The 72,089-nt window shown below is 40.8% G+C and overlaps 1 protein-coding gene across 1 annotated transcript; it reads left to right on the top strand.

The window, feature by feature from the left end:
* The first annotated feature begins 15,413 nt into the window (after positions 1–15,413).
* On the top strand, positions 15,414–62,545 carry HECA (hdc homolog, cell cycle regulator). The gene is made up of 4 exons (XM_072719794.1): positions 15,414–15,963; positions 48,667–49,707; positions 55,515–55,669; positions 58,910–62,545. Exons 1-4 carry the CDS (start codon positions 15,693–15,695, stop codon positions 59,072–59,074), a joined length of 1,632 nt encoding a protein of 543 aa, XP_072575895.1. The 5' UTR covers positions 15,414–15,692; the 3' UTR covers positions 59,075–62,545.
* Positions 62,546–72,089: the final 9,544 nt, after the last annotated feature.

The raw sequence follows: 72,089 nt of genomic DNA, 5'->3' as shown, positions 1-72,089 counted from the left end.
AGATCCTTAAACTGAAAGATCCTTCACAGGATGGCAGATGGATTTGAAACACCCAGCTTTTATTTCTGTCACACACAAAAATGTTGTCAGGCTTAGTATCTAAAGCACTGCTGGGTGAAGATTTTAAATATCCTTTTGTAATCTCTACAACCAATCACATGTGCTCAGAGACAGAGAAGTCGATGCAAATGTTTCTGAATGCTCTCTGACTGGTGGTTCTCAAGAAGGATTGCCCCTGGTTTCGCATCTGTGCCAGTCTTTCTCAGTTTTGTGCATTTTTATTTGTGGAGATTTAACATTATCCTTCGTTATTTGGTGTTAGTCTCAATCTTTGTGCTATGGAAGAGACTCCTTCTGCCACTCACCTGTATGGTCCACAGATGCTGCTCTGTACCTGTGGATGAGGAAGCTAGTCACAGTAAAAAGAAGTCAGAAATGCTACTTCCCTTTCTACTTGGCTGAACACTGAAGAAAAATACTATCTTCATAAAACCAACCATAGAAGCATTTTCCATTCTTCCTGCCTTTCCCTCCCTTCAAGACAAATCTTGTCCCCTCTTTTTATTGAATGGATTAGAAACCTAAGACTTTTTCTTTGATGTCAAAAATTTTACTTTTTTATGTTCAAAACTTCTTTTTCTGTTTACTCTTTCTCTTATTCAGTAGAAATATGACCTTCGACCATACCATTTTTAAAAAATGCAATTTAACATTGAACTGGAACTAATCCCCAAAGAATTCCTTTTGTTGTGTGGTCTTGGTTTTCTTGGAGGAGCCTAGTTTAAACTTTGATATAACTCTTAACCCTCATTGATTCTTTGTGTACCCACCCTTCAGGTAGGCAGACTCTAATTTCTTTCTTTCTTTTTCTTTTTGGTATACTCTAATTTCTTAATTTATTATTCATTGTATTTCATAATAAGGGTGAGACAAGATATGTACACTACAAAGAAAATGAGACTCTTGCAATTAAAATGTGTTTTGCTTTTTGTTTTTTTTTAAAGATTTTATTTTAAAGTAATCTCTTCACCTAATGTGGGGCTCAAGCTCACAACCCTGAGAACTAGGGTCGCATTCTCCACCAACTGAGCCAGCCAGGTACCAGGTGTGTTTTGATTTTTTAATGTGAATTTTGCTGTGATGAGAAAGCCCTTGTACAACAATATTACACCCATAATAAAAATTGGAGTTCTAAGAAAGTTGGGTGTTTGCAACAAAATCTGTGTATTTCCTTTGTAAGGAAATTGAATAGAAACTCTAAGGATCTCTCCTTGATGGTGATGTCTGCTCCAACCTTGAATAATGAAATTGCGCCTGTGCCCTCTCTGTTCTTCCATAGCACATTATGCATATTTCTATTACTATAACTATCATGCTATAATGAAATTTTCTGCTTAAGTGAACTCCTATAAAATTGCTTTTTCTGAACTGGACTTTGATGATAAGCCATCAGCCCATACTTTGATGTGCTATGAAATAGCTCCACTCCATTTGGTATAAAGATATTATTGAGGATGTTCTTCAGTATATTACATAGCATTGCATTTGCAGGACTCCTGGGTTTTTTGGGGCCTTATATCAGGACTAGTTCTGTTATTCCTGAGCAACTAGTCTGCTGTTATTTGGTGGACTTGTAGATTGTGTAACTGATCATGTTTCTCCTTTTACAGAGAATGCTAAAAAGCTTGGAATCAAATTCCTAGTGATCCTTAGCAAATACATGTAGGCCTTCATTGTATTTATTTTGTGCATTAGCCTACCTCTATTGTATGATCCCATCATTGAGTTCCCTTCGACTCATCTATCTCACTTGTTTCTAATAGACTATATTTTCTTGTGTTGCACATTGCTTTGTTCTCTAAGTCCTTTTGAAGAAAAGCATGAGAATAAAGACATATCTGCATCTTTCTCTCACTAGGCTGTGAGCTCCTTAAGAGTGGACTATGATCCTTTTTCCATCACTTTGCATTTGGATCTGGCTCAGTACTTCATTATATGCTCAGTAAATATTTTTGAAAATAAACCAAATGAAGTTGCCATTATAAAATACAAAAGAATCATCTGGTAATTTGAGCAATGATGGTTTTCTTTTTCATGGTAAAACAAAGGTAAAGAACTATGAATCAAACTGTCACCTACAGAGGAAAAGGTGGAAAATGTTCCTTATGTTGAGTTAAGTTTACTTCTCAGGATATTAGTTGGGGAAACAGTCATCTAGAATGCTTGGCAGGAAATGTCTGGCTCTTCTTTTATCTCAGATTGGAACCTAAAAATGGCTTAGGAAACCAATGAATTCAGAATTTTTAGCCTAATCCAGAGTTGGTATAAAAGACATCTAGGAGCGCCTGGGTAGCTCAGCAGTTGAGCGTCTGCCTTTTGCTTAGGTCATGATCCCAGGGTTCCAGATGAGTCCCACATAGGGCTCCCTGCAGGGAGCCTGCTTCTCTGTGTTTCTCATGAATATGTAAATAAATCTTAAAAAAAAAAAAGACATCTAGATCACTGGATAATGTCTTTAATGGCAAAATGCTCAATTTTACCTAGAACTTTCAAGTCTTGATGAATAGTAAATTAATTTTGTTTTTTTAAAAGCAAACAAACCAAAATAATAAGGTATTGGGTTCTCTTTTACCTTTATGGGCTTCCTTAGAATAGAAGATGCTCACAACTTATTTGTGAATTGAAATTCATGGTATCCGTCTAAATGGAACAAAGTAATGATAAGGTTGACTTTCTTTAAAATCAAAGATTTTTGTCTTCATGTCCTATGGATGCTCCTTCAAAATGTCTGCCATGTACATTCTTTCTTCTTGGTTCTCATGTTAAACTGTCTAATCCCAAACTTCCAAGATCTCATTCCAGTAATGATACAATAGATTTTCAGCTGGCTTCCCTGTCACTACTTTTTCTTTCTTTCTTTTTTTAAAAGGTATTTTTTAAAAAAGATTTTATTTATTCATTTGAGAGTGAGAGAGTGAGAGAGCACAAGCAGGGAAGCAGGAGAGGAAGAAGGAGGCTCCCTGCTGAGCAGGTAGCTGGATGCTAGGCTCAATCCCAGGACTAGGATCCTGACCTGAGCTGAAGGCAGCCGCTTAACTTACAGAGCCACCCAGGTGCTCCTGTCACTACTTTTTCTATCAAATCAATTCTGAATATTACAGTTAGACTGTTCTTCCAAAAATACTGTTTTTACCAGTGTGGGAGCTTTTATCATTTTTTAAAAGATTTTATTTATTCGAGAGAGAGCATATGGGGCGATGGGGGAAGGGGCAGAGGTTGAAGCCCACTCCCTCTGAGCAGGAAACCCTGGGGCAGAGACTCCATCCTGGGACCCTGAGATCATGACCTGATGGCCGAAGGCAGCCACTTAAGCAACTGAGCTACCCAGGCGCCCCTCATCTGTAAATTTAGTAACTTACAATAGCTTCTGTCCATACAAATCATCAATTTCTTGGGCAAAGCATGGAATCTCATCCTGGCTTCCAGCTGTGCTCGCCAGAGTGCGCTCTGTGGCAATCTTAGCATCCTGCCTGGGTCTCTGGTTTTGACTGCCCCTTTAAGGTACCCATATTTGCATGCAACAGGAAGTAGGGTGTGGTTTGTTCTTGGATGAGACAAAAGTTGTGTGCTGAAAGCAGCTTATCCTTGACCTAGAACCAGCACAGCGTCTACAAAAAAATCTTGTTTACAGTTAAAATGTGGAACATTAAATAGCATTTATAGTTAGAAGGAAGAAAGTAAACAGCAACCGTGAATACAAACTTTAAATGCTCCTGCTCATATAATATTAGCTACGATTTATTGAGAGCTTGCTATGTGCTGGGCACTACACATTGTCTATCGTAACTCTGAAATAGATAACATTATTATCCTATTTCACAGATATGTTGCTCAAGTTCAGATAACTAGTAAGCCAAGAGTGAAACCAATAAGTTTGGCTGCATGAATAGTCTCCTAATCACAAAGGTATAATAACTCTTAATAGAACCTAAATCCAGTGCCCACCCTAAAAACCTAAGAAATGGCTGCTCTAGGAAATAACAAAGAATGCTTTGGTCTTATATGCAAGAAAAATTGTCTATCTGGAAGAAAAAGATTTTTTCTGAATAAAAATATGCTCTAGTGTGGGTCTAAACCTGGCATGGGTGGTCCTCTTGCTATGCTTGGTTTCCTTTGCCTAGCTCTTTCACCTACTGTTCGGATGTTTCATTTCACAAAGAAAACCCACAGTTTAGTGAGGGCAATGTTTTATTCCACATTGGACCATTCACCTCAGTCACCACAAATTTGAGTGTTGTGGGACTACTTTGGAGTAGAGTCCATGCTGTGATGCTCTACGGCAGCCTCTTGGCTAAACACAGTTTGAAAATTTTCATGATGCAAAAATTGGTGCAAGCCAGAAGGACTGCAGAATCAATGTGTCAGCATTTAAAGGAGAAGCTTCCAATAGAAATGTGACCTTAATATACAGTAGAGAGCCCTAACTAGGTGGTCAACTGAACACAGGAAATGCCCATGCCTGAAATGCAGACAGGAAAAAAACCATTGTACACAGGATGTTGCTTCAGTTTTCTATTGCAGGGTGAACAAGTCCCCCTGGTTCACAGAGCTGACTATGCACACCTCTTTCCAGCCTTGAGGTCAGTGGCTCATTTTGGTAGCCTAAAATTGGCCATGGTAGGAGTATTCAGACCACAGGGTCCCTCCTCCGCTCCCCTTGGTGGTTTAACAATAGCACGGTTGAAACTACCCCAATAGTTGCTTAAAACAGCAACTATGTATTATTTCTCACAATTCTGTGGATTGACTGGGCTCATCTGGGCAATCTGCTCCACATGGTGAAGCTATGGTGACTCATACTGGCTGCATTCGCTAGAATAGGATTTCTCAATCTTCTCATTACATTTGGGGCTAGATAATTATTTGTTGTGGAGGCTATCCTGTGCATTGTAGGATTTTAGCCACATCTTTGGCTTCTACCTATTAGATGCTAATAGTGACAACCAAAAATGTCCCTGGGGGCAAAATAGCCTAGGCTGAGAACCACTGAGTTAGGTAGGGGGTTGGCTGAGGCTGAAATACCAAAGATGGCTCCCGGGAATGGTAAAATTCAATGAGATCCCTTATGTCAAGGGGTTTTAAAATGGAGTTAGGAGGCTGTTAAAGGCATAGGCCTTATGCATGTCCTCACTGGTGGAAGCATGGACTTTTGAACTGGGCCAAACCACAAATATTCCAAGGACTCAGTCAGAACACCTGCAACTTGCTACAGTAAGAGATTTTGCTTAGTGATAGCCTTAGTAACCAATTATATTCAGTTAAGATTAGCTTTCTGCTGCCAACACCAATCAAAAATTCTTTGTAAATGATGTATCCAAGCATTCCTTTTTTTGCTTTAAAAACTCCTGACTTTTGCTCCTGACTGGGACACTTTCTGGTTTGCTACCCAAGTCTGTGGACCCGAAATCATAATTCTTTGATCCCAAATAAATGCTTTGACTTAATTTTTGCCTCCTGACAATTTTATCTTGGTACTTCTCATCTGCCAGGTGTCTAGGATCCTTTGTTAACAAGATATTTATTCACAATACTTGTTACAGATTATAAGGTGGACTTGTCCAGGGGGACCACTACAATGGAGTTTGTAGTAAGGGAAGGAAATTAGGCTTAACTTTGAATACAACAAGGAAAAATGGGAATTTAAAGCGAAGGAACAGAGTTGGGGGGTCAGTACATGGAAAATCACCAAGAGGAAACATCAGGATTAGGGAGACCCTGGCTAACTGACTTGACAGAATTCTTGCTGAAGGTGGGCCAGGGTGATAAGATATTGAGGGTGATCAGGTAGCAAGAGTAGGGTATTTTCAATAGACTGGCTCAGCAGGATTTTTGCTAACACTGGAATGAGCAGACCAAGGACAAAGCCCAGGGTTAGGATCTCTTCAAAAAGAGGACCCAGAGGAGCCTGACACAAGTTTGGGTCAAGGAGAGAATCTTTGTCACTTCCTCTGTATGGCCTGTCATCATCCCACAGCCTAGTTCAAGGTCCTTTAACAGCATGATGGCTGGCTTTAAGAGAATAAGAGTAAAAGCTAAAAGAATGGGAACCAAAGCAACATGACTTCCTGTATTTCTAGTTGATCAAAGCAATTCAAACGTCCAGAGCAGATTCAAGGGGAGAGAAAATAGACTCCACGTGTTGGAGAGAGGAGTAACCAACTTGTGGCCATCTTTAATCTGTGCAGTACTATATTTGCATTCAAGGATTCAGTATGAATATTCTGCAGAAAGAAGGGAAATTTTGAGAGACAATTCTATTGAACATCAATCAAAATTAACTCCAAAAACAGACATAAAGATAAAAACCCTTATTGCTAGCACAAAGATAAAAACCACATGAACTGCATCATATTTAAAGAGTACAAAGCATGTATTTCTAGATTCGATAGTATTTGTTACATCAAAAATTCTGAACAAAAGTTGGAAGTTGCATCTCTGGTTATAATATTGATAATTATGTCTTTCCATTAAAAAAAAAAGTAGTCCTTACTAGGTTGTTGACATAAATTTTTGTTCCTTGATGGAACAATGATAATATTGATGTTCTGAAAATGGAAGCAGTATTGTGAATGTTCAACTATTTTACATTAAGACTTAATGCATTTATATTATTATAAGTGTTGGAGATTGTAGAGTTTTAAAGATATTTCCCAAGATATTTTCTAAAGAACTGTTTGTTTACAAGAAGGATTTATTGTCTATCTTTTCAACTTGAATTTTCGCTAGTGCATCAACTCACCTGAATGCTAAAGATAGAAGTAAGTACTTTTTGCTCTAAGGCACTATTTCTCAAAAAAACAGTATTTAGCAGAACTTTAGTTTCACAAACTGTTAATGGGCATTGCATGTAAAAGGGTCTATAGGTTGTATAAACTTGGGAAATTCTAAGTTGACAGTAGATTGGTTTCTTTATTGCTGGAGTTTTTAGGGTCTTTACTATAGTCATGTATATTATGACTAATAAAATATACAGTGCTTCCTAGACTTATTTAACCACAGAAATAGAGGCATTGTCTCACATAATTGGTATTCTTCAGGGCACTCTTGGTAGAACTTGTTCTAAGTGGAAATAAAGGAGGAGGAGGAATCCTGAAAGAATTCTTTTTTTTTTTTTTTTAAAGATTTTATTTTATTTTATTTTTTATTTTTTTTAAATTTTTATTTATTTATGATAGGCACACAGTGAGAGAGAGAGAGAGAGGCAGAGACACAGGCAGAGGGAGAAGCAGGCTCCATGCACCGGGAGCCCGACGTGGGATTTGATCCCGGGTCTCCAGGATCGCGCCCCGGGCCAAAGGCAGGCGCCAAACCGCTGCGCCACCCAGGGATCCCCCCTGAAAGAATTCTATTCAAGCTTGATCAAAATTAACTCAACATACAGGCAGACTGTAGCCTTAGAACTTAAAAAAATAGGTGTCCTTGAAGCAGGCCCTCTGTCATGTAATGTACTATACTGTTGGTTTCATTCCATACATCCATAGTGTTTTGAATACAGAAGACTGAAATAGTTAAAATAAAGATTATTTTGTAAAAATTATTTTAGATTCATGAAATTGACTCAACCAAGATCATCAAAGATTAATTACTTGAAATGGTAATTTAGAAAGCAAGAACCAAAATAAGTTAATGCCTTTTATCTCTTGTCTTTTTCTTTTTTTTTTAAGATTTTATTAGGGATCCCTGGGTGGCGCAGTGGTTTAGCGCCTGTCTTTGGCCCAGGGCGCGATCCTGGAGACCCGGGATCGAATCCCACATCCGGCTCCCGGTGCATGGAGCCTGCTTCTCCCTCTGCCTGTGTCTCTGCCCCTCTCTCTCTCTCTGTGTGACTATCATAAATAAATAAAAAAAAATTTAAAAAAAATTAAAAAAAATAAAGATTTTATTATTTATTTGAGAGAGAGAGAGAGAGAGATAGTGAGACAGAGCATGAGCATGGGGTAGAGAGAGAAGCTGGCTTTCCACTGAACAGGGAGCCTGATGCAGGACTCCATCCCAGGATCCTGGGATCATGACCAAAGCTGAAGGCAGACCCTTAACCAAAGGCATACACGTAACCAACTGAGCCACCCAGGTGCTTCCTTTCTTGTCTTATCAGCAAACAAAAATTGTATATCTTTACAATGTCCAAAGACCAATGTTTTGACATATGTATATATTGTGAAATGATTATCACAGTCCACCCTTGTCCTATAAATTAAATCTGAAGCCTTTAGGAATTAGAATTTGGATTGCAAACAATATATTAACCTACTTGTGGTAGGCAGCTTCTAGATTGTTTTTAATGATCCCTGTCCTTAGTATTTATGCCCTTGAAAAATCCACTCTCTTAGAGCATGGGCTGAACCTGGTGACTTGCTTCTTGCTTCTGATATTAGGTTACAAAAAGACTGGCTTCTATCTTGTTTATCCTTCTCATACTCTCTCACTTGCTCACTTGGATGAAGCCCGCTGCTGTACACAGAGGCTCATATGATAAGGAACCGAGGGAGGCCTCCAGGCAGCTACCCTGAGGAATTGAATCCTGCCAAGAACCTCAGGAGTGAGTCTGGAAATGGATTCTCCCCAAGTTGAGTTTTGACATGACTGCAGTCTTATGAGAGATCCTGAGCCTGAGGACCTAGCTAAGCTATGCCTAGATTCCTGATATACAGAAATTGTGAATAATACATATGTGTTGTTCTGAGTTGCTAGATTGTAGGGTACTTCGTTAGGTGGCAATAGATAATTAGTGCAGAATTAAAAGAGGTCCTTAGAAAGGGCCAATATTGTATTATCCAAGTCAAACCTTGCAGACAGCCAAAAGAAAGACTAAAAGCACTGTGGTTGAACTGTGCTTTAGAATGGCAGCATAGAAAAATACTGATTTAATTGGGAAAAAACATAGAGGATCCTGAAGATGAAATCTAAGGATATAAATCTGAATTTTCAGTGCTACTTCCAGAGGAGATATCAGAAATGCAAGGTGTAGAAATTGATTGCTGCCTGGCCAATGTGATTGCTGAAGAAGATATCGTTATGACAGGGTTCCTTGCTGTAAAAGCTAGCCTTAAACAAAGACACCCATTTTGGTTTAAATACTTTAGCAACTGGGGAAGGATGTTATGTCTACCAACAGCATAGTAATGTGGCTTTAGAAAGCTCCTACCCTTTTATTTTTTTGAGGTTTGGATTATTTCTTTTAGGTGTTTTTCTATTTGTTCTTTAATTCCATAGCTATGTGTTAAATACTTATTATATGCTAGGTGCTGATTTAGGCACTAAAAATTCTTTTTTTTTTAAGGTTTTATTTTTAAGTAATCCCCACACCCAATGCAAGGCTTGGACTCACAACCATGAGATCAAGAGTCTCATGCTCCACCAGCTGAACCAGCCAGGGGGCCCTGCACGGAGGATTCAATGGAGAAATCCTCTCACTCTTGAAACTTCCATTCTAGTGGGGAAAGACAGACAGTAATAAAACAAATAAACATAAAAATAAAATATACCGTATAGTAATAAGAATTAAAAATATGTGCTATAGTAATTAAGTACTATCAGGAAAAAGAAAGCAAGACAGGGAAAAAAGGAGGGGGAGTTGTAGCTTCTGTACCAGTTATCAAGGTCTAGACAATAATCAGCTGTGTCCATTGCTGCATTGTGTGCATCGTGATCTGTTTTCCAATGCTACCCAACAAACTCCAGAGTTGCTATGGCTTCCTCTCGTCCCCCTGTAGGCTCTATACTCATTCTTGCTTTCATGTCCTTTTATCATTAATTAATTTATTTTTAATGTTTATTTATTTAATTTTTAGTAATCTCTATACCCCAACATGAGGCTCAAACTCACAACCCCCTGAGATCAAGAGTCACATGCTCTTCCAACTGAACCAATCAGGTGCCTTTGCTTTTATGCCTTTTTATTTTTTAATTTTTTAAAATATTTTATCTATTTATTCACGAGAGACAGGCAGAGGCAGAGACATAGGCAGAGGAAGAAGCAGGCTTCTCTATGCTGGACTCTGATGTGATGCGGGACTCCGATATCATGCCCCGAGCCAAAGGCAGACGCTCAACCACTGAACCACCCAGGTGTCCCACTTTCATGTCCTTTTAAAAGACTGATCTTCATGGCTTCTCCACGAAGGCTTCTTTGACAATTTAGCCTCCATTAACCTTTCTGTCTTCTGGGGACCTGAGGGGACCACCCCCCTCCAGAATAAAAAGTTCCAAAACAAAACACGACTTACCCATCTTTTTTGTTTTCTTTGTTATTAGTTGATTTTTATTTGTTTCCTTTGTTGTTTTGTTGTGCACCCTTCCCCTTTCCCAATAGAATTTCAGGTTTCTGAGTTTGGTATATTTTTACACCAAAACTCAATGTATGAGTATGTATGGAGCATGCAAGCAAAACTTCTTGATGGTACCTTCATTGGAAGAAATATAAAAGATAAAAAATATGAGATGCCTGGGTGGCTCAGCGGTTGAGCGTTTGCCTTCAGCTCAGGGTGTGATCCTGGGGTCCCGGGATTGAGTCCTGCATCGGGCTCCCTGCATGGAGCCTGTCTCTTTCTCTGCCTATGTCTCTGCCTCTCTTTCTCTGTGTCTCTCATTAATATATAAATAAAATCTTAAAAAAAAAAGATAAAAGATATGATGCTTGTCTTTGCAGAATTTAATACATATTTGGAGAGAGAAAATGCTCACCCTGAAGTGAGAAGCCCATGGAAAGACAGCCCCATATCAATCAAGTATTTCATGGTATGGTATGGCAAGTAGCTTCCAGATATTTTTGGCTTGCGACCACAATGAGAACATATATATATATATATATATATATATATATATATATATATATACACACACACACACACACAGCTTTATATATAAAGCTTAATACAGATATATATATATATCTATACAGCTTAATACATACATATATATATATATACACACACACAGCTTTATATATAAAGCTTAATACAGATATATATATATATCTATCTATACAGCTTAATACATACATATGTATATATATATACATACATATGTATATATATATACATATATATATATATAAAGCTTTCAATTCTTCAGTCTCAGTTATGTAGAGGTGAGAGACAGCTGGTGTGAATATTTGTCTGTAGGGTACATACATACATATTCTAATCTCATATGGCATGACAGCAATGCGCTTATTCAAGAAAATAGTTATCTCAATTTTCATATATATACATATATATGTGTGTGTGTAAACTAAATTTTACAAAAATAATATATTTTTACAAAAAAATAATTTCTTTTTTTTTTTTTTAAAGATTTTATTTATTCATGATAGTCACACAGAGAGACAGAGAGAGAGGCAGAGACACAGGCAGAGGGAGAAGCAGGCTCCATACAGGGAGCCTGACGTGGGAGTCGATCCCGGGTCTCCAGGATCAGGCCCCGGGCCAAAGGCAGGCGCCAAACCGCTGCGCCACCCAGGGATCCCCCCAAAAATAATTTCTATACGGAATGAATTCTGATATTTTCTCCTCTGTGTCAGTTTTCAAAAAAATGCTGGTGGAAACCCTCTCAACTGATCTCACAATCTGCTAAGAGAATATGATCCACAGTACGGAAAACATTGGAATAGTCAGGTGGTGAGCACACAGAGGTATAAAGTAAAAGAATATTGAATGATATGAACCCAGAGATATCTATCCTGGAAAAGATAATTTATATATCTTTTGAAAGGAGTGTCCTATTTAGATTATTGGGGTCCACGACAGCATCGATACTGAGACAACAATATGAGCAAAGAAGGCACAGAGATTAGAGTAAGCATTAGGTTCAGGGGTCGCTGAGAACAGAATTCTGATCTTTTATATGATTGCTTTTGTAGATTACGGAAACAATATAAAAGTCAAACTAAGGGCCTGAAAACAGATTTTGAAGATAAATATTTGAGAAAAATATTAATAACGATAATTGGGAATAGTTTAATAGGACAGCAGACCTATGGCATTTAAAAATTCATATCATTATTTGCATTACTGTTTCCTTTTGTCAGAATTCTTTATAATCACAATTATTACTATTCCTCAAAGTAAACCTCTGGGCATAGAAGACGCTATTTCTAGAAGAAGAAACTGGTGTATAGAGATAATAGGCATTGCTCAAGTTATATTTACTTGAAGTGACTTCAGCAGATCAAGCTATTTCTAGCTCAAAGGACTTAGTTGACCCCCGGAGTTTAGAAGACCAGGTACAAATGTCAAGCAAAAACACAAACAGAACAAGAACATTCAACCAATGACCACTTATTCTGATCAGCCTTGAAGATTAGGTTGTCCCTTTTCAAGGGTATAAATTGTTTACCTATGATGATCTGGATTGTTGTTGTGTTTGCTGCCCAGTTTGGCAAAGACCTGATAGGGAGTGCATGATGAAGTTTGGGGGAAGGAAACCTAGAGTACCGAAATACTTTTTCTGAAATTTATTTCAGAGCGCATGGGTTGATCAGGGAAATTAAAGAAAGAGAAGCCAAATGTGGATGTACAGAGCATAGTGGCTTCCATGGTTTCCTAGAGCTCTTCATATTTCCTTCTGGAAGCATCTGAGGGGGGTGGCTTTGTGTTACCATCCACCTTTTGTACTTTAGACAAGTTTTCTTTCTCCCTTTCTCTCTCTGTCAGATGTGTGAAAAGGGAAAGAAAAAAGGGTTAGCATTCTAGGGAAATTCCACATGTTGTATGGAAGTAGGAAATGGAGATTCTTAACCTTATCTAAATTTTGTTTCTAATATCTTGATTTTAGTACTTTTTTTCAGAAATAAAATTTTAACCATTGCCTCTGCATCAAATTTGCTTAAGGCTAAAAATAGATGAGCAAGGTTAAGCATGGAAGCAGTGGCCCAGCTTCTCTTTCCTCCTTTTGATTGTTTTATTTTGAATGAGAAGGAGGTGGCTTACACAATGAACAAGAACAGCAACCGGCTGGATGACTGTGTGCTTTGAGCCAATTATGATATTTTTGTGGGAAAGCTTCCAATTCTTCAGTCTCAGTTATGTAGAGGTGGGAGGCAGCTGGTGTGAATATCTGTCTGCAGGGTACATACATACTCTGATCCAATATGGCATGACAGCAATGTGCTTATTCAAGAAAACAGTTATCTCAATTTTCTTGTATCCTAACACAAGACTTTATTTTCACCATTCAAAAAAGAAAGAAAGAAAGAAAAAGAAAGAAAGAAAGAAAGAAAGAAAGAAAGAAAGAAAGAAAGAAAGAAAGAAAAAGAAAGGTCAAAGCCAAGGTCACCAAAATATTGTGAGATCTCTCAGCGGCCTCTAGTGAAGGATCCCAGTAACAAAATTAAGGTAAGTCTGAATGGGCCACATTAACTCATTATCTTCAGCTCCTCCATTCTCCACCTGAAGTTTTCACTTAATCAACCACTGGCAAAATTCCCTCCAGTTTTCAGAATATTTTGACTTCACAGGCCCAGGTGGTGACCAAATCCTGCTGCAAATACCTTCAAAGCAATTGTCCATTCATTTATTCATGCACTGGTCGTGCATTTATTAAATACTTACTGTGTACCACGCACCGTGCTAGACACCAAGGATGACGAAGACAGACACAGCTTCTGCCATCACAGGGCTGGCAGTCCGGTAGGGGCCCAGACAAAAGAGAAGTAAACAGGCATTTTCAATACCTTGTGTGCAAGCTGTGTTGGTGGGGAAGTTACAGGGAGCACCTGGCGGCAAATCTAACGTTGGGCTGTCGTTGGGAGATGTCCTAGAGAATTGATGATTTAGTGAGACTTCAAGGTTCAGAAAGATGTAGCCAGAAGAAAAGTGCATTAGACATTCTCCATTCAACAGATTTTTATTGACCCCTTTACTGTGGATCAGGCTTTCTGCTAGACTTTGCAGATTAGGTAGAAAGACAGTCTCACTCCCTGCTCCTCTAAGTGCTTAGAGGAAGTCAGAGTGGGGGAAAAATAGATGTGATAATATGGGCACAAAATATCTAATGTAACCATCAATGTATACTAGGGAATGAAAAGGTTCATCATTTTCCTGCGGGAAAGTCCAACTGTCGATTGCTCCTGAGTATCCAGTGCTCCTCCCAGTAGCTCTGAGCTCTGCTGTGGACTCTGCTCCCAGTCAGAACCCCTCCATAAGTTGAGCATGGGGAGGGTTCTCTTCCCTGGACTTCCCTGCCTGTCTCTCTATGCTTTACCACAGAGCCCCTGAGCCTTTACTGAAGAGCTGGGTTAATTAAAGAAGATTGCACTATAGGAGGGGAAAACTATAAATCGTTAGCTAAAATAGTTTTCCTTCATAGTTCATGGGGAAAAAGAATCTCATTTATATACTCAGTAAATACAAGCTAGCTGTTGTTCCCAGAGGTGCCCACGACTGATAAAATCTATTACCTCTGGAGCTTTCATGGGAGTGAGAAGGAGACAGATAGGAATAAGTAAACATGTACATTGACAACTTAATGAGGGATGGATGAGAGAAATAAACAGTGATACCTGTGATAGCTCCTCCGGGAAGGTGTTTCTGCCACAACATTCTGAAGGAGGGGTGTGTTTGATCTGGGACCTGAGGTTTGGGAAGAAGCTGGTCTGTGAAAAGGCAGAATAAAGCTGCAGTAACGGGAGCCCATGGGAAACCCTGCCCAGGGGCTGTCTCCTGCCCTCGCGCCACCACCTGTCTTCACAGGTGTCATCGCAACGCAGCCATCTCTCCTTCAGGACGCTCCAGCCCTACCCGCGGCGGCTGTGGGTCCCCTGTCCCCCCCCCCTCCCCCACCAGGCAAGGCCTGCTTCTTGGTCACAGGCAACGTTCAGCTTTAGCCCTGGCTGGTGGGTCCTTTCACCCCAGTGCTGTGCCGGCTTCGCATTCATGACCCTGTTCATTCCCCTAGTCTGGGAACTGTCTTATTTCTGTACTCACTGAGCCCAAGATTGTTCTTGAAGGGCAAAGTGTTTTGATGGATTATGAGTCCGAAATCCTTTGTTCTCACTTCTGTTCCAGTCAGCCGCCTGTTTTTCCGGATCATATTGTTCTAAGCCTCGATTACACGAAGGTCAGGAGGTCACCCAGTAACTACTCGCGATGCCACCGGGTTGGCTCAGGCGCCACTTGACGAAGCCGCTTCGCAGAGGCCCAGGAGCTGCGCAGACCCCCGTGAGGGCGTCAGGATGACGTCACTCGAAAGCGGCCGGCTCAGCGCGGGCGTGACGTCACGCGGCCGGTCCGCTCCGCTCCGCCGTGAGGTCACCGGGTGGGCGCGGCCAGGCCGAATCCCCAGTGTCGTCACGGGCGGGGGCGGGGCCAGAGCGTGTCAGCGAAGCCGAATCAAAACAAGCCGGAGACCCGCCTTTTCCCTCCGGCTCGGGAGCTCCCAGCTCGCGTCCCGAGCCCGCGGCGCTCGCGCGGCTGCGAGCCTCTGGCGGCCGCGCGCCGGCTCCGGGAAGCCGGGGAGGGCGCGGCGGCCGGGATGGCGCGGCGGGGGCCGCGCGGCTAGACGGGCGCCCGAGGAGCGGCCGGCCCGCGCCCTCCATTCTCTCCCTCCCGGGGCCGGCTCCGCGCGGGCCGGGAGCGGCCGTGCGGGGCGGGGGAGCCGCCTTCCCTGACGCCGGGCACCTGGACGCTCGCGAGATGCCCAACCCCAAAAACAGCAAAGGCGGCCGCAAAAACAAGCGCGCCAACAGCAGCGGGGACGAGCAGGAAAATGGAGCCGGGGCCCTGGCAGCGGCGGGCGCGGCGGGCGCGGCGGCCGGGGGGGGCCTGGCGGCGGCGGCCGGCTGCGGGGCGGCGGCGGCGGGCGCGCCGGGCACCGGGGGCGCGGCGGGCACCGGAGGCGCGGGGACTGGCGCCGCCAACGCCGCCAACGCCGCGGGGGCTGCAGCGGCGGGCGACGCCAGGAACGGTAAGACGGGGCTGGCGGGGTGAGCGCCGACTTCCTCCCCGACGGGGCCGGCGGGGCCGGCGGGGCGCGGGGGGGGGCGCGGGCGGGCGCGGGCGGGCGCGGACAATGCGAGAGCCAGGAAGTGCTCACCCCGCCTCTCCGCCCCGCGGCGGCTGCCCCTGCCCCTGCCCCTGCCCCTGCCCGGGGTGCGCGCCGGGGGGTGGGGAGCGCCCGGGACTCGGGGGGCGCCCCTCGGGCCGAGTGCGTGCGCCCCGGGCCGCGGGGGCAGGGGAGCAGGGAAGGAGAGAGCCGCCCAAGTTGCGAAGATGATCCGGTCGGCAACTCCGACACCCGCCCGTCCTGCCCTGCGGCCCCTGCCCCCGTCCCCCCTCCCGCCCCCGAGCGAGGAGCTACGGCGGGTCCCCGCGGATCCCCGCGGATCCCGGCCGGCTGCGGCGACCCCGCAGGTGAAGGGGCCGCGAGCCCTTCCTGCTCCCGGGCGTGTGTGTGCGTGTGCGCGCGCGCGCTCTTCAATTCTGCTCGCTTGAGGAAGGAAGAGAATCTGAACTTGACTTCCGTTCTCAGGCCGGAGTTCAAAAAAAAAAAAATCATCCTCCGTAGGATCTGTTTTACCGCTGTAGAAGGAAGCCTGCTGATCGTAGGCAGGGCCTGGAAGCGCCGTCCGAGGGGCGCTCGGGAGTGGGAGCGTGTGACAGGACCTGCCCTTGTCACTCCAGAGACGTGGCTTCGTCACGGGGGCCTGCCCGGCGGGGACTTTCTTCTTACTTGGACAGTTCTTTGAATTCCTGCAGTCAGGCAGTTTTTCAGGGAAGGGAATAGAGGGGTATTTTAATGAAGGACGGTTAGGATCTTTGTATCTGGCTTTTACCTTGTAGCTTTTCAGCGTTTGAAGCCATTCTTTATGCAGATCAGTCACTTTTTAGTCTTTTTTTTTTTAATTTTTATTTATTTATGATGGTCACAGAGAGAGAGAGAGAGAGAGGCAGAGACACAGGCAGAGGGAGAAGCAGGCTCCATGCACCGGGAGCCCGACGTGGGATTCGATCCCGGGTCTCCAGGATCGCGCCCTGGGCCAAAGGCAGGCGCCAAACCGCTGCGCCACCCAGGGATCCCGATCAGTCACTTTTTAAACGGACCCCGGTACTTCTTAGAACCCCACAGTGCTCTGGACATAGAAGGTCGAAGCGTAGCCTGCCAAGAACAGAGGCATAGGCCCCACTGACTGTGTCTGTGCAATATTGAAATAGGAACGTTTTTCTTTTTTTCCAGGAACAGGCATCCTGGTTTTTTTTTTTGTTTTTTTTTGTTTTTTTTTTTTGTTTTTTTTTGTTTTTTTTGGAATCCTGGTTTTGACTGTTTGATAGTACAGTTTTTGGCCAGGCAGTCTTCTCCATGTTCTTTGGTTTTGCAAGCTCTCAACTTTGTTTTGGTCTTGATGTGGCAGAGGGGAAGGAAGACAAACTTGTGGCTCAGCCCCCTTAGAGCTCTGCCTTCTCGGCAAACTTGATTTCTCAGACTTGATTTCCTCGCCTTTAAAGTGGGGGAAAAAAATCTATATTTATTACATTGGCTTCCTCATAGGGTTATTGTGAGGCTCCGAGCGTCCCTTTCCTGCCCGGTTCGAAGTGTGTTTTAAAGTCTTGTTACATTTCTTCCATGCTTAGCAGTTCCTCAAGAGAAGTGATCTATGAACGATAGCTCTTATTCACTCCTTCAAAAAACAGTAAGCACTTACAGTGTTACCGGTACTATGCTAAGTATTAAAGGGTACAGTGGTAATGGAGGGAAGACATCCTGATCCTCATGGGGCTTGCATTCCAGTCCTGGTGGTCTGGTTTACCTTTTTATTTTTTGTTTGTACGGAGTCTTCAAGTTGGCAATTTCCTTTTTTTTCTCTGAAAGATTTAGACCACTTTAAGGCAGTGTGAGGAAATTTTTTATTAGGCTGGTGATACCTCTTCCTTTGTAAACTTCAAGCTGATTATGGTGTTCCTATTATTACTTTCCTCTGAAATGGCAAACTCAGGTATATTTAGCAGTTATGTATATATCTGTGTGAAGCTGTGTATTTCTTATTTGGAGCTTGTTTTATGAAATGAATGGGGGAAAAAGGGAAGAAATGGGCCAAACAATGCCATAGTCAGGGTTAGAGAAGGCACAAACTTCGACCAGTGAGCTGTATTTTACGATGCCCCACTTGGCTCTGACATGATGAAGTCTCCGTGAATGATCCACCTTAATTTGAAGAACCTCTCACTGCAGTTGATGACTGAACATGGATGCTAAGGCATCTGCGTGCAAAATTGACAGCAAGGGAATTACAAATGCATCTTAGATCCTAGAAATATCTTTGTGTAGGAATATTACTGGAAATGCACTAGCTGGACAGTGAGGGAAGCAGGATTGAGCAGAGGGAGGAGTTGAACTGCCACACAGTTAGAACAGGGAGCTCTTTAGTGGGGAAGGTCCTGAGGAATTCTTTCACCTTGAAGCATGGAGGCGGGGCCTTAAAACTTGCTCTCCTCCATTGACCATTTGGACATGGGCTGCCCCCAGAAAGAGGGTATGACTTGGGGAGTGGCATCTCTTAGCTGGAGAGCCCTCTGTGGAGAGGGGCTCAGCTGAAAGGTTTATTTATTCCCCTAGTATTATCTGTTTCTTCTCTTAGACCACTAGTGCCATTCACCTAAGACACAGTTTTTGGATAAATAGTTCTCACTACCCTTTATGGATCAGGCTGGGAGTTCACTACCAGCGTGACATTGTTTTGATGGGAAATACTTCTTTACAAATGGGTTTTTGGGACTCCCACCTGTTCCTATAAGCAAGATTTGTGCTTTTCTCTGTACTTAGACCAGTGAACACATTTTTTTTTTTTTTATAACCCTAGGTTTATAGTACATTTTAAATAGTTTCTCTTTTTAGGTGTTTACTTGAATTCTTACTACATTTAAATCATCTATATTCATCAGAAAAAAAAGAGTGCTGTTTATTTTCAAATCAAGGAATATTTATTGCAGGTCTGTGGTATGTCGAGTACGATTGTCATCTCGGAATACATTTTTTTTTTATTTAGAAGTTAATTTTGTCAGGTCTTTAAAAATATCTGCTACTTTTGGATCTTGTCTTTTGAAATTCACCTTTGTAATGAGGATTGGTAGAAAATATTGCCTCATCCATCAAAGATCTATTTTGTGTGTTTTTAGGAAGACTATCCTTTGCTCTGCGGATGGAGTTTTGTGCAGTCTTTACTCTTTATTTGTTAGAGGACCTGAGTTTAAATTCTAGGAACTAAACCTTCAATGTCAGCTTTCCTGTAAGTCCAAGAATATATATCATTCCGTAGAGAATTGAAGACAGGATATAAAACTAGGAAGTGTCTTGCAGCTTAATCCTCCTATGAATTTACTCCAGGATTAGCTGTGAACAATTTAAAAAACTTGAAGGCATCAAAAGGAAAACTTTAGGAAGAGAAAAATCTGTTCTGATCGATTTTGTTCACCAGCTCTTTGACATTAAAAAATATATATATTTAATTTATTTGAGAGAGAGTGAGCATGAGTTGGGGGGGAGGAGCAGAGAAAGAGGAAGAAGCAGACTCCCCACTGAGCAGGGAGCCCAACTCCAGGACGCTGGGATCATGACCTGAGCCAGATGAGGCAGATGCTTAACCAACTGAGCCACCCAGAAGCCCTTCTCTTAGGCATTTTTAAGGGATTGATATAATTACAAATGTTGTTATTTCGTTATTTTACCAGTAATAAAATGACCACTGTGGAAAAAGAATTAAAAATAAAGAAGATAGGCAAAGTTCTGTTTTACTTTCCAGTCCAACACATAAGCATACTGCGTAGATCACCATTGTTAATATTTGATGCATACTCTTGTCCGCTTTTAATTTTTTCTCTTACAAATTTTCAAAAGTACATATATAGTTTTCAAAAAAAGAGTATAGTATATTTTATAATCTGCATTTTACATATGCAGTATTTTGTGGACATTTTAGCAGGGTGGTAAATACACAGGTGCATCACCATTTTCATGACTGCATAACAGGCCGTCCTATGTCCACATCTTGGATACTTTGATCATTCTACTGTCTGATCTTTAGGTCCTTATTTAGACATCTGTAGGCATTATCCAGTTACTTATGATAAACTTTTACTTGTGGACCTTCTGTGTTAAAGGATATACATTTAAAAAAATTATTACTTAATACATGCTGACAGATGGTCCTGTAGAAAAGTTGTAGCAGTTTGACCCTGCGGTGGTCAGAGTGCCCTTTCCCCATAGCCTTACTAGTCTCTAGTTCTTGTTTTAAAGGCATGCTGGGAGAATTGCTGGTATCCCTGAATGTCTCAGCAATAAGAGGGCCCCAGTGGGATTGGGAGCCTGGAGCAGATGCTACCACACTTAAGGGGACTGCATTTATTTCTTTCGGGGACTTCTGTGCTCTTTAGTGATTTGGTGGTTAACAAGGATTCAACAAGATACCTGATAATGGTGAATGGCATTTTGGTAGTTGGTAATAATGAACATGAAAGCATAAGCTCTTCAAATTCTGTCTGCACCACTATTCTAATTTTAAGAAATAAGGTCTAAAAATTTTAAAGTTTTAGTCAACAGGCATGCAATCTGAACAGGCGTGGGTACAAACCTAGGTGCCCTAGTTTACTAGCAAAGTGACTTTGGGGCAAGTTATGTAATCTTTCTCAGACTCCATTTTCTAAATACAACCCTTTAGTGAGTTTTTGAAAATGAAGAAAAACCGTACTAAAGATTTGGCTCAGGTCCTGGCACATATGGGCACTATCAGTAATAGCTTTATAAGCTTTCTGATTTGTTCAACTTTATTCAATTATAAGACTTTTTCAACTATTCTGAATTGAGAATAGATACCAAGAAACAATAAGATGGAGGTGAAAGGTCTGTGAATATTAATATAGGAAAAGATGGATATCATACAGGTTTTTATTCAAGCACTGATTTGATTACAAATGATCTATTCTTTATCATCTCTGATTATAGTTTACCTGGAAAGATCAGATGATTTAGCAGAAAAGAAACAGAAAAGAAAAAAGTAAAATGTGAAAACGGTTACATCTTCCTTCATTTATTTATTCATCTCATATATTTATTCATCAGGCACTGTGTTAGGCTCTGGGATTACAGGGACAGAAGAATTGGGCCCAAGGGGCTTATGGTCTACTTGGGAGCCTGTATAGAATAAAGTACAAGTAGGTTATTACATGCAGTACACGAGTGCAGCTTAGAAATAAAGACCAGGGCTTCTGAGGTGGTAAAAAGTTGAATTAAAAGATTGGGATTATGGGGGGCCTGGGTGGCTCAGGTTAAGCCTCCGACTCTTCGACTCTTGGTTTTGGCTCAGGTCATGATCTTGTGGGTCATGAGCTCCATGTTGAACTCTGCGTTCAGCAGGGAGTCTACTGGAGATTCTCTCTCCCTCTCTGCCCCTCCCTTCCACCTCTCTCTATCTCTCTCAAATGAATAAGTACATCTTTTTTTTTTTTTTTTTTAAGATTTTTATTTATTTATTCGTGAGAAACAGAGAGAGGAGGGCAGAGACACACAGGTAGAGAGAAGCAGGAAGCACACCCTGGGCTGAAGGCAGGTTCTCAACTGCTGAGCCGCCCAAGCATCCCAATAAATAAATCTTTTAAAAAAGAAAAAAAGATGGGATTGTATTATTGTGATATGGAGAAGTGAAATAAACGTGGAGTTGAAGAGTAGCTGGAAGGAGGTAAGTAGCTCAGGGTATTCTTTGGGGCTCAGCCAGGCCTTAATGTTACTGGTATATTAATATTAACATCCCCTCTCTCCAGGCCACAACTAGAGGGTTCATTAGTTTGAGTGTTCATTTGTTTGCTCATTCATTGTTTTGTTCATCTGTGTATTCCTCCATTTACTAAACATTTATTATGTGCCTATTGTCTCTTCTATGATTGGAAGTTAATGTTGAATTGTACTTGAAGGCATAAAAATCTACATTCCAACAGTCTCATGGTGAAGCTGGGACAGAGACATGTGAACACCAGGAGCCATGATAATGTGCTGTGGGTGCCCAGTGGAGAAAATGACTTGTTTCCTGGAGAAGGGGGATATTTGAGCTCAGTCTTGCAGGAAGAGAAGCAGTTAGCCCTGAAAGCAAAGGAAAGATGTTTCAAACAGAGGGAGGTGGGAAAGAGGCTTAAGTTTTGGTTGTAGCCAGGAGTTTGTGACTGGTGTCAGGTACAGTGGTAGGACAGGAGGCTGGAAAGGGAGTAGGGCCAGATGGTCAAATCTGGATGTTTTGTGGCCAGTAGAGGACCATCCCTGAGGTTTGTAAGTAGACAACGGGTCAACTGAACTGCAAAAGGGCATAGTAGGTTCAGGGACACCTGAGTGGCTCAGTGGTTGAGTGTCTGCCTTCGGCTCAGGGTGTGATCCTGGAGTCCCGGGATTGGTTTCCTGCATGGAGCCTACTTCTTCTCTCTCTGACTATGTCTCTGCCTTTCTCTGTGTCTCTTGTGAATAAATAAATAAAATCTTAAAAAACAAAAAAACAAGAAAACATAGGTTCAGTTAGCTTGGTTTGTCCTCATAGGTATTGACAAGCTTATGAAGTTGTAATTTCTACAGAAGGGTATTTTAGCAATTTTTCTTTTGATACAATTAGTCAAGGATTATTGGCCCAACCTGCTTTGGACCCTTGATTGTGGTTTTTTAGTAAGTGGGGACAGCGGTAATGGTGTCACAGTACCAAGGCTGCCATGTGGAGAGTCTGTCTTTGTTGTGGGCACCAGCACCCCTGTGCTTTCTGAGCCATGGGAGCTTAGCTAATTGAGGTAAGCTTAAGAGAACCAACTGCCAACCCACTGGTTGGGGCCATCTGAGCAGATACCGTTTTCTCTGGAGGGAGAATTGTCCCTATGGTTTATTTTTTCATACCTTGGTAGAAAGTGTATATCTCTGTGCCAAGTTGGATTAATTTTCTTGGTTTCTCATTCTGTTTTTATTATCATTGGATCAGTTTTATTTATTTTTATTTTTATTTTTTTTTTATTTTTATTTATTTATGATAGTCACAGAGAGAGAGAGAGAGAGAGAGAGAGGCAGAGACATAGGCAGAGGGAGAAGCAGGCTCCATGCACCGGGAGCCCGACGTGGGATTCGATCCCGGGTCTCCAGGATCGCGCCCTGGGCCAAAGGCAAGCGCCAAACCACTGCGCCACCCAGGGATCCCCTGGATCAGTTTTAAAACAAACTTTGGTTGAGGTTGGCTCTCATTGTTTTGTACAAAGTAACTTTGTGTATAGGTGTGTGTATCTTAATTCTGTATATTTTATTTATTCTTTAAGATTTTATTTATTTATTCATCACAGACACACAGAGCGAGAGAGAGGCAGAGACACAGGCAGAGGGAGAAGCAGGCTCCCTGCAGGGAGGTGGGACTTGATCCCGTGTCTCTGGGATCACACCCTGGGCCGAAGGCGGTGCTAAACTGCTGGGCCACCGGGGCTGCCCCATTCTGTATATTTTAGAAAGCTTCCAGTTCTCAGTGGTTGCTGAAATAGCTACTTGATTTATTTAATCAACAAGATGTTTCAGTTTGTACTAGAGAGTTTTTATAAAACTGCAAAGAGTAATATTGCTTCTAATGCTTAATTATGTCCTAATTTATTAGAAGTACAAAAGGGGAACAAATTCTTTTTGCTAAATTATACTTAGGAGGATAATACTTGAAAACAATCTAAGAGTTAGAAACAAAGATTAAGAGGAAGTTTAAAATAAGATAAGAGGAAGACTTAAAGAGGAAGTGTTAAATGTTAATCATAATTGCATTGACGGTAATTAATAAGAAAGCATGATTCTTATATACACTCACATAATGTATTTTGTAGGTTTAATTTGTCAGGAGGAAGAGATTTTCCTCTATCTTATGTGTAAGAATTGGGGTCTGCAAATTAAGCTGACAAAAGACAGACTAACAAGAGAAAAGACTGATTTAATCACAGAAAAAGCGACTCAAAGTAGGGGGCTAGAATTTGTGGCTTCTATACCAACTTAAGAGAAGGGGAGGAGAGAAATCACTTATGGGGAGAACAGAGGACTTCTTAATAAGAGAAGTGGAGAAGAAAAAAGGCACCCATGGGAAAAATATCTTTCTGGAAAAGAAATGTGCCGTTAGAGAATAGATGAGAGAGATGATGGTTAGTGACAGTGGCTGCTTAGGTTTGGTGTCAAGACTTATGTCTGGTGATAAGAGTCAGTCTTCCCTGATTGCTCCCAGGAAGGAGACAGTTCCTTTGAGAGGCTCTGCTTTTAGTCAGATAAGAGATTTTAGGAACTCCGATGCCTTCAGCTGAAACTAATTTTTAGTCTATAGTGGCACATTGATCTCTTCAAAATATTTTGCAGTTCAGATTACATTACCCCTGTAATAACAATTGCAGGTGGTCAGATAGCAAAAGACAGTGTCATAATTCAGGATTTCTATTTTTAAGTTTGTTGGAAATTTATTAGAAATAGATGATTTTAAAGCATATGCCTTTATAAAACCAATGAAAAGGATAAGTTTAGGCAAAAGTTAACAGGGTATCAAATTACACATATAACTAAGGAAGCTGTTTAAAAAAGTATGTTTTCCCTAGGGATAAGCATAAGTTTGATGATACTTCAGATCATGTCCTTTCAAGTTATAAAAGCATCTCAGAAGAGTCTTTGACACTAATGTTGAAACTCAATTACAAACTCTTTTAGGTTTCTAAATGAGCATTCCTGAATGTGGTTATTTCAGTATAATATTTAGTAGAACTATTATAGTACAGCTTCTTATTAAAGTGACATATTATTTGTTATGTCTCAGTGCCTGACGAAGCTCAGTGTCTGGGCAGAAATGGAAACAGGGATGTACAGAATCAAGTTCTGGCTATTTTTGATTGGCAGCATGTGCGGTTTGTAATCTGAGAGGCTGAGCCGAGGATGGTTGGTGATGGTTGTTACTGAACACACACATTGCTGCCAGAAGCCATGGAGAGAGCCTGGTATTGAGAAATACGAAGTGTCCTTTTCTGGTAGAGGCAGAAATGTGTACATCTAACATATGGGGCAGCTCCAAAACTATTCCAAATGGTTTCCAGCTCCTCAGATCTGTTCTTATTGGGCAGTGCTTACATGTTGCAGTACTGTTAGCTCTGTAATGAATGATATGGTTTCACTATATTAGGCATTTTATTTTATTTATTTATTCATGAGAGACAGAGAGAGAGAGAGAGAGAGAGAGAGAGTCAGAGGCATAGGCAGAGAGAGAAGCAGGTTCCCTAGAGGGAGCCTGATGCAGGACTCAATTCCTGGACTCTGGGATCACGCTCTAAGCCAAAGGCAGATGCTTAGCCACTGAGCCACCCAGGCATCCCTAGACATTTAGTTTCAGATGTGTAGATAATGTCTGGCTTCCAGAGCAAATTGGGTAAGGTTGCTGGGTGGTAAGTGTGTTGGGGCTGCAGAACCCATAGAATCCACAGAAAGGAGAAGCAGCTGCTTCCAGCAGTCAGAACCATGATGATACCACAACTGCCCTTTGTTAACTGCTTTCTAGGAGCCAGATACAAAACGTGCAGTTGGCAGTCTGGACTTAAAGATGAGGTCCCTGAGTTACGTATGACCTCTTTCATTTTTTGTAGAAAAGGCATGTTTGGGTTACAGAGATGTGCCTGACCCTGAAGCCACAGTTTGATTCTGTGTGGCATTAGGTCCATCTTGACTGACACACATACATGTGCATAAATGAATGAGTTTTTTTTTTAAAGATTTTATTTATTTATTCATAGACAGAGAGGCAGAGAGACAGGCAGAGGGAGAAGTAGGCTCCATGCAGGGAGCCCAACGTGGGACTCGATCCCAGGTCCCCAGGATCACACCCCAGACTGCAGGCAGCACCAAACCCGCTGCGCCCCCAGGGTTGCCCAATGAGTGAATTTTTAAGTTGAGGACTTAAATGCAGTATATAAACATCAAGGAAGCAATAGGGCTGTTTAAATTACCTTTAAAAGGCCTTATGCTCACCATTTGGGTACTTGAAACTAAGATCAAGTTTGTGAAGCAAAACACTTGACGAAGGAAGCACTTCGCTCATACGTTTTCCATTCATGTTGATCTGATTCCTTCTCATTATGATGGAAGGATTTCCTGGTCTTGGAATTGTGAAGGTTGTGAAACATTTGAACTGACGCTTCCTGTTCTTAATGGACCACTGTTTGTAACTAGGATGTGATTATCTTCTTTAGGCTAAAGTCCTAGGTGTGGGATCACTGGTCACAAGGCATATGGTTTTTAAGGCTTCAAGACAAATTGCCACACTGCCCCCTGGAAAGGGTTTAGCTGTTTGTGTGACCGCTGCCCTCCATGGGGTACGCCTTTCTTCATATTCTTTTTTAATTTTTTTTTTAAGATTTATTTATTTTATTCAGAGAGAGAGTGAGAGGCAGAGAGACAGGCAGAGGGAGAAGCAGGCTCCATGCAGGGAGCCTGACGTGGGACTCGATCCCAGGTCCCCAGGATCACACCCCAGGCTGCAGGCGGCGCCAACCCGCTGCGCCACCAGGGCTGCCCCTCAGCATGGGTTTTGAGGATCATTTTCATCTTCACCAATCAGATAGTTTGAAAAATTACAAGTCATTGTTACTTTTATTTGCATTTGTTGGATTGTCAGTGAGTGAGTGCCTTTCTGTGTGTTTTCCTGTTTGTGCTTTTTCATCATTTTACAAATGGGATATTTGTGTTCTTACTGATTGACACAAGGGTTTTGTATATTCAGGATACTTTTTTCATATACATTTCCCTTGGCTTATTTTTTTCATCTTTTGCCTTATTTCAGGTGTCCTTCCTGGTTAGAAATGTTATGGTTTTGTATGATCACAGAACATCCACATAGAGAGAGGACTTGAGAGAAAGGTAGGGAGTATGAGGAAAGTAGCCTGTGTGACGATGGTACTGGCAGGAAAAGGAGTGTGAGCATGGCGTAAGCTTAATGACTGAGCTCACTGGGATATCAGTGCACAGCAGTGCTCTTACATTAGGTTCTGTTTCCTTTTTGTATTTAATTTTCGAGGCTCTGTTTTCATAGAATGCGTTGCAGTTCCTGCTGGCTTCTCTGACCCTCCACTTCCCTGACCGCTATTGTCCTTCCAGTTGGCAGCTGAGCTGCAGTGCTCAACACCTGTCACTTCTTGCACACTGCTAAAGTCCCTTGCACTTTCTATTCCAGTTACAGAGGACTTGGAAACTTGTAGGTAAAGGTCCATTCGTTACTTACCACCTCTTTTTAAGAATAAAGCTGCAAACCGAGTCCTCTTAAGGCTAAAATTGCCCATAACTTCTTTGTGATAACACACTAAATGCCAAGTCACAAGAAAGTTCTCATTTTTCTCGTTACAACTTGGATTGAAATTACATTTGTGTGTTAGTAAAATGAAGGTATAGCACTCAACTGAACTAAAATTTATTCGCATCTCCATCATGCTGATCCAGTCAGCCCTTGTGCTTCTCAAATGTCTGTGATTTGGAAGAGGTTCCCAAACTCACTGCTTGTTCTAAAGAGTGTGAGATTTGACAGACACGGGTCATAACTTGAGATCTGGCATTTTGCAAGACCAATGAACTTTTCTCAGTCCAAATGCTCTTTTTTTCCCCTTATTTTTAAAAAAGATTTCATTTATGTATTTATTTACTTATGTGAGAAAGTGTGTGTGTTGGTGGGGGGGACGAGGGCAGGGGGAAGAGCAGAGGGCGAAGGACAAACAGACTCTGTCCTGAGCTTGGAGCTCCATGTGGGGCTTAATCTCAGGACCCTGAGATCATGACCTGAGCTGAAATCAAGAGTTAGACACTCAACTGACTGAGCCATTCAGGTGTCCCTCAGCCCAAATGTTCTAATCTGTAGAAAATAAAGATGATAATGATACATCGTTTGTGACCAATTCTTTGCAAACAAAATATAGAGCTATTTGACAAAGCAGATTGTTGGGTCATGATTTGGGAGTTTTAGGGTTTTCTAGGTGAATTGTTGGTCCTTAATTACTTGTATGGTAGTGTGGTTGCTTCCCACTGCGTTGATTGCATACTCTAATTTTTCAAAGAACCCAGGGCAGGCCTTGGCTTTGCCTCCTTAAGTTCTCAGTGAATGTTATTCTTCCAAAATCCTTATTGGGGAAGCCTTTAGTTTCTCTCCACATTCAGGTCTAGGAGCTCTGCTGTGCAGATTTTCCAGGAGAATCTGCAGTGCTTGCCTGCTGTTCTCAGGGCAAGTCCAGCTCCTTGAGGGAGCCCTTAGGAGTTTCTGCAAGGGCTTTCTGACCCTGCCATGAGGAATGACTGTGGTGAAGCGTTGGGTAGGATTCTTTCAGCAGAGTGAGGATGGCTAACTTGGGGATTGTTCTGTTGTGATCTGTGAATCATCTGGTAACCAGGTTTCATCAGTAACGGCAACTTCCACTGTGATTTTAACCATTTTATTAACAGAGCCTTGCTTTTGGCTATTGTACTCATGATTTACATGTATTTGCCTGTATCTGTAATCTTGCCTCACTTAGTTTGTACCTTGATTCACTCGGCCTTTCTACTTTTTGCTCTTTACCTGCCTCTAGGGTCCTATGGAGAAGGAGTTTGTGTTACTGTAAAAACATTTGAAATGCTTATATGTGGCTTTCATTTGTTTCCTTAACTCCCTTTTAGATTTTGCATTTTAAATTACATTGAAGAATTTTGGATATACCAAACTATATTATAGATTTTATCAAAGTATCTTATATAGGCATATGTTGCTTGGTTACATGTAAGTTTTAATGTATGCATAAATATGTCAATATATCTATATAGAATGATTGTTTTTCTTGAGATTTGATTGATTAAAAACACTGTTTTTTTTTTTTTAATTTTTATTTATGATAGTCACAGAGAGAGAGAGAGAGAGAGGCAGAGACACAGGCAGAGGGAGAAGCAGGCTCCATGCACCGGGAGCCCGATATGGGATTCGATCCCGGGTCTCCAGGATCGCGCCCTGGGCCAAAGACAGGCGCCAAACCGCTGCGCCACCCAGGGATCCCGATTAAAAACACTGTAAGCTTCATCCTTGAGGTATTCAGATTTGAAATTTGACTTTGGACTAAATCAGTTTTCCTCATAACTTTTTTTTTTTAAAGATTTTATTTATTTATTCATGAGAGACACAGAGAGAGAGAGAGAGAGAGAGAGAGAGAGAGAGAGAAGCAGAGACACAGGCAGAGGGAGAAGCAGGCTCCATGCAGGGAGTCCGATGCGGGACACGATCCCGGGACTCCAGGATCGTGCCCTGGGCCAAAGGCAGGCGCTAAACCGCCGAGCCACCCAGGGATCCCTCCTCATAACTTTTTAATGTTACAATTTTATTTATTTACTTATTTATTTAGTAAGGATTTTATTTATTCATTCATGAGAGACAGAGAGGCAGAAACAGAGAGAGAGAGAGGCAGAAACAGGCAGAGGGAAAAGTAGGCTTCCTGGGGGGAGCCCAATGTTGGACTCGATCCTGGGACCCTGGGATGAGGCCCTGAGCCGGAGGCAGATGCTCAACCGCTGAGCCACCCAGGCGTTCCTAATGTTCCAATTTAAAAAAGTTAATTGGAAATGTTTTTCTCTTGACAGATTTGGAAATACTATTTAGAATTCATTTAACATATAACCATATACATTATATATATTTCAGTAGAATTATATTTACTGTGACATATTCTCCTATAGCAAAAAGAAATTTCTAGATATATTTGGTAACTTTATAAATGGCATACATTATTTTTTCCCTCTAGTTTAGAAATGAATAGTTTTGAGTCTTTGAGAGTGGCCGTACTATAAAATTATATCTTTGTTCCACAGAAGTAGTTGAGAAAAGAATGAATGTCTGGCTAGAATGACATCACTGGCTTAATATCTCAGCGGCAGTCTATAACTGAGTTTCCTTAGCAGTAGAAAATCTTATGAAATATATATTGAAAACAGGTCATATAACAGCAGGTTGTGTTGAGTGTGAATATGTGGTAAACTGTTGGACCAGGAGACATGACTGATTCTTGAGTCTAGTTTTTATTCTTACTGAGGTATGTATAAGACTTAGACATGCTCTCTTCTTTGACAAGTCTTTTCTTGTTGCAATAGATTCTGTAACTTGCTTGTTGGTTGCTGATGCAGCATTTCAGAAATAGACCAGTGCAGCCCCCAGGCAAAAGCTTTGTCTTTTCTCCTTGGATCTCAGCAGAGTGACTGCCAGGCTGGGAGGGATTGCTATGAAGCATTTTCCCAGGTTTATTTTGAAGGGAAGGCAAGGGAGCAGAAAGTATTTTTCAGGGAGCTGAACAGGGCAGAAAAGGCATATGGAAAACAAGAGTATAAGGATTTAGTTTAGTTTGGGGGATGGATAGGGTAGGGAAATGAACTTAGTTACGGTGTATTACGATTTTATTGATTTAAATAAACTAGTCTTAAATAGTCTGGAGAGTTGGTATATTGACTCAGTCTGTTGACTCAAACAGGGTTCAGGCAAGACAGGCTGAGCTTCTGTTTCTGAACATCTGCTTTTTTTGCTGTGTAGTTCACTAGTCTCCATACCAAAAGAATGGTATGTTTCTTTACATTCATTTCAAGGAAAATTGCTTTATTCTCATTAATGACTATGTAAACCTTTGCTCATGACTTTTTTTTCCCTGAGTTTAGCAGTTCTGTTAGCTAGAGTAGATTTATCACATCTTTTTTTTTTTTTTTTTTTTAATGTAATTATCTTTGAGCACTTGTGTGTGGGGAGGGGCAGAGGAGAAGGGAGAGGAATCCTTAAGTAGACTTCCTATGAAGTGTGAAGAGCCTGGCCTGGGACTTGATTCCAGGATCCTGAGATCATGACCTCAGCTGAAATCAAGAGTCTGATGCTCAACTGACTGAGCCACTGTGGTGCCCCTCTCTATGTTTTTAAGAAGTACAAAGATGGGGTCAGGAAATCTCTATATCATAATTGAGTTTAAGCAATTGCTTCCTTAACTTGGGCTTCCTTATATATACCTAGTTTTAAGGTAAGTCTGAGGAGTAATATGGGTATTGAACATTTTGAATAAGCTTTTGGGTAATCACATCACAGTAAGTAGTGCTACAATTTTGAATAAGACACCATTCCAGGGCAGCCCCAGTGACTCAGCGGTTTAGCACCGCCTTCAGCCCAGGGCGGGATCCTGGAGACCTGGGATGGAGTCCCATGTCGGGCTCCCTGTATGGAGCCTGCTTCTCCCTCTGCCTGTGTCTCTGCCTCTCTCTCTCTCTCTCTGTTTCTCTCATGAATAAATAAATAAAATCTTAAAAAAAAAAAAAGAGACACCATTCCAAATTATAGAACTGCTTATTTTGATCTGGTTTCGCAAAGCTTGTTGGTCACTGCCTCTTTTTATAAGGTGACTTTATGCTCTTTATTGATCTGTGTGCAGATGGGTATGAGTGGAAGAAGGAATGCCTCTTACCAACTGAGTGACCTTGGGCAAATCACTAAAGGTTACTGGGGGTTCAGGAAATGTAGAATATGAATGAAGACATTGTCTTAATTCTGTTCTGTGAAACTTCGGTATTTTATTTTTTTTTAAGATTTTATTTATTCATGGGAAGCATAGAGAAAAAGGCAGAGAAAGAAGCAGGTTCCCTGTGGGGAGCTTGATGCGGGACTCAGTACCAGGACCCTAGGATCAAAACCTGAACCAAAGGCAGACGGTCAACCACTGAGCCGCCCTGGTGCCCTGAACTTCAGTATTTTAAAGAAACATTCTGGAAAACTATGGAACCATTATCTTCATTCTGATATTCAGCCTAAACCAGGCATATTTGGGTCTCTGTCCTTTGGGATCTTGACATGGCCTCTGTTAAGAAAAGGAAAAATGACTTTTCTATTTTATAGTCATAATTGATACAGATTTCTTTTAAAGATTTTACTTATTTATTCATGAGAGACACACAGAGAGAGGCAGAGACATAGGCAGAGGGAGAAGCAGGCTCCCTGAAGGGACCCTGATGTTGGACTTGATCCCAAGACCCCAGGATCAAGACCTGAGCCAAAGGCAAATGCTCAACCACTGAGCCACCCAGGCATCCCTGATACAGATTTTTTTTTAACTGATAACAGAATGATAAAGCCAGAATAGAAATAAAAAATAGGTATAATAGAAGCCTGTAGCTTTCGATTTAGTTTGAACTTGAGGCTAGATAGGTTGTGGGTTTTATTTTTTTTTATTTTTTATTTTTTATTTATATTTATTTATGATAGTCACAGAGAGAGAGAGAGAGGCAGAGACACAGGCGGAGGGAGAAGCAGGCTCCATGCACCGGGAGCCTGATGTGGGATTCGATCCCGGGTCTCCAGGATCGCGCCCTGGGCCAAAGGCAGGCGCCAAACCGCTGCGCCACCCAGGGATCCCTTTATTTTTTTATTTTTTTATTTTTTTATTTTTTATTTTTTTATTTTTAAGGTTGTGGGTTTTAAATGAAAGTAAGGAAAGCATAGGTCCCAGAGAATAAACAATATATTGAGAGAATGTTAAAAACCCAAGTTGTTAAATATAGTTGAGGAGCTCTTTTTTTTTAATGTAAAACTTCCATGTTTATTTGTATAGAGTGGCTTGTCTGAGTAAAAGCATATGTTTAAACCCCATTCAAAGCATTAAAAACATGTTTAATAGAATGTAATCACTGTGTACTGGATTTGCTACCCACTTTGGAGTAGTCTCAGATACTAAAATAACATAAGGGAGGATAATCTAAATCAGAGGTTAAGACAGATGTGCTTAAGTGAGCTTATTTGTAGCTCCTGTACTAATTAAAACAAGTTGACAAAATATTTTTGTATTAGCTTCCTTTTATGTATAAAACTTGGTGTCTTTTTTTTATGTAATAGAGAAAAGGTCTTAAATATCTGAGAAAGTTAAGAAAACTTTTTAGTTTTCACTTAAAAAAATACCAGTTTATCAAGAAATGATATGCCAACACCTAGTCAATTTGAGGTGTGGTGTGGGGCAGCGGTGGGCTGCAGTTAGCCTTCTACAGGCTGTATCTGTCCCTTCCTCTCTAATCTGCTTTCTGTGCGGGCTGTGACCACAGCCAGAGATCATGGCTAAAGCACAGGCTTCGCTTTTGGGCCTGGTGGGTTATCTGGTGAGAAAGGCCAGTCTAGGGCCTAATCGTGGAGCTACTTGAACATACTCAGAGGACTTGGGGACTTGGGGCTTTAGTCTGGGAGTTTCTGAGTTTCCTGAATGTGTGTATGATATAATCATAGGGTAATTTTTAGAAGGCTGATTTCAAAGTGGTTGTCCAACGTTTTTGCTTTTGTGACCCCTAAAAGAATTCAAAAACAGAGTTTCTCTTGCACATTTAATGTTACACCCAGTTTTTAAAGCTTTAAATAAATGCAGAGGTTACCATTTCCAATGTATTGTAAAACATCATTTAAATATATTTAAAGAGAATGCCAATATCATAGTAACTTGATGACCATTTATTAGCTATTTAAAAAATAATACTCAGAAATTTTACATTTTTTCTTTATTTTTATTCAATTCTTACCCAGAATTTGATTCTAAGACCAAATATTGCCCTGCTTGGTGGGACGCCTGGGTGGCTCAGCGGTTAAGCATAGCCTTCAGCCCAGGGTGTGATCCTGGAGTCCTGGGATCGAGTCCCATGTCGGGCTCCCTGCATGGAGCCTTCTTCTGCCTCTGCCTATGTCTCTGCCTGTCTCTCTCTCTCTCTCTGTCTCTCATGAATAAATAAATAACCTTTAAAAAACAAACAAATATTGCCCTGCTTGGAAGTCTTTTACTGATTATTCTATCATATTTTTCTGTAACAAAATATGTATATAAACTTAAGTTTATTTTGCTTATTTTTAAAGATTTTATTTGACAGGGAGAGAGCACGCGCGCGCTTGAGCATAAGCAGGGGGAGTGGCAGAGGGAGAGGGAGAAACAGGCTCCCAGCTGAGCAGAGAGTGGGATGTGGGTCTCAGTCTCAGAACCCTGGGGTCATGGACCAGAACCGGAGACAGACACCTGACCGACTGAGCCACCCAGGCATCCTAAACTTAATTTTGTGTTAAGAAGCACTTCTGGAATGGCAGAGTAAGGACCTCTAGAGATCTGCTTCTCCATAAAAGCAAAGAGAACAAAGGCAACAATAAAATCAACTTTTCAGGATTCTGGAAATTAACCATAGGCTTGCAGTACTCCTAGGAGTGTTTATTCAGGGAAAAGGATTCAATCATTGTAAGAACACTGAATATTGTTGTGTTTTAACTTGCTCTATTCCCACTCCCTCTCCCTGGCTCCGGGGTAGCTTTAAACAAGTAGCCTAGTAGTCATTGGAGGAGAAAAAACAAGTTTGGAGCTTCCCCAAAAGCCCTAGCCCCCGAGAATTGTCACTATTGGCTTTCCTGGAAGCTCCCTGGTAAAAGCTCATACATAGGGCTTGTCTTTATTTAACCTGGCTCAAAAATTGCCCTGTGGTAAAGTCCTATTCTTAGGATTTCTTTTGAAAACAGTCAGCAGCAGTTGTTAAACATCACAACTGCCTGTGGCAGTGATAGCAGTTGGAGCAAACAAGAGGTTGGCCAAATAACTGAGAAAAGAAAATCTTGGGAATGAGCTGTCCATAGAGGGCATATGAAAAGCTCTGATGTATTTCCAGTGCTCTAGAAGCCTATGCCCATGGGGAGGGATGCATGCATGCCCAGGAAATACTTGAGAAAGTCCTCCTTCTTACCTCTGGCCTTCAGGCTCTGCACTATCAGCAAGTAGAGGCTGAAACAGTTGTGAACTATTGAAGCATTGAAAGCATGTCCCAGCACAACATACAGCTCCTGGTTGAAGGGTGGGAGACTTACCAGTTCAAGGCATTTAAGGAAATCTCTGTTCAGTTATTAGCTCAGTTATCACTAAGTCAGCTGAGGAGGAATTTTGGTGGCTGCATATGACAAAAAAACAAAACAAAACCCCCAAAAAACCCAAAACCCCAGACTTTACAGAATTAGCCCAAGAAAATCACTAAACCAATAAACAGCAATAGCAACAGCAGAATGTCCCGTGAGGAGAAGGAATCTGGTTTTCAGAGTTGCTACTTTATATTTTTTAAAGTGTTCAGTTTTCAACAAAAGTATAAGATACTCAAGGAAGTAGTGAAGTATGGCTTATGATCTTATTCAGCACTTGCATCTCCTGTGCTAAACTCTGCACTGGCTACATAATAGGTATTCAAAAACATTATTTGAACTGATGTGCAAGTAGTTGTAATTAGCTGATTTTGAGAGCCCCTATGTATTTTCTTTCTTCTGAAATAAGTGTTTAACCCCAAGACAAACCCTGGCATTTTTATTGTGTCTCCTAGAACAGGGTCCTTGTTAAATGACATTTTAGAAAGTCATACATTTGCCCAACTGTGTGATGATTGAGTATCCTGGAAAATTTGAAAGCTCTTTCTTTAGGCAGTTATATACAGTAACATGATAAGAAAACTGACTTATTTAGAGACCAGATCATTCTGAAATGTTTCCTATATGAAATTTATCTTTATAGTTTGAATTTTTAAAGGATTTTGAGAATATAATTATTATACTTTGTTTTCAGATGTCCAGATCTCTAGTGACCTATAGTCAGGTACTCATATTATATTGTATTTGACTTCTTCATTTAATGATTCAGAGGATTTCGGTTTTATGTATGTATGTATGTATGTATGTATGTATGTATGTATTTATTTATTTATTTAAATTTAATTTATTTGATTCAGAGGATTTTGGTGTGTCAGACCCAGTGAATTAAGACTGCTTAACAGCACATGCTGATTTAAAAAAATCTGGCCTCAACTCAAATCCGTAGTATTTATAGATGGCAGACTTTTACCATTTTCATGATCAGTTGTGATGATGGAATATATTCAGGGTTGTCATGTACCATATTGATGTTCCCCGATTCATTCCAGGAGCAGAAAAAAGGAAACTGGAAACACTGAAGTCATCACATCTGTGCACAGTGTTATCAATATTTCCTGTTTCCAAATACTCATTTTTTTTTTTAAATTTTTATTTATGTATTATAGTCACAGAGAGAGAGAGAGAGGCAGAGATACAGGCAGAGGGAGAAGCAGGCTCCATGCACCGGGAGCCCGATGTGGGATTCGATCCCGGGTCTCCAGGATCGCGCCCTGGGCCAAAGGCAGGCGCCAAACCGCTGCGCCACCCAGGGATCCCTCCAAATACTCATTTGTGTATATTTTTCATCATTCTCTTTTTACTCTAGTGTCTGATAAAAGATGAAGTAAATCTACTAGACTGACAAGCTTCAAACTCCTACGTCACTGCAAGGGGAAGATGTGGATTGAATTTGCATTGATGCCAGCCAGGGAGGCAGAGGCTGATGAGGGTCTTGGAGAATGTGGTCAGCATTCTCAATGGTGATGACAGATTTCTGTTGTGGCTAATGCTGTGCTGATCATCGTCCAGAGTGACACAGGAAAGGGGACCCATAAACAGTTGTTTACTGGCAGTTGTAAACAAGGCCAGAAATGACTGGGGTTCATGAAGTGATCCTGAGGTTAAAACTTAATTGTTAAGGAACTTGCTTAGCAAAACCATAATTCCCTTTCAAGGACTAGTTTGGGTTCATAATAAGTTGAAGGCCCTTTCTTTGTAGTTTTTGTTTCACAATTTTCTGTTTGTAAATGTATAAGAACATATAATAAGTAATTTTCTTGTGAAAGAGCATTTTGGGTTTTCTTTCCTTTTTTTTTTTTTTTTTTAAAAGACTTTATTTATTTGAGAGAGAGAGTGAGAGAAAGCACAAGCAGGGGTGAGGGGCAGAGAGAGAGAGGGAGAAGCAGACTCTCCGCTGAGCAGGGAGCTTGATGTGGGGCTCCATCCCAGGGGCTTGAGATCCTGACCTGAGCCGAAGGCAGACACTTACCTGGCTGAGCCACCCAGGCACCCCACAGTTTGGGTTTTCTGTACTAGAGTATGTAAAAATAAAATGCAAGGTTTTTTTGTTTGTTTTTTGCTATGGAAACGGTATTGTCTATGTATGGATGTGTGCATATGCATGTGTATGCATGTACGTATATATAAGCTTACATGGATAAGGTTGTATCTAGTTTTTTATAGATACACTGATGAACATATGAGTGTGCCATATTTCAGATTGACATCTGTTATAAATTTATAACTATTATATATGAGTATATGTATCTGTGATTACCAATGGGTATGACTTTCTCTTATTAAAACAAATTGCCATTATAATTGCTAGTGCCACTGATGAAGACTAGATAACTTCAATAATCTGTTATTTTCCCTACTAAGTTACTACATTGATGTTTCATTTTTTTTTTAAAGATTTATTTTATATATAGAGAGAGCACACATCACATGTGTACTGTGAGTGTGATGGGAGGGGTGGGTGAGAGGAAGAAGGAGAGGAGCAGACTCCTCACTGAGGGTGGGGCCTGATGTGGGGCTTGATCTCACCAACCCAAGACCACAACTTGAGCTGAAATTAAAAGAGTGGGATGCTCAGCTGACTGAGCTATCCAGGTACCCCTAGATTGACCTTTCTTTTAAAAATTTTTTAAAGGGGGAGGGGCATAGGGACAGGGAGAGTGAGAATCTTAAGCAGACTGTATGCTGAATGTAGAGCCCAACACAGGGCTCAATCTGATGACCCTGAAATCATGACCTGAGCTGAAATTAAGAGTCAGATAATGAACTGAGCCACCCAGGTGCCCCTACGCTGATATTTCTTAAGTAGCCATCCTAAGATGGTGGAATTTGTTGGTCTCCCATAATTGTCAGTGGTGACGACAGGTGTACATTCAAATTATGTGGCCATTTGTTTATCACTTGTCATTTCTCAGTTCATCCCATAGATACAGACTTTGAGATAAATATGAGACTCTCCTTTTCGCATTTGTGGAATATGAATTCCCAGGTTTGATAGGTGAGGGAGGAGAATGGGTACAAAGGATATAAAGATAATGGTGTTGAGAAGAGCAAAGCAAAGACAAGACTGGGCCCACATGAGGATGATAAGTACCCCAAAAAGTCTGACTTTTGTGGGTTGGAGCCAAGGGGGGATCTCTTGACAGAAGACAAGGCAGGGTAGAGTTGGGAGCAACTTGAGTCCATTTCACTATTGTCTCAGTTCACCAGTGGGTCTGGGAGTGAGTCTGGGAGCGCGTCTGGGAGGGGGTCGGGGGTGGGGGGGAGGCACCTGTGTGGATCGGGTGGACTGAGGGCAGAGTTGGCTGGCAGAGTAGAGTGACAGGAACAGCCCAGCTGAGTCTGAGAGAAGAGAAATGCTGAGAAATAAACCAGGTGAGAGAGCAATAGGTGGAGGTCTGGGTATGAATAGCAGTCTGAGGTGGAGGGAGCTGAGCCAAGGGGAAGGAGAGGAGAGGTGTGCAATGGATGAGGTGAGTGGTTCAAGGATGGAGAGTACTTGGCTTGTCCACATGTTTCTCTGAGGACAAGAGCCCAGGGCATGGCAGAGAGAGTGGCCTTCCTGAAAGGTGCTATGTTTCTGGGACCTCGGGGGTCAGTGGGTCACCCTGGCCTCTCCTTTTCCTTTGCACTCTTTTCTGGTTGATTTTGAAAAGTGAGGAGGGGTGGGGGTGCCTTGGCACCAGTCAAGTACAGATTTTATTATTATTATTATTATTTTTAATTTTTATTTATGATAGTCACAGAGAGAGAGAGAGAGAGGCAGAGACACAGGCAGAGGGAGAGGCAGGCTCCATGCACCGGGAGCCCGATGTGGGATTCGATCCCGGGTCTCCAGGATCACGCCCTGGGCCAAAGGCAGGCGCCAAACCGCTGCGCCACCCAGGGATCCCAAGTATAGATTTTAATATCTAGTAGGCAAGACTGACTGTAAAGTTGGAGAGAAGTGGCAAATAGATTTTTTTGCTTTTTCGTCTTTTATACTCTCCTTCCTAAAATGGTGTTTAAAAAATACATTTAATACCATAAGATAAATAATAAACGAGAATATTAGTACTAGGAGCAGTACTATTAGGAAAAATAATGGATGTTCTGAGTCATTTTAAGAGGTAGGTCACAAATTTGGCTTTCATATTTCTAACAAAAGGAAGAGGCAAACAGAAGCGGTGTATACTTTACAGTGTCCATCAGATAAAAAACAAAAACAGGGTGATTGGGTGGCTCAGTTGGTTAAGTGTCTACCTTCAACTCAGGTCATGATCCCAGGGACAGGCTCCCTGCTCAGCAGGGAGTCTGCTTCTCCCTCTCTCTTTCCTTCTCCTCTCCCTCTCTGCTGCTCATGTGCATGTGCCCCCTCTCGCTCTCTCTCAAATAAATCTTAGAAAACAAAAACAGTCACTTAGCCATTATAAGGCATTGTAAAATACTAAGCAATGTCCATGACAGTATCCTTTTATAAATATAAAAATTTTATTAGGTTGCATCATTAAAAGCAGTCTGTTCAGAGAATGAAATAATGTGGTCTAGATAACCAGTTGTGTGACATGTAGCGTAGATGAAGGATAGCTTTTATCTAGCATAGGAGTCCTACACCCAAATGCCTCCAGAGCCCTGGCATGAATAAGTGTGATTGGGGCTAGAATGGAAGCTTGGATGACCGACCTGGAAAGTACGAGATGCACCCCAGTAGGCATTTGGGTTTTATTTCATTACAAAAAAAGAAAAAAAAACTTGTACTGGTCTAAGAAGTCACACTGCAGGCCAACACACCCCACTGGAACTCTGATCTAGATTATGTGGACATCACCTATGAAATCTTTCTTAAAAATTGTTTCTCTCAAAAAAAATTGTTTCTCTCAGTTGAGCTTTTGGAAAATATTGAACAGCAATGAGTTACGGATTGTATTCTCTGATAGGTACCTGGTCTGCAGATGACCCATGTTGCCAGTTAATCATGCAGCCATATGTTTTACCTGTTGGACAGACTAGGGAGGAGTTAAAGCCATTTGTCTTTTCAACTGAGGCCACTGGAAATTGTAGGGGAGGAAAACTTTTTCCTTCTTCCCTTCTAGGTTCTTTGGTTGGCCTAATAATTAATTTGACATAAGACAGATTAACAGGAGCAGAACAAATTTAATAGACAAATGAGAGGCTGACAGACAATTGAAGTTTATATGCCACCAGGAGCTAAAGAGAGGTAGGTATAGGAATTTGGGACATCAGAGAGGGGGAAGACAGTTTACAGGAAGATGGGAAGAGCAAATGTTTGGTAAGCAAGTGTTTACCCTACAGAGAGGTCTTTCTTATGTTAAAAAAAAAGGTTATCTTTGGTAATAGCTCTCTTCCTGGTACAGACTCCCAGTCAATTTTTTTTTTTAGATAAGTGGGGAGGTAAAAAGCTCTTCTTGAGTCTGTTGTACCTTGGTTATCTTAAGCTCAAAATAATTTGCATGCCAGAGTGGCACATTATGGGGTGACCTGCCTTGAACTGCATCAGAATCTAGAGGTAAGGGGAGAGGGCCAATTCTATCAGGATCGAGAGTTAAGGGGAGAGGCCGAATCCACTTTTTGGTCTTCAGGCATCATTTTGGGCCCACCAAGAGAGAAGAGGTGAGCCATCATTTTGGGGATGCTGTGCTATAACTTAGATGGTAAATGGGTATCACATACAAAAGAAATGTAGGAGTTTTGATTATGGCCACATTCTGAATATTTGTGCCAGCAAAGGAGAGGACATTGACAAAGATAATCATGTTCTGTGGTGTTTCAGAAGAGCAAGGAAAATGCTTTAAAAATTGGAATGTAGTATTGAAGGATGACATGAGATCTTTTCTCAAATCCTTAAAATGGGATTGTTAAAAAAGGCAATTTTTTGAATGGGAGAAGGTATTTGCAAATGATATATCTGATAAACTGTTGATATCCAATATATATAAAGAATTTTAAAAAAAGAATTTTTACAAATCAACACCAAAAAAACAATCTGATTAAAAAATGTACAGAGGACCTGAATAGACATTTTCCCAAAGAAGACATACAGGTGGCCAACAGACACATGAAAAGATGCTCAACATCACTAATCATCAGGGAAATGCAAACTAAAACCACAATGAGAATATCACTGCACACTATCAGAATGGCTAGAGTCAGAAAGATAAGAAACCACAAGCGTGGACAAGAACATGGAGAAAAGGGAGCTCTCCTGCACTATTGGTGGGAATGTAAATTGGTGCAGCTACCGTGGAAAACAGTACAGAGGTCCTTCAAAGAATTAAAAATAGAACTACCGTATGATCCATTAATTCAACTACTGGGTATTTACCTAAAGAAAATTGAAAATAGTAGTTCAAAAAGATTGATGTACACCTATGTTCATTGAAGCATTATTTACAATAGCTAGGAGATGGAAGCACTCCATAGAAGGATGGAGAAGATGTGGCAAATATATACAGTGGAATTATTAGTCCTAAAAAAGGTAAGCTCTTCCCATTTGCAACAACATGGATGGATCTAGTGTATTCCAAGTAAAATAAGCCAGTCAGGGAAAGACAAATCCCATATGATTTCATTTATATGTGGAATTTAAAAAATAAACAGACTCTTCAATATGGAGAACAAACTGGTTAAATATGGGAGATGGGTGAAGGGATGAGTATGATAGGTGAAGGGGATTAGGAGCTATGAACTTCCAGTTCTAAAATAAGTCCTGGAGATGAAAAGTACAGGATAGACAGTAATATTGTAGTAACTTTGTATGGTGACAGATGGTCACAGATTCACATTGTTGAATCACTATGTTGTGCACTTGAAACTAATAAAAACCTTGCATGTCAATTATACCTCAATAATAAATGGGATAGTTTAACAATTGTCTGGACAGTTTCTCTGCAGTTACATACAAATGCACATACACTCCTGCATGTACACACATACTTAATCTGGAGTTGTGTTTCCATTTTATGATAATGTGATTTGGTTCTGAGAGCTCCTGAACCTACCTTACCTTCAGGGTGAGTGCAGGCAATACATGTAATGCTAGGGTGCTGTGTGGTTCTCTGTGATCCAGCATCCTTAGGATCAAAAAATTCAAGCAGAAGAAAAGGCAGCCTGCTAAAAGATTTCCTGGTACAGTGATCCCATTGTATGCAAATTTCAACTAATGTCACAAATACTATTAATAAAAGCTTCATATGATGTGCAAAATTTCAGTGGTTACTTTTCAAATTGTGTATCAAGCTATGTCATATTTTCAAAGTTAGGTCCATTGAATTATAAAGATACTTTGATACCCAGTGGCATCACCTTTTCTTATAAAGAGAAATATCTTCTAACCCTTGGCAAAATTATGTGAACTTTTTGTTTATAGAACTTCTTCAAGGATTTTAGTGACCTTTGTATTATTTTTATTTTTTTATTTTATTTTTTTTTCTTTTTGCTTTTTCCTTTGTGTTATTTTTAAATTAATTATTACAGAGTAAGTATTTATCTTGCAAAATACCCAGGTATGCTAATGCTGGTGCTGAAAAATATCCTGAAAATCAGTAACTTTTGAACAGAAATGTGATAAAAACACTATGATATGCCATGCTGTCAGTTTATGAGCTAAAACTGAGAAGTATTAGAGATAATGCTAATATTAAAAAGCAGCAGTAAAGAAAAATACAACACAATGGCTGCAGATTTATGTGTTCTGAGGATGCATTCCCCTGCCCTGCCTCCAGACTTTGGGATAATCAGTTTTGAATTATGTGAGTTCTTCAGGGACACATCCCATGAATCCGATGCAGCCATGCTTTAGGTTTTTGTTGTTGTTGTTTTTTGTGTTGTATATTTGCAGCCCTGCTTTATGAAACCTTGTTGCCCAGACTGGAAAAGATTTCTTAGGTTGAAAAATATACATATAGCAAGGTACTTACTTGTCTTGACACAGTAGAATATCTTTAAGGGGTTAGAAGGGGAAAATTTTGCATCTATTCCCTTAAAACTTAAAAAACACTCACCTCTTCCTGCTTGTAGATTTGCATTAAATGCTTTTAAAGTTCTTTAGTTTTTACATCAAGTAATATAAAGTGATAGGGCTTTTAATAATAATTGCTTATATTTAAATGGTGGTTTTTATGTGCCAGGCACAGTGTGAACTGCTTTAATAACTCCTTTAATCCTCATGGCAACCCTTTGAGATGATAGGTTCTGTTATTTCTTCTCCCAGTCTACACGTTAAGACAGAAGCACAGGGAGGTTAAGTGACTTGTTAAAGATCCAAAAACTATTAAGTTGCAGAGCCAGAGTCAAATCCAGGCAGGCTGGCTCCAGTCTCTATATGCTCATTGACCAATCTCTGTGGCCTTTCAGGAAACTGGAGTTGAGGATTCTCTAGTCAGCAACTTTGTACCCTGAAGAGAATTTGCTCTAAAAACAAGGGGCTATGTTCCCACGTAAGAGAATTACTGTATGGAAAAGATATGTGTAATAAAATAGCAGCTCAGAAACCGCACGGTTTGCATTTGGTAACTGCATACAGAAGGAGGATAGAATAGATTTTGGTAAGTTTGGGGGTGGTGAGGGCCAGGCTGTGCTCTGAAATTGGTGGGAGTCCTGGGGCTGGGTATGGAAGACCTGTTGAGAACAGTGTTCCTCAGGGATTCACCTTTCCTCCCTTCTCTATCCTTCAGCACTTCAGTCCCTGTATTTTCCTTCAATAAGACATTCACTCAACACTTGATATGATTTTTACAGTAGTGGGCTTACAAGGCTGAATATGAGCAAGTGCCTACCTTAGATTTCACCTAGGAAACCTGTGACTTCAGAAGACACTCCTCACCCCACCACCCTGCTGAACTCTCCACCTGCTTATGATGCAACTATTTTAAGAGGGGTGAAAACATTTAATTTTACAGTTAAGAAGCTGACAGTGGCAATATCTGCCTGGTTTATAGGGCTCCTGTTGGTGTGAATGGGTGTGTCAAAGGGTTTGGGTTTTGTTGGGCAGCCAGTGTAAATGACTACTGTCAGATCCCTCCTTTTTAATAGGTGTGGGAGGCAGGATTCAGGATGAGAAGACTGGGAGGAGTGACTGCCTAAGTGATGTCAGCATACCTATCTTATTGTCCAGACTTGAAACTACATGAGATTTTTGCCTGGAATGAGGTGATCCCTAATTATTTATACTTGGGCAGGGAGAAATAGAAGCTGAGTACTGAATATCTGACAGTGAAGCTGTACAAACACACTGGAGAGTTTCTATACATTTGTAAAGCAGTGCTGACTGCATAAAGGAACATTTTCTCATACTGCTTGTTAGTTCAACCATCACAGCTTTGAGGAATGTCCTAAGGTGTGTACATGACACAAACCCTCACTGAATGTGGGATTCCTTTCTCATCTCTCTCCCAGAGGTTTTGTTGTATTGATCAGTCTATATTATATTTATACCTTTACTTTTGTGGGACTGCAGTTGTTAAGAGCTAGGAATTTTATAAGTTTAGAGACCACTTTCAGGAAGTAATCAAATGCATTTCTGTAAGACTGCTTGTTTGTGGGGCACCCGGGTGGCTCAGTCCGTTAAGTGTCTGCCTTCAGCTCAGGTCATGATCCTGGAGTCCCAGGATTGAGCCCCACATTGGTCTCCCTGCTCAGTGGGGAGTCTGCTTCTCCCTCTCCCTCTGCCCCTCTCCTCCCTATTCATGCCCCCACACCTCTCTCAAATAAATCTTAAAAAAAAAAAAAAAAAAAAAAAGACTGCTCATTTGTTATAGGTGTGATCTGAAGGGATCTTGTGCTGCTTTTTAGAGTTCCAAAATCTTTCCTGTATGTTTTAGTCAACTATAAGACTTAGGAAATTGAAGAAGAGGCATAGCCTCATTGTTACTTACTGAACCCCTTTTGTATGTCCAAAATACTAGATAGAAAAAGTAGGGAATCTGTTGGAGCAGTTTGCATTTAGTTGTGGAGCCAGATGCCAGATATATGGATATCAAGCTACAGAAGACAGCTTTGGAGAGTTGTGAGGAAACTTGATAGAGTGCTTCCACATATATATTTGAGGTGAATGAAGGCAAGCATTTTTGTCCTCACTCTACAGATGAGGAAGCAGGAAACTGCTCCATGTCACACAGCTAGTCACCCAAACCCCTCTTGCACTATTCCCACCTGCCTTTCCAGTGTGGACTGTGGGAGGGAGAGGCCAAGTTTGGACTAAGCCACAAAGGTAATCATGTCTGAGTTCAGAGGCCAGCCCATTGTGGCCTCATCAGAAGGCTGCATGAAATATAAAAGCATGTCAGCAGCCCTTGTGTGGTACCCAAGGCTCCCCCTGTTTCACCCCGTTCCTTGGAGCCTCACCCTTGGGCTGGAGGTATGTAACAGGGTCAGGTATCTGTTACACATAGTATTTGGTCTTAAGACCTTGTCTTTGTTTTTGAGGCCTAGCCACAAAGACCACATCAGAGTGGCTGAGATATCAACAAGCAGGCTGGCAGGTTGGAGTGGGAGCTCTTCATTGCAGAGCTGTGGTGAGGATGGGCAATGCTAGAGAGACAGGGACCTGGAGCAGTGCTGCCTCCTCTTTGATTCCCACAAATATTTCTGTTAGAGCCCCTAGCACCATTGCTGATTCTTCAGCTCCAAAGACCTGGTGCACGGGAAGTGCTCAGTATTGGTTAAATGATACATTTGCAGCTTTTTGAGAAAGATATAAAAAGGACTTTTCCCCTCTTAGTCTACCTTCTTTAATATGAAAAGACATTAAAAAAATCAGGCCAATCTCAGCATTTAAAATTTTAGATATTGGATGTTGTAAATGCAAAGATATAGTTAGGCCATTCTTCAATTTGATTTCATTATTCCTGGGTTAATAGTACTTTGGTTACTCTCATTACATTTCAGAGACACTTCTCCAAGGCTGTTTCTCTGAAGTATTGAAGATAAAAGCAACTGAACTTTGTTTAATTGACTAATTAACATTTTAAAGGACACAAAAGGTCACAGCCCAGGTGACTACGGTTTATTTACTCAGTTTACAGACCATTTTTCTACTTCTTTTCTGCATGGTTCAGTACATGTAGGTCTCTCTCTCTGTCTAGGATTTTAGCTTGTTCTCTTCTGCCGTGTTTGTCATGTTTGGTTTCATGTGCCAGTGTCGTTTTAATGCAGCTTTATTCAGCATGAGATGTGTGTCAGGCCTAAGCTCAGTGGTGCCAGGGACACAAAGATGAATCAGAGGCATCCTATTTGGAGTCACCAACCTGGTAGGACCACAGTGGAGACTCAAGTAAGGTTCATACCAGATCGAGCTGGGGAAGGGGTTGTTCTGGTGAAATCAGTGTCTAGAGTTGGGCCTGGAAGGATGGGAGGAAGGGGAGAAGGCTTACTGTGTGCTAGGCCCTGCTCTGAGGCGCCACCTGGGTATTGGTAGGTTTTATCCTTACAACAGCCATATAAAGTACATTCATTTGTTATTTACATTCTGTACAGGAAATTAAGATAAAAGGAAGTAGCTTGTCCAAGAGCACACAGCTCAACAATGGTACTGCCAGGATTCTAGCACAGGCAGTCTGGTTGGGAGTCCATGTTGTGAGTCACTGCACTAGATGAGAGGGATTTGGACAAATGAAGACTCCCGGGCAATAGATGGAGGAGCCACAGCAATCAAAGGAATGGAGGCAGACAAGTTGGTTAGGGCCTTTTGTTGCCCTGGAGTCCCACACTGAAGGGGATGATTGTAACACAAGAGCAAGTGTCATAGGCTTTAGAGGCTTTAGGGGATCCCATCACCTGTGCGAGTGGAATGTTGTATTTGTAATTCAGTGGGCAGTAGTGAAGTTGTGAGAGTCCCTGAGGACTGGAATTGTAGGGCTCCTTGCCTCCTCCTCTTCAAGCTGTCCTGAATTTCTGGCATTCATTTCTGGAGTGGGTGAACATGTGTAGGGCTCAGCCCTTGCTGGCCTCTTCCCCTTGTTTTTCCTTCCCTTCCTTGTACTTCTGGGAAGCATTTTCTGGAAGATCATCCAAACTGCTGCTACTTTATCTTACTGTACGATCTTCACCATCCATGTCTGATCTGTCCTTTGTCACCCCACAGGAACTGTTCTTACTAAGGTGTCACTGACTGGCTTACTGCTTCTGGTGAGGACCTTTTGGTTTTTAACTTCCCCAGTAGTTTCCAACCAGGGGCAGTTTTGCTGCTTCTTCCCTTGGGATATCTGGCAATGTCTGGAGATATTTTTGGATGTCACAGTTGTTCTGAGTCAGTCCTCTGTTTTTATAACTTTTGCAACTGTCTTGATATAATTCTCTCCTGCCTTGTGGTGAATCCTTAGTTCATTACTGACCAGCCTCTGTGGAGGACTCCTCTAGCCTTTTTAATGTTGCTTCTCCGGATTCTTTTCCTCTCCCATTCTTCTTGGGCTAGCTCCTCAGTCCAGGGACTTGACTTCCCTGGGTGTGTGGCCACACATCTGTATTTCGTCTCCAGCTCTTTTGACTCTTTTGTCTTGTCTTTCTCTACCTCAGTGGTACACAGGCACTTTCAATTCAGCAGGTCCAAAATAAGGCCAGCCCAAAGTTGTCATGGTGCAAACCATGTTTGCTGTCCTTCAGCATTTGCTCACCCCCAACATTGAATGCCATTTTACTCTGCTGCTACTGTAACTCAGGCACTCATCTCTCATCAGCCTCATGTCCCATACTGCCAACCAGGGGGAGCTTTCTAAGAACTCTGAGCGTTCTCAGCTACAACAGATAAAGTCTAAACTGAGCTTGGCATGTGGAACCTTCCAGATCAAGCCCAGTGGTTCCCAACTAGGAGTACTAACTGCTGTCCAAAAGAACCTTTTAAAAATGTTAATGGATGTTGGAGTAACTGGAATCTAGTGGAATTCCAATCTCAGAAATGGGTTCTGCTTTGTACCACCAAGTTTTCTCTCCTTTTGGGGAAACTGATTGGCTTTTTAGATGTCCAGAGCGGCATGTGGCTAAATAGGGTAGAAATATCTTGGTGTTTCTGTCTTCTTCCTTTCTGTCCTGATGGCTTTAGGAGAATTCTGTTTTTTTCCTTCCATGTCCTAGCAGTGTAATTGTTCTGTGTAGACCAACAATTAGTTGGACCAAACATTCCTGCCATCAGGTATCAGACCATTCTAGAAGAGAAGAGGGGACGAGGTAATTCTGTTTTCTAGCTTCTCTGTGGTATTGAGGATAACCTAAAGCTTGTGATATAGGGCTTTGAGGGTCCTTTTGGAGCTGGTTGATTAAGTGGCTTCATCATAGTATTTCCTAGTTCACTGAAGTGATTCCTTTTTAAAAGAACCTTGGAACTGCCTGTCATTATGCCCACATCTTAGGAAAAAACTTCATACTACACTATACTGTTGCAAGTACTGACATACGGCTAATTGTACTGTGAAGGATTTGGACTTTTTGAAGCTTACTGGTATGTTTTTCAGCTGATAACAAATATTTGAAAATTAAATCCCTTGGCACAACCTAATACCAGGAGAAAGTAGTAAATGTTTTTTAATCCCGTCTGGTGTTATTCCAGTGGTGGAAATGTTGACACCAGAACAGCGTGCATGGGCTAGCGTGAGGATGGTGGCTTTGGTCTCTGACTCGGTGCCAGCTGGAACCCTGGCCCCCGGGTGCTGAACCTCTCTCTCTGTGTCTCTTCCCAGAAGCCCCTTGTGCCACACCCCTGATCTGCAGCTTCGGGAGGCCTGTGGACCTAGACAAGGATGACTACCAGAAAGTGGTGTGCAACAACGAGCACTGCCCCTACAGCACCTGGATGCACCTGCAGTGTTTCTACGAGTGGGAGAGCAGCATCCTGGTCCAGTTTAACTGCATCGGCCGCGCCCGCAGCTGGAACGAGAAGCAGTGCCGCCAAAACATGTGGACAAAGAAGGGCTACGACCTGGCCTTCCGCTTCTGCTCTTGCCGTTGTGGACAGGGCCACTTAAAAAAGGACACAGACTGGTACCAGGTGAAGCGGATGCAGGATGAGAAAAAGAAGAAGGCTGGGTCAGAGAAGAACACGGGGAGGCCCTCCGGCGAAGCAGGGGAGGAGGCCAAGAAGTGCAGGCCGCCGAACAAGCCCCAGAAAGGCCTGAGCCACGACCTCCCCCGGCGGCACTCCATGGACCGGCAGAACTCGCAGGAGAAGGCGGTGGGCACAGCGGCCTACGGGGCGCGCTCGCCCTGCGGCTCCCCGGGCCAGTCGCCGCCCACCGGCTACTCCATCCTGTCCCCCGCCCACTTCAGCGGCCCCCGCTCCTCCAGGTACCTCGGGGAATTCCTCAAGAATGCCATCCATTTGGAGCCTCACAAGAAGGCCATGGCGGGGGGCCACGTGTTCCGAAACACCCACTTTGACTACAGTCCGGCTGGGATATCCGTGCACAGGGGGGGCCACTTCGACGCACCGGTGCAGTTCCTGCGGCGCCTGGACCTGTCCGAGCTGCTCACTCACATCCCCAGGCATAAGTTGAACACTTTCCACGTGCGGATGGAAGACGATGCCCAAATGGGCCAGGGCGAGGATCTGCGGAAGTTCATTCTTGCAGCCCTCAGCGCCAGCCACAGGAACGTGGTAAACTGTGCCCTGTGCCACCGGGCGCTCCCGGTGTTCGAACAGTTCCCTTTGGTGGACGGAACTCTGTTCTTGAGCCCATCCAGACACGATGAGATCGAATATGATGTTCCGTGTCATCTTCAAGGTACAGGTGTTCATTCACCTTGCCTGCTTTGTTAAAAAATGGAAAAGCAAGATGGAATTTACTCTGTTCTGCCTTAGTTTTTACTGATGGTACTTTTTAGTTCTAGTCAGATGCTAGGCAATGTTTGAATATTTCAGCTTTGCCCATTGAGGTGGTGGAGGTAGTTGGCGTTGGCTCTTTTTTTCTCTATTCTCCTGTCACTGTACGAAATACAGTTGTTCTGGTGGGTAATTTTATGTTTTTGTTCTGCTGTAATTTGAAGGGGGGATGCCTCGTGTATAGCTTTCTATAATTGGGAGGGAATTTAGGAATTGCATAATTACGTCATGGTGTAAAATAGTTGCCTTTGAAACCTGTAGTAATGTGCCCTGTATGCTGTGTATTATCTTTTGATCATTGTAAACATAACAGAGTAAGGAAAAAGGAATATCAGAGAGGGCTAAATTGTTTTTAGATTAGTTGGATTAATCTTGAAGTTTATGGAAGATCAGGCTTTCTTGATAGTGGCAAAAGGAAAGTGGGTGGTTAGTGAAAGCTGAGACATCACCATGGTGGCCAAGGCAGGGGTGGGGAACTTCATGCTGTGGCTGACATTTAAGAATGTTAGGGATAACTTCAGCCACAACTTGAATGATGGGGATTGGTTAGTATAAATGAGAAATCTGTCAATTCATGTAAAATTATTGTATTTACATAAAGGTGAGATACATGGTGTATAACCTGTTTGTAACTTTAAAAATATGCTTAAAAAACCTGTGCTAGAAACAGTATATCCATACCTATCTTCTTCTCACCAGCCCCTGCTGTCTCAGTTCCCAGGGATGAGCACTTTTCAATTATAATCAATTCTCAGGTTCTTACCATCATAATTTGAAAACCGCTATCTTCATATCCAATTTTTTTTTAAAGATTTTATTTATTTATTTATGAAAGACAGAGAGAGAGAGAGAGAGAGAGAGAGAGAGAGGCAGAGACACAGGCGGGGGGAGAAACCGGCTCCATGCCGGAAGCCTGACGCGGAACTCGATCCCGGGTCCCCAGGATCACACCCTGGACTGAAGGCGGCACTAAACCACTGAGCCACCCGGGCTGCCCTTCATATCCAATTTTTGATATTGTCTGTTGACTGACTTTTAAGGTGGATGACTGTGCTTTCTTAAATCTCCTTTCTCTCAGGATAACATATCACCATTCTTGGTGAAATCCTTAATGTTTTTGTTGTTAGGATTATGTAAATATTTAGTGCTGAGCAAGATGTATAGGTGTATTTCTTATATAGAATACAGTATATTTTAGGACATCTTTTGTTTTGTTATTACAGCTAATATTTGTTTCACAATTTCATTTGCTTAGTCTTTTTGGAAGCATTGTCTGGTTGTTCCCACTCTCCAGCAGCTCCCACAGAGCTTTCAGAGGCATTTGCACATACCTATCATCCATTTAATGAATTACTTTTTGTAGAAATTCCCTTCACTGAGCCTTTCCTCTTCCTGTTCCCATCTGTCGGGCTGCACTCATTACCTGCTATACTACATGGCTGCCCTTCTACTTGCTTTTCTGTTTTTTATCTTCTGTTTCCTAGATCTCATGTTTTCTTTTTTCTTGGTTTATTTCCTCAGTTTGTTAAGAAACATCCCCAGGGGATCCCTGGGTGGCGCAGCGGTTTGGCGCCTGCCTTTGGCCCAGGGCGCGATCCTGGAGACTCGGGATCGAATCCCACGTCAGGCTCCCGGTGCATGGAGCCTGCTTCTCCCTCTGCCTGTGTCTCTGCCTCTCTCTCTCTCTCTCACTGTGTGCCTATCATAAATAAATAAAATTAAATTAAAAAAAAATAAATAAATAAAAAATAAAAAAGAAACATCCCCAGGAGCTTTCTGAGAAAGGAAGCATGGGAATAGGTATTTTCAGACTTTGAAACCTGGTAATATCTTGATTCTGTCTTCACACTTGATTGCTATTTGGCTGGGTATAGTTTTCCAAGTTATAAATATTCTCCCCGTAGGTTTTGAAGGCATTGATTTCTTTACTGTCTCTGGTCTTCCAGTGTCACTGTTGGGAAGTCAGATTTTATTCCTGTCTTTTTGTTCTCCCCTCCCATCCCCTGAAGGTTTTAAGATTCTTTTTTTTTAAGATTTTATTTATTTATCATAAATAAATGTCTCTGTCATGAGAGACAGAGAGAGAGGCAAAGACACAGGCAAAGGGAGAAGCAGGCTCCATGCAAGGAGCCCGATGTGGGATTCGATCCCGGGACTCTAGGATCATACCCAGGGCTGAAGGGAGGTGCTTAAGCACTGAGCTACCCAGGCGTCCCAGGATTTTCTCTTTATACGGAGTGTTCTGAAGTTTCACTGTGACATAGATTTTCCCCTCTACCCCCATTCATTGTGCAGCACCCTTCTTGGATTTTTGGCTGTGTAAATGTATGGCCTAGTTTGGGGACATTTTCCTCTGATTTATTTCCCTGATGATTTCCTCTTTCATTTTTTAAAACAACCGTGAAACTATTGGTTAGATATTAGACCTCTTTTTTAAAATATATTTTATTTATTTATTCATGAGAGACACAGAGAAAGTGACAGAGACATAGGCAGAGGGAGAGAGAGGAGCAGACTCCCTGCAGGAGGCCCGATGCAGGACTCGATCCCAGGACCCCAGGATCACGACCTGAGCCAAAGGCAGATGCTCAACCACTGAGCTGCCCAGGCACCCAATATTGGACCTCTTAAACTGATTGAGATATAGAGAGAGCTCTTATATATCCTCTTGTTTATCTCTATCCTTATCCTGCCTTCTGGAATATTTCTTTGATTTCATATCCGAGTATTTTTACTGAGCTTCAGATTTTCTGTTCTGTAAATATATAAATGATAATTTAGAATTTCCAAGAGCTCTTTTTAATAGCATCTTGTTCTTGTTGCATGGGTACAATTTCTTGTCTTAACTTTCTCAGTAGGGAAGAGGAAGTGAAGTTACAGGGAGTGGCCTCATTCCTTTCTAGAGTTTCACCTAATCCTTTATATCTTTTAGCCTTGGTTAAAGGCAAACAGCTACAAAACTCAGTGTTTTAAAAGAGTGATGATTTATGATTTTTCATGGTTCTATGAGTTGGTTAGGATGGCCTCTTACATGCATGTCTGACGGTTGGCAGACTGGTTGGCCTAGCAGAGAGCCTCAGCTGGAATGAATGGCTCATGACTGTTCTGTGTGATCTTTTATCTTCCAATAGGCTAGACTGTTTTTTTTCCTGCATTCAGGGTGGTGAGGATGGGGGCTGCATTCTCTCTCGAGAGGTGTAAGCTTGGAACTGAGTATCATCACTTCCATCACATTGTGTTTTTCAAAATAAGGCTAGCCCAGATTTACGGGATGATCAAATAGATTCTACTTCTTGATGGAAAAAGTTGCATAGAGTGTATGGTTACTTGTCTACCACACTGTTTCCCTTTTGGCACCTTGTCTCACTCTCCACTCTGTTTGCTGTCCAGTTTCAGAGCTAAGCAATTTAAAATTCCTTCATCTGATGTCTGACCTCCTATTTTGATTCAGGTTTGCAGATATCTCCTAGTTTCCTGGAAGATGGAGTTTGTGTTTTATTTCTTGTTCTTGATCCTGGTTGGGGATAATTTTAGAGGGAAGTAGGTGGAAACTACATTCACTTCATTTTAAGGCTGGAAATATTTTCTGTGAAGATGAGAGTACAGGGGTTCAGCATACACGAGAGGAGTGTTGTTCTTTTTCTATTTGTGATGGACAGATTCTTTTCACTTAACCCATTCATCAGTGAATCAAATTTATGAATCTCATACATGTGTTGAGTACTCTGTCATTGCCTTTCATCAGTTTATAATCTTAGGATATAAGATTCTTTTAGAAAAGTGTAACTAACTTCGCCAGGCCTAAGGCTCTAGTACCCCCTGTGGAATTAATAACACTTGGATAATGATGTACTTTAAGCATCCCATAATTTCCAGTGAGGAAGGGGTCACTTTGGCCTGGGTAGTTAAAGGAGGCGGTGTGAAGGCAGATATCAGAAGGGGGGCTAGATTTTGATAAGCAGAGGGTCTGGCCACATCAGGCCTTAGTTGATAAGGACAGGAAGCAATGTGAGCAAAGGAATGGTAGTTAAAAAAAAGTCGAGACTAAGAGAACTGGAGAGAACAGACTGGTGAGAGTAGAGGTTCTCCAGTGGAAAACAAGTAGGATACATAGGGAGAACAGATTATGGATGTCCTTTCAAGCCATAATAAGAGTTTTGCTATGTTCTTTAAGAACTGAAGAAGTTCATTTTTTCTCTTCAAAGCAGATGATCTCTTGGGGGAAAAGTTGTTTGAAAGGGGCGAAACCTATCTCCAGAGAGGTGGAACTTTTTTTTTTTTTTTTTTTTTCAGAGAGGTGGAACTTAAATCTTCAACCTAGATGGCAGGAGATGAGAGACTGCTGGGTGCTAAGAGTGGGAACTGAAAGGAATAGCTACAAAATATTATTTTAAATAAAAAATTGTGGTATTGGGGACAACTTACCTGTAGAGGATGAAGATGCATCCTGGTTGGCTCCCTTTGGCTCTAGAGCAGATAAATGATGCTGCAATGGACAGGAGCAGAGAACATTGGGAAGGGGACCTGTCTTAGGGGAAGGAAGATGGGGGCATTGGTGTGTGTTGGATTTGAAGGGGTGTTAGACTTTGGGCAAGGGAAGAGTATGTGACAAAGCCCAGGACCACATCTGAAGGGTACCTGTCGTGGAATTGATGGAGAAAGACGAAAATGAGATAGGCCTGGGAAGTGTCTGTATGGATGTGTGAAAACATGGTTCCTACCCTCAAGGAGGAAGAGGGAGCTTTGTAAGCAAATGCAACAAAAAGCTATGCTGTAAGTACTGTATACCTCTTTCCAGTGGGTAAGGAGCAGGCTGGTCCTAACCATTGAAAGGTGAAGACCCATGATCTGGCTGCTGGCAAGGAGCAGCACATTCTGAAGGACTACGTGTTCTCCTGAGCATAGTTTTCAGCATGGTGGAGCTACCTGGTCTCTACGTAGAGAGTAACAGTGTTGCTGTTATACACTGTTGAGGTGGATCCTGGACATGCCCAGTCTTTCCTAATGATTTGAATCTTAACCCTTCCATGTAAACAAGGGTGACATCTTTTCCGTCACAAGCATTAGATGTTAAACAAATGATGGAGGAATGGGGTTGTATCTCTTAAGAGCCCAGTAAATACTAAGACATTGAACTTTTAAATAACTACTTAAAAATAACATACGATTCTGGTTCCTAAATTAAATATGGTGATGGCTGAGCAATTTTGGAGACAGAGACACTCAACACAGTAATTGTGGCTATGGTATAATTCTGGGCCACCAATACCAAGACAGATGTTTGAATTTTTTATGACAGGACTTGTCAGTGGATGAAAGCTCGTGACTGCAGACCAGCATTGTTGGATGGTCTCCGTGCCACACATGGACTTCTGTGCAGAGAGTCCTTCATGATTGCTAGCTGGTTTTTAGCACTTAGGGTTTGGTCATTTGAATTTGGTTGTCCATATTATAAACCTGACAGTATGCCTTTTAGAAAAGTGAATTGAAGCAGTATTTAATATGATAGAAATTTTAAGTATATGTCCCATTGACAGTAGTTAGTAATTCATTATTATTCTAAAAGGACAGCATGGAGATATGTGATAAATATGACCTATTTTGCTTCTTATTTTATCTGGATCATAACATGTCTGCTTATAATCAGTAGATAAGCCACTCGTTAGCCCCATGACAGCCACTCTTCAGCATTGTGTCTTTTGTGCACAGGGAGACTCATGCACCTATATGCGGTGTGTGTAGACTGCCTGGAAGGGGTTCACAAGATCATCTGCATCAAGTGTAAGTCGCGATGGGATGGCAGCTGGCACCAGCTGGGCACCATGTACACCTACGACATCCTAGCCGCCTCTCCGTGCTGTCAGGTTGGTATGGACCCCACAGGGCGAGCAGCGGATGATCTCAGGCTTCTGTCTCCTGGTGAATGTAGTTAAATAGGGAGAGGGCGAGGAAGGTAGTGAGCAGTCCTAAATCTCACACAAAGTCCAGGACTGATGGCTGACCTAGCACAGTGTGATGAAGCAATTGCTGGAATACTGTGCAGCCATTAAGAGGAGACATTGTAGAGTCATGTACAATTAATGGGAAATATTTTTAGTGTATTAAGTGAAAAAGGTAGTTTATAAAATAGCCTAATAGTATGAAAAGTGACAATGGAAAGGGATCTAGTAACCTGTTACCCAAAGGTTGTCTCTGGATGGTGGGATGCTAAGTGGTTCCTTTTGTTTTCTTTTTTGCTTGTAATTTTTTATGGTTTGTATGAGTAACACATACCTCGGTTCTAGTAAGAAAAAGTTCTTATTTAAAAGGAAGAAGGAGGTTTTACTTTCTTTAATAGACACGATTTTCTTTTTGTTCCCTTTCTGTGGGATAGCACAATTAGCCAGGAACTGCCTGCCTGCGTGGTATTGGAGGTTGAAAGATCTATAATCCTTAAAGTACTGCTAAGAGGAAGCATTTTCCAAAACTTAGGCGTCACCAGAAAAAAAGGGAAGTAATAGCCTGTAAAAACACATTAAATAAGTCCATGGAAACACCAGAGACAAAACAAAATCCTTGAAAGTACATTGGGTTCATTTAGGGAAAGAGAAAGGGAAGAGAAAGCCTTGTCATTCCTTAATATTCACGGATAGGAAAGAATTTTCCTTTGCTCTTTGGTCACTGAGTTGGCTTTTAATATAAATAACTGATAAACACCTTTATTTATTTTTTTTAAATTTTTATTTATTTATGATAGTCACACAGAGAGAGAGAGAGAGAGGCAGAGACACAGGCAGAGGGAGAAGCAGGCTCCATGCACCGGGAGCCCGACGTGGGATTCGATCCCGGGTCTCCAGGATCGTGCCCTGGGCCAAAGGCAGGCGCCAAACCGCTGCGCCACCCAGGGATCCCGATAAACACCTTTATTAATTACTACATAGCTTTGTATCTTTAGACTATGGTTTGATTTTTTTAAGAAGAATATCCTGTGAAAAACTGTCGGCTGAGTGAAAAGTTTGGTGGAGTGGGTATTTCAACTCTACTTTGTCTCTACTAGTGTTCTCAAAGAGATGTATGGCCATGAGAGACCCAAATGGCCATCCATAGCCTTTCATTTGACTCCAGATAGGACTGACTACTTTTCTGCTATTCTAATATATTGACCACATTTCCGTTTTAAAATTCCATCAGCCTTGGAAATGGATCTCATTTAGTATGTGCTGTAGGATTTTGTAATGCTCACTATGCTGCAGTGCCAGGTCTTGAGATGAGAGAAACAGAAGGAAGTGGTTCCTCTCTCTTTACACACACGAGAGAGGGTTCTCTTTTAAAAAAACCAAGGAAGTGAAAGAGTTTGGGGCCATTTGTTGATGCTAGAAAGGACCTGGGAGAGCTAGTTCAGCCTCCTTGTTTTCCACACATAGTGGAGGTCTTTTTACCCAAGTCTTTACAAATGTGTCACAGCCATGCTAAAACCTATAGTTCCCAGTCTACTGTTCTTTATACTATACCACTGAAAGGCAGCGGGTTTATTTCCTTATCTTTAAGGAGGAAAGTAGAATGGCATCCTGCCATAGCTAACCTGTTGGTACTCATGAATTTCTTCCTTAAAACAATGTAAGCCCAGACCTTTGTTTTTGGGCCTCCAACTAAAATGGAAAACATGTTTAATTACTCTTTGGCTTTTAGAAAAATGTCAGTCAACTACAGTTCGCTCTTGAACAACATGGGGGTTAGAGGCCCTGACCCCCATGCAGTCGAAAATCTGCATATAACTTTTGACTCCTTAACACTTGGCACTTAACTACTAGTAGCCTACTATTGACCAGAAGGCTTACTGATAACATAGTTGATTAATCTATTTTGTTAATACTGTATTCTTACAATAAAGTAAGGTAGAAGAAATAAAACATTATTAAGAAAATAGTAAGGCAATAAATTTGTAGTATTGTATTACTGTATTTATTTTTTTTTAAATATGCTTATAAGTAGACCCGTGCAGTGCAACCTATGTTGTTCAAGGGTCAGCTTGAACAGCTGAACCATGTTGTTCAACCCGCTATGAAGGTACAAGTGTTAGATGCTACTAAGGAATCAAGAGAAGTCTTCTAATAAGACTTTTAGCCAAAAATAAGCTAATGGTTAATTATTTGAAAGGAATAACAGACTGAAGAGAGAGGTTGGCCCAGAATCCCGCTTTTGTTGTTCAAAGTGATTAGTCAGCTAAAAGGGAATTTATCTTAGCTCCAGAAAGGTCGTCCATGTCATGGCTAAGAATGTAGACTTTGGAATAGCTACTTTGGTTCAATTCTCAGCCTTTCTGCTTCCTATCTACATGGTCTTGGCCATCTATCACTATATGCCTGTTTCTTCATAAAAAATTCATCTACTACCACATACCACCCATGAGTGTATTGAGGACAAAACGAGATTATAATTTTTATTACGTTATTACAACAAATTCTAAATTGAGAGTCTGTTGTATTTATCATTTCTGATTATTCATTTAAGTTCTTGGAACCTTTTGAATGTGCTCTTAGAGACCCAGGTGTGAATGAAGATCTGGTGTGTGTGGTTTCCAGAAGCCTCAGGATAGACAGAGCACTTCTCCGTGGATTGTTAATTTTGCTGGAGTATTTTCAGGAAATTTTATTTTTAATCAAAGAAAAGTGTAGTAAGGAGCGGAATGAGAAATATATATGAATTTTTAGAATAAACTCAACACATTCCATGAAGTTTCATGAGGCTTTGAATGAGGGAAGTCAGCATCAGCCACTCTTTATAACCCACAGGGAAAGGGTGTCCTATTGTTAGGGGAACTTCAGTGGAGAAGTTCAGGCAGTGCGAGTTTAGAATTTTCTTCCTACCAGTAGATGCAACTGCTAGCAGGGCTGCCTATCCAGAGAGAAATCAGGAGTCAATCTGTCAGATTGTTGGTGAATATTTGAATATACATATCTTTTGCTCTGTATACCTTGCCTTCCATCATAAGAGGGATGCTTCGCCAAACTCTTGGTGGGGGCTTCTCAGGCATAATAGTGTTGCACTTTGGCTTAGGTGACCTTGACAGTGTCTTGAGGCAGGAGGGCATGGTGGCTCACGCATCTGTGTTTTCCCCCCCCCAGGCCCGCCTGAACTGTAAGCACTGCGGGAAGCCTGTGATAGACGTGCGGATTGGGATGCAGTACTTCTCCGAGTACAGCAACGTCCAGCAGTGTCCGCACTGTGGGAACCTGGACTACCATTTCGTGAAGCCATTTTCCTCCTTCAAAGTTCTTGAAGCTTATTGATGAAAGCTTTGCTTTAGTAATAGCTATTTTATTGACTTTATTTCTTTATTACATATCTTTTATAGGGAAACATTCTGTGACATTACCTTCTTTTCTAATTTAAAGGAGGGTTCCTTTGCGTATGTGTGCCACTAACATGGGGTTGGCCCCTTGCCCTCTCTCAACTCCTGAGTGTTAGTCTGTGGTCCCTATGAGAGCCCAAACGGATGGTTCTGGGGTAGCGGTTCACTGCTGGGGAGGATGGGGTGAACTTAACTAGCAAAGGGATTCTGTGGTTAGGAACTAAAAGCACAGTAGGAGTTGGAAGGAAAGTCTTATTAAAATGTTAACTGTCCAAAGACCCACTTTCAGATCTTCTCTGGGCCCTGGGAAAACCCCGTGACGCGTGAATGTAAGTCTGTGCCTGGGGATCTGACAGCATAGTAGTCGCCTGGGTTCTGTGTTCAGCTGTGCACACTGACTCACAGATCGTTCAAAGTGGACATGAGTGTTCTTTCTATCACTGTTGTGATTTAGCAGGCAGTTTTCCTACTGAAAATATATCCAAATCATAAGACATAAGAAAACGAATGGTGTTAATGGATATTTGTAGGTAAAGTGACCTGTAACAGAGAGAATATGCTAAATGAATTTGGAAGTGATGCATACTGACTCCAGGGGCCAAGAACACGCAGAATCCTGTCCTTGGAATTGTGTCCTTGAAGTTGGTCAAATGAGCTCATAAGGAGAATCCACGAATGACCTGGTTTGGGTGGTATGGTTGTATGTCGGCTGCTCTGTCGAAGTGCTGTTTGATGTCGCATCCCTCTCACAGGTCAGTCCCACAGCCATAGACCCTAACTGGTGGTTTCAGAACCATCATTACCATGCTTTGTCTTCCACAAAATTGTTATGGCCACATTTTACCCATTTGATGCTGAGTTTTCCAAATCATAGGTTTGACTTTAAGAAAGAAAGGAAAAAATTGCTTGTGAGGATGTGAGGAATATGATAATAATTTTAATATTTTACTTTAAAGTGTGTTTCATTTTTCAAAACCACTGATTGTAATGTGTTAACGGTATGTTTGAAAATAGATTGTTCTGAAGCTCTCCATGACACTTAACCAGTAGTGAAAAAAGATGATAATTTAAATAACTTGATTAATCAGAGCATTGAGCTTTCCAAAAACCAGCCTTTTGTTAATTAGAGCTTGATGATTTAAATGACTGACATCCCATATCGTCATAGAATTGGAATTGGAATATGACGTCTTATTTTTTTTTTTTTTTTTTTTGGAATATGACTTCTTATAAATGGATTTGATAATTTCAAGTCTTACACATATATATGCTAGTAAAATGCTGAAAATACAGTCTTTTATGGATAGCCAAATTTGGGGTTATATGAACAGTTTGTATGACTCATTTGGTTTATGCCATTTTTTTTTTCCCTCAGAAAAACAGCTGTTTTTCCTCTCAGAAGTGTTTAGGTATTACTGCCAGCAAGTTTCAGCTCTACTGTATGAAATATTTGATGTTTTGTTTGAAACAAGAGAGCATTGTAGAATCAGTATATCGACTAATTCTTATCTTTCAGTTTGGATGATTATACTTCGGTTTACTGCATCTAGTTTGGTGTTTGATGGTCTGAAAAATATTTCACAGTGGGGCGAAATGCTCAATGTCTCTGCGAAGCCACAAATCAATATTGCTCTGACAGTATTCGATGCAACTGCAAATATCTGTAGGACATAGCCCTTGCAAATTTGTCCTTAATACACAAAGCTGCATTTGTGAATTAACCGGTTCCCCATTGATTCTCTCATGCACCAAGTATAAAAATTGGTAAGTTTCTCATGTCCTGAGAGTAATATTTGGATTTCAGTTCTGAATTTCCAACGGATAGTAAAATATTTGTAATGCTATTTTTTAATCCACTTAAGATTTTATCCCTATTATTGCTTATTATTGATGTTCTGGATCTTAGAGTTTATGTATAGATCCCATTCACAAGCCCCTTGGCCTAAAACTGCTGTGAATGTGTTATCTGATGCATACTGTATTTTCTCCTTCTTTTGGTTTCTACTCTCTGAAAAATAAGGAGGAGAAGATTTATCCTGTAATTAGATAAAGTTTGCTTTTGGCCTTTCTTTGGACAAGAAAGTTAGGATTCTGTGGATGCTGCAGTTCTGTAAAAGGAGAGGCAGAGATATCATCTGAGGGTATTGTTTGCCTTTAAAGCATCACATTCTCAGCTAAAGTAGAAAATCTGGCTTATTTGAGAATAAAATATAATGAATATGCAATAGTGTGGAGAATAAATCTTATTTTGGAAATCTGCTGACCTGAGTATATTTTTACCACACTTTATCAAAGTACCTTGCTCTGAAGACCTTGGTGGAAATTGGAGCATGTCAAAAAAAAAAAAAAAGACTACTTTTATTATGGTGTGGATATTAAAGGATATCATCACCCAAGAGATCCATTTTCCGTGTTTCTGATAAATAGTGTTCAATAAAATGAACCACTCAGAAGTGTTTAATAATTTCAAAGTGATTTTTCATCTGTTCTAACTTTTTTTTTCCCTATCATTTATTTTTAAGAGTTCTGTACCTGGAACAAATAAAGTTTTACCTGCTTGAGTTCAGTGAGAAACCATTTCTGATGGCTTTATCATTTCCTCTTCAGGCTGACTCAGTTCTCCACTCTCTTCTTGTTGCATCTGAAGCAAGTGATACACCGAGTTTATCAACTGCTTGAATAAAAGATAGACGTTGGCCGTGAAATTGAAGAGTGGAGTGTATTATTCTATTCTAAGTGAGAAAGAGCTCTCCCTAGTCTTAATTTCCAGTTTTTGCAAAGGAAGTTTATTTTCAGAGTAAAAAGTATTTTCATATCTTTTGAGGGGACGTTAGCTCATCAGGAAAGAATATTATTAGGTGTTTAACTACTAACATTTAGGCTGATGCATAACTTATTAGACCCTGAAAACTAATTTGCTGAAATCTGTTTTGTCCTGTAAGACCAACCCTTAACGTACAGTCTGTTTTCCTGTGCTCAGGTCAGGACCTCCACTTGGCTTTTCCTCTTTGGTCTCCCGTTTGCAGCTCTTAAACAGTTTTAGTTGGACTTTTGAGGAGGACTTGAGGAGAAAGTGCATCTGTTCAGTGTTTTGGTTCCTTTAATAGGATGCTGCCTAACCCAGCTCATTTCTATGTCCTGTTGTTGACTTTGTTATTCTTGCAGGTAATTGAAAGAAAATGTAATGGATGGGCGTCATTAAAACCAGCTCTAAAATATATTCTTGTCCTAAAGATTTCTTGTCAAGATGTCTTGGATTGCACTTTTGTTGAGGGAAGACAGTGTAAATAGTTAAAGAATGTTGATAAAACTGAAACATTTGGTTATGGAATTGTGTGTGGTGTTTGAAGGTTTCTGTTTGTGAAATGTATGTATTAAAAATAATAAAATTTCAGAAACTAATATTGTACTCTTCAGTGTGTCACTTAATTTTTTATTTGGGCTTCAAGGTTTCAGAGCTTGGGGTTGTTTGATCAGAAAAGACAGGGAAGACTTTCTGGGGTTTGATCACTGCTCAAGGTCACAGTCACTACTGCAGTTCACAAGAACTGTGGACGTTATATGCTGTTCGATGGTGGTGTGTTGCATGCAGCCTACCTTCACAATAAAATAAGTGTTGCTGTACTAGTAGATTGGTCCCATATGGATAGTCCAAAATTATTGTTCTGGTTATAGAGAATTCTATTGAATGGGTAAATAGTCCTATTCTACAGATTTTTCTGTGGTTCTGAGGCCTGTAACAATTTTCATAATGAAAAGACTTGATCATATGCTTCTTCATTGTAAGAAAATGAAAACTGAGTTGTAATTAAACCTATTGTGACTTTATGCACTGTGGTCAGGTATGTTTTATCTTTTAAATCTCATTGTTCCTTTCATTTCAAATATCATTCTCAGCTAGTGGATTGAAAGCCACAAAAAACATTAGAATAGGATAAGATGTGGAAATGTGAGTGAGGGAAGTGTCTCTAGTCTACCAGTGGATTCAAAGGCCTGACTTCCCACTTACTTACTACAGACATCTTATGCATAAATTTATTTTATTTAAAGGCTTAAGGACATGAGATATTGTGGTTTCTGCTGGTGTAATTTATGTCAACAAAATTCCTTTGCAGTTGTAAGAAAAATACACTTCTTACTGTGACAGAGCTGAAAGAAGAAACAAAGTTAAGCAGTGATTGATAAGAATTAAGTTTAATGGGAGAAGAATCTTGTTTGTAGTGGTTTCCAGTTTCTTTAAATCTGGCTTATATTGTTTTCACTCAAATTAAGCAGCAGTTAGATTGCTAATTATGCAGGCTATTTCTCTAGTAAAGAGTTAAATTTTGGAAGAAAAAAGCTGGCTTTGAGCTTGTATTCTTTTCATGTTTCGTTAGCTGGCCATAGTTGGGATAAGTCCTATTTAATGAATATGAAATATCTTTGAAGATAGTTACAAATTATTTTAAGTAGTTTTTTTGTTTGTTTTTTGTTTTCTTGTTTTTAGGGAATATTTTTCTTCTAATGATGGCCTCTAGTTTTGTGGTAATGACTTTATACAAGCTCAATCCGGTATTGCTATGCCTCAGGGACAGCAAAATGAAAATTAACAAAGCACTTTGTTTTATGGAGTTGAGTAGAACAACACTGTTTATATTTGTTGGTGTTCAGCAAATGGAATCGGCCACCATTGCATCATTTCCTGGTGATGGATACCATGCCAAGTGGTTCTGATACATGTGATTGATAGTTTAGGTCATATCTTAAAATCAAGTTTAGAACTATCTAGCTAAATTTCTCACAAACCTAAAAGTAAAGAACTCGTAGCCATAAAAGTCTAGAATTTAAGAGATACCAGAATTTAGAGCAAGGGCTATGTTTTCAGTTGTATTCACAGTAGTGCATGTTAAATTGTATTGACTGTTGTATTTATTTTAGAGAGAAACAGAGACCCTGAGAATTTAAATCTATATAATAAATTGACATAGTTAATAGCTGAGAGTAGTAAGCCTGGGTTTCCTCTCAATCCTCCAGATAAGATCAACGAATGGGTATTTTGTTTTCAGGTGAGAGATAACTTTGGGTTTGCTTTCTTCATTGTAAGAAGGCAGATTTAAAAGGTATAGTAGCCCTTGCTTTGGCTGCACAGGTTCTAAAATGGAAATAATTCTGAGACGCTCCACTGATTCCTGTATAAGGGTGACAAGTACATTTGAAAGCATCCCCTATTTTTAGAAGAAAAAAAATAAGCAGGAACATTTTTATAAAAGGGAAAAATAGTATTTGAAATCAGTAATTGTGTCTTTCCTCATTTTTCATGCATTAATTTATTGACTTTGTTCCCTTTTGTTCAGCATTGCTTGAGAGAGGAAGGTGACACTTCAATAGTCTACACTAAGAATGCATCATTTTATTCGCTTTGTGATCTGATTTTCAGTTATGTTTTGATTCAAACATGCCCTGCTGTTGGATTTGATAGCCTTGGTCTCTGCAATTTGGGCAGGGTTTTCCTCTTTTCTAACTTTTCAGTTTGTCTTGGTGTGTTTCATTTTCAGCTTCTCACTATTTTGTCTGAAGCTCTGATATCTCAGACTTTTCTGAGTTGCTAAACCTGAGCACTTTATTTGTATTCCACACAGCCTTAGGGGTTAGAAATGCTGGTTATATATGTGTTTCAGAGACATAAGATTTTTCATGGTACAGGGGCTATATCTTGAGGTAGTAATTAGCAATACTCCAAATTACTGTAAAACCATGTGTGGGCAATCGGTGCCTTCCTTATACTTGTTTTCATCACATTAACTTCACACATTTTTCTTTTTTTCAAATCACACATTTTTCTGAAGCTCTGTTGTGGTTGATAAAAAAGTAAAGCTAAAGTGAAGCCCCTAGGCTAGAGTTTGAGGCTCCAGAACCCCCTGGCTCTAAAAAAGAGTGGGCAAGGGAGCAAAATGGTGGCAGTTCTGGGGACTACTGTGAATATTTCAAAAAGCTTAATGGGGATGTAACTTGGCCCAACCACGAGATTGCATAGAATATCTAAAAGATCAATTTATTTTTGGCAGGACTTGTCACAACCTTGGTTATCTCATCAGAAACACTGGCAGTAGCATATGTCTCTGATGAATAATATATGAGAAAACAAATGAATTACTACCTATTAAATGCTGTTTATTTTACAGACATAATCTTTCAGAACAGGATAAGGTCAAGTTAGGTGGGGGTGGTCTTTGGCAATGGCAGAGTTTGGAAAATGACGTTTTTTAGAAGTGTCTCCTTTTTCTAATCTTTTTCTTTCTATCTTCTGTGATACTTTTGCCTTATCTTTTTCATACCTGCCCATCTGTCTTTTCTACCTTGTCCTTTCTCCTGCCTGTCCTGTTGTATCAAGTTTCTTAACCACTGGAATAATGGTAAAAGCTCCCTGACCAAGCCAGACATGAATTAGTTAACACATTTGAAAAGTTAGTTAAAAAAAGAGATCCCTACAATTGGCGTAGGGATAGACAAATTAGTTGATCACTGGAGGAATACAGTAGACCCATACTTACATATGTGGCCAATTGATTTTTAATAAAGGTGTAAAGAGAATTTGGTGAAGAAAGGGCAGTGAAACACGTGATGCTGGAACAATTTGCTATCCATATGCAAAAAACAACTAAACCTGGATCTATACTCACACTATATTAAAAAAAAAACTCAGAGTGGGTAATAGATCTAAGTGTAAAATCTGTAAAAAGCTTCTGCACAGCGAAGGAAAAAATAAGGCTAAAAGGCAGCATATGGAATGGGAGAAGATATTTGCAAATGATATATCTAATAAAGGGCTAATATCCAAAGCATAAAGAACTGATACAACTTAACACCCCAAAACCAAATAACCCAATTAAAAAATGAGCAGAAGACATGAACGGACATTTCTCCAAAAAAGACTTACAGATGACCAGCACATACACGAAAAAGTGTTCAACATCATTCATCAGGGAAATGCAAATCAAAACTACAATGAGATATCACTTCATACCTGTCAGAATTGCTAAAATCAACACAAACAACAAATGTTGGCAAGGATATGGAGAAAAAGGAACCTTCATGGACTGTTGGTGGGAATGCAAACTAGTACAGCCACTGGAAAACAGTATGGGGGTTCTTCAAAAAATAAAAATAGAACTGACCTATGATCCAGTAATTGCACTACTATTTACCCCCAAAATACAAAAGCACTAATTGAGAGTGATGCATGCACCCCTATGTTTATTGTAGCATTATTTATAATAGCCAGACTATGGAGGCAGCCCAAGTGTCCATCAAAAGATGAGTGAATAGATACGGTGTGTGTGTATATATATACACACACACACACACACACACACACAACGGCATATTATTCAGCCATAAAAATAGATCTTGCCATTCGCAACAACATGGGTAGACCTAAGAGTATAATGCTAAGTGAAATAAGTTAGAGAAAGGCAAATACCACATGATTTCACCCCAATGTAGGATTTAAGAAACAAACCGGACAAGCAAACAAAGAGACCAAGAAACAGACTTTTTTTCTTTTTTTAAGATTTTATTTATTTGTTCATGAGAGACACAGAGGCAGAGACAGGGCAAGAACGAGAAACAGGCTCCCTGCAGGGAGCCCAGTGTGGGAAGCCCAATGTGGGACTCGATCCCAGGAAGCTGGGATCATGCCCCAAGCCAAAGGCAGATGCTCAACCACGGACCCACCCAGGCATCCCCAAGAAACAGATTTTTAACTGCAGATAACAAACTGATGGTTCAGAGGGGAGATGGGTGAAATGGGTGATAGGGATAAAAGAGTACAGTTATGATGAAAAGAAAATCTAAAAATCTGACGATGAATGAGTAGGATTTTAGTAAAATTAAGAACTTATCAAAGTTACTGGTGAGAATGAAGATGAACCACAGACCGGAAGAAAAGGACTTGTGTCCAGAATCTATGAAGAACTCCCAAAATACAGTAAAACAAACAAACAAAAGGCAAAATAACTGAACATTTTGCTAAAAAAATAAGAATGGTAAAAGAACACATAATAAGACATTCAACATAATCATTAGGGTAATGCCAATTAAAACCACAATGAAATATCACTACGCATCCATTGGAATGACTATGATTATAGACAGAATACCAATTGCGGCCAAGTTGTGAGGTACCAAACTCACATTTGCTGCTGATGGTGAACCATCTGGCAGTTTCCTAAAAAGTTAATTGTGCTTATTCTGTGTCCCCCCCATTCTACTCTGTGTATATACCCAAGAGAAATGAAAGCATGTCCATAGGAAGACTCGTTCTTGAGTGTTTATAGCAGCTTTATTTGTAATAGACACAAAACAGAAACAAACCAAATGTCCATCAGCAGGAGATTGGGTGAACAAAATGTGGGATATGTATACAATAGAATATAACTCAGCAGTAAAAAGGAGCAAACTATTGATAATATGCAACAACATGGGTGAATCTCAGATTACACTGAAGGGAAGAAACCAGAGGAAAAAAAGAGTACATACCTTATGATTCCATTTATATAAAACTTGCTAAAATGCAAATAAATCTATAGTGTGCTGTCAGTAGTTGCCTGGGGCTGGGCAGAGAGTTATTATTGGAGAGAAGAGAGAGAAAATGGTGACAAAGGGTGGGAAGAAACTTTTGGGGGCTACTGATATGTACATAATCTTGATTGTGATGATGATTTCATAGGTGTATCCATTTGTTAAAACTTGTGTACTTTAAATGTGTGCTTTATTGTATATTAATTATACCTTCATAAAGCAGAGAGATACCCCCCTACCAAGGGATGCCCTATACCATAAACATTTTATTTAAATTAAAATCAGGAATACTCATTCATGACAGATTCTGTTCTTTTGTTTTAGTGTGTGGTTCCTGCACAATGGTGCAGTTGTGGCATCTTGCTGCCTTTGCTGCAATATCTTTTGTGGTGCATTCTCTAAGAGTACTTCCTGTTGGGTTTTCTTTCAAACGGAACAAGAACTTAAAGACACAGGAGAAACCATAAATATAATAACTCTTTACCCTTTTGGGATTTCTGTCCTCTAATATTTAAGTGTTTTATCCTGACCTTTAGTTCAACAATGTTTTTGTGTATGTGTGTGAGAGAATTGCCTTATTTCCAAACATCCTACTGAGTTATTGAAACAGTATTTTCTTTTTATAATTATGCGTGATTGGTAGGTATAGTATTTGTATTAAATTACATTATTGCAGTGACAAATATAACTGGCATGAACAAGTTTGGGAACAAACATGGACTAACCCTTGGTCAGCACACAACTGTGTAGTGGGGAGGGAAACTGTAGGCAGAGAGCCTACCAGCCACAAGCGTTCATCACAGTGCAGCTTTATGACATGAGTTAGAGTCAGTGCATTTGTTGGATTGACTAAGCAAATGTCCGTTGAGAGCTGAAGCTCTCGATGCTTACTTTCTTCACCTGTAAATATTAAGAGTCCCTACCTGAAACAAGGGTATTATTAAGAGTTAAGTGAAACAGTGTAAATAAAGGGCTCTCTGCAATCCCTGGCATGTAGTAAGTGCTGAAAATGTGCCTTATTATAGTTATGTATGTTATTTCAGAAAGCATTCTTAAATGGCAGGGCAGGAAAGACTCAGAGATTATCTGACTCACTCTGTTTATTTTACAGGTGAAGAACGTGGTTCAACACATCAGCATACAGGGCTGAAGGTCTTGGTGTGTCACCAAAAGTGGGTAACCCTAAGGAAGGCTCTCTGGAGGCTTCTTACAGAGGGGCACTTGAAAACCTAGGGTGTTCTCTGATACTATGGAGGAATTGCAGACCTTATGTCACTCCTAAAAGAGCTTCGAGAGCAGTCTTCCTAGTTCAGAAGGATGGTCGCTTTCAATAGCTGTGAACATTTTAAAATCAGTGGGCGTGTGAAGCAAGGCAGCAAGGTAAGAAGGCAGTTGAGAAGGTTGTGGGATGAATAAACATGAAATCTGATTTAGGAAGGTGAGTTAGAAATTTTGTGAAAGCCGTATTTGTTTTTCTCCACTTGGGTTTAGCTTCAAACTGAGACCTATGCTCCAAAACCTACTTCTTGGGCTGGAAAACAGTTCATTTCTTCCCCTTGGTGGTGAAAACAAAGAGCTGGCCATCTGTTTTGTTATAGTGATAATATCTTCACTTGAAGCATGCCCATGAAGGATGGCATCCACACTCATGACTTAGTGCAGTGAATGCCACTTGCAGATGATAATACGTGCTTGGAATGTGATAGAAACAGATTATGATCATTCTTTGCTAGTCAGGACAATGCCCTTTGGTGTTGGAGGTTTGCTTCTACTGGCCCCATCCAGCTTGGGTGTCCTAGGTTGCAAGATATGTCTGTTGAAATGCTGGAGAGTCATTAACCCCCAGTGGGCATCTGAACTCGCTCAGCCAACAGGGCCAGTGCCTGGCAGCAGTGCTGCTGGTTTCAGAGGCAGGAGGCTCCGGTTTATATTGTGCCTCTTACACTCAGGCAAATCACTTAATCTTTCTGTTACAGCATGCTTTAACATCTGCTTTCTGTTATAGCATGAAAATACAAATACCAAGGCAGCTGGGTGGCTCAGTGGTTGAGCATCTGCGTTTGGCTCAGGGCTTGAGCCTGAGGTCCTGGGATCGAGTTTCACATTGGGCTCCCTTCAGGGAGCCTGCTTCTCCCCCTGCCTATGTCTCTGCCTCTCTGTGTCTCTCATGAATATATAAGTAAAATCTTTAAAGCAAATACAAATACCAACTTTCTAATGTTCTTAGAGTGAGATTTAATGAATTAATAGGCTAAATAAATTTATAAGCTCATCAATGAGAAATAGACATGAGACATTATTAACATGAGCAAGTCAGTGATATTCCATTTAATTCTACTTTGAAGATGTTTGTTTATTTGTGTATTTATTTGAGAAAGCACATGAGTGAGAGCGCAAACAGGGGGCTAGGGGTGGGAGGAGCAGAGGAAGAGGGGCAGGCAGATTCTGGTGTAGGGCTTGATCTTGCAACCCTGAGATCATGACCTGAGCCAAAATCAAGAGTTGGATGCTTAACTGACTGAGCCACCCAGGTGCCCAATTGTACTTTAAAACAGTAGCATCTATCCCAGATGCCTTTGATCCCTGGTTTTAAATAGCTGTGACTGTGTTACTTTCACCTGTCAACCTTGACATGCTAAATGCTATCTAATTCAACTTTTATTGAGATACACTGTTTACTGAGCATGTACTATGTGCACATGCTTCTGTTAACAAGGTATGATTATTTGTTCAGAAGGCTGACTGATCTTCAATAGCTGTGAAAATCTTTTAAAAACTCTTACTGAATTCTACTTTTGAAGTGTCATCATTCCATGAGAGAGGACAAGCTCCTTGAGGTTATGTACACCTAAAATAGTTCTTGCTGAGAATGACTGCTCATTGGTGATATTACCCTAACATTGAAATGAAAGCTTAAATGTAGATCCTTTTTAAAAGAACTAATTGAAATTCTAACAGAACATTTGACTTATAAGATTTGCGTTTTTAGGTTAAGATTTTTATTAGACTGAAAAAAGTCTGAAAGGAATTTCACTCCTGGCATATCTGTCATTTATATTTTTGTCAGGTTTATTAATGCATATGCAGCATGTTGTGTGCAGAGAAGCAAGAGCTTCTTGAAGAATTGTGTTGGAATCTCAATCATTTTCCAGATGCCTTTAATCTGGTATCTGGGTAGGCAGGATATGGGCTGTTCTTATTCTTTTAGAATTGGGATTTTTTAAAAAACATTAAGCATTTATATGATGCCTAGTGTAAGAAGTACTAATGCTTTATTATAGCTTTTGGGGTAAAAACATTGCAGAAGAGGTGACAGGCATATTCTGTTTCTGTTGCTAAAAACTTTATATGATTTCTCTTAAAGTTGATGTGCATATTTAAATTTGCATTAGTTGAAAGTTTTAAGAAAATATCTCTAGCAAATTATTTAAGCTATGTGAGAAAGCTTATTCAAAATTGCTAAGTTTTAAAATTCAAAAGAGATGATTTTATCTAAGAAGAAGAATGTTTCTTCTTAAAATGGTCAAGTTGAAATTTTTTGTCATTAGGACCGCTTCTATTTTGAGGTTGGAACAGGTACTTTAGTACTTTTAGTTTTCTTGGTTTACACATAATTTCAGTTAAAAAGATACTAAATATGAGTCTGAAGATTTCAAAATTTATTTCTATACCCCAAAGAAAGGAAGTCTGAAAGGTCATGAAGTAAATGGAGTTCATGGCTCATGGAGATGTGCTCATTTTGAATATATACGCTCCCAGGTCACATTTCTAATATGGGTCAAGGAAGAAAGCTTTCAGCTCTTCAAAGGCAATAGTGTCTTTGCAGCTGGTGGTGGGGTGGTGTAGGAGTGTGGTGAGGAGGGCAGGGCCAGATGAAAACAGCTTTGACCAATTGCAATGTTAGCATTTACCAAGGATGATGTGTTGGCATGAAGTTGCTCCATTGTGGGGTACAGAGAACTTGGTAAGGCTGTTGTGCTGTAGAAACTATATGATGGAATTCCATATCGAGTCATTGATTTTGCTCTCCTATGTTCTTGACATCTTGTATTTATAAGGTCAGTACAGGGTCTTACCCACTAGCTGTCTGTTAAATGTTAAGTGAATATACTGGCAATTCTACATGTCAGGGACATAAATGAGCTACCTGTGGGAGAATTCAGACAATTTTTCTTTTCACCTAGTATACTATGCATTATATCATGTTTTGTATTTTTGATGTCTGCTCCTTTGGGGATTCCTTTTGGAAAATCAAATATCAAAATTTTAAAAGTAAAGAAACTATCTCGATCATAAGAAATTACTTCTGTTCTGGGCCATTGGTAAAAGTCCCTTCATCCTTTACACATTTAGGAAAAAGGTGATCATGTTTAAGATTAGGTAGTTAGGGTTAA

The sequence above is a fragment of the Vulpes vulpes genome, chromosome 1 (assembly GCF_048418805.1).
Source record: "Vulpes vulpes isolate BD-2025 chromosome 1, VulVul3, whole genome shotgun sequence".
In the NCBI taxonomy this organism is placed as follows: Eukaryota; Metazoa; Chordata; class Mammalia; order Carnivora; family Canidae; genus Vulpes; species Vulpes vulpes.
Note: the sequence above shows the minus strand (reverse complement) of the source record. Positions and strands in the feature narration are given on the sequence as shown.

What these genes read in the sequence shown, in the direction of transcription:
- HECA (XM_072719794.1), top strand. Translation starts at nt 15,693, where the DNA reads ATGCCCAACCCCAAAAACAGCAAAGGCGGCCGCAAAAACAAGCGCGCC. An exon ending in GGCGGGCGACGCCAGGAACG is followed by an intron (nt 15,964 to 48,666) that starts GTAAGACGGGGC and finishes GTCTCTTCCCAG; the next exon opens with AAGCCCCTTGTGCCACACCC. An exon ending in CCGCCTCTCCGTGCTGTCAG is followed by an intron (nt 55,670 to 58,909) that starts GTTGGTATGGAC and finishes TCCCCCCCCCAG; the next exon opens with GCCCGCCTGAACTGTAAGCA.